This window comes from Saimiri boliviensis, chromosome 17, assembly GCF_048565385.1.
Source record: "Saimiri boliviensis isolate mSaiBol1 chromosome 17, mSaiBol1.pri, whole genome shotgun sequence".
Taxonomy (NCBI): domain Eukaryota; kingdom Metazoa; phylum Chordata; class Mammalia; order Primates; family Cebidae; genus Saimiri; species Saimiri boliviensis.
The window spans coordinates 8,663,780-8,731,752 of record NC_133465.1 but is presented as its reverse complement, the minus strand read 5'-3'; the positions used below and the strand labels follow the sequence as shown (position 1 = coordinate 8,731,752).

General features: G+C 50.0%; 4 protein-coding genes and 1 non-coding gene across 11 annotated transcripts; 1 reads left to right on the top strand and 4 right to left on the bottom strand.

The window, feature by feature from the left end:
• Window positions 1-5,115: 5,115 nt before the first annotated feature.
• Window positions 5,116-11,001, bottom strand: ODF4 (outer dense fiber of sperm tails 4). Of its 2 annotated transcripts, none has more exons than XM_003929223.4 (3): window positions 10,334-11,001; window positions 5,697-5,831; window positions 5,116-5,506 (listed from the first exon to the last, which is right to left on the bottom strand). In XM_003929223.4, exons 1-3 carry the CDS (start codon window positions 10,794-10,796, stop codon window positions 5,322-5,324), a joined length of 783 nt encoding a protein of 260 aa, XP_003929272.1. In that variant the 5' UTR covers window positions 10,797-11,001; the 3' UTR covers window positions 5,116-5,321. The 2 variants fall into 2 exon arrangements, with proteins under 2 accessions (XP_003929272.1, XP_039332540.1); XM_039476606.1 differs by having other exon boundaries at window positions 10,679-11,001.
• A 14,237-nt stretch (window positions 11,002-25,238) lies between these two features.
• On the bottom strand, window positions 25,239-39,893 carry ARHGEF15 (Rho guanine nucleotide exchange factor 15). 3 transcript variants are annotated; one of them, XM_003929222.4, is made up of 16 exons: window positions 39,279-39,890; window positions 36,981-37,630; window positions 36,363-36,695; window positions 35,858-35,912; window positions 34,293-34,351; window positions 33,980-34,191; window positions 33,722-33,882; window positions 33,389-33,541; window positions 33,148-33,277; window positions 30,068-30,142; window positions 29,867-29,959; window positions 29,622-29,782; window positions 29,373-29,525; window positions 29,137-29,219; window positions 28,921-29,025; window positions 25,239-26,910 (listed from the first exon to the last, which is right to left on the bottom strand). In XM_003929222.4, the coding sequence occupies exons 2-16, from the start codon at window positions 37,579-37,581 to the stop codon at window positions 26,759-26,761; spliced, it is 2,526 nt and encodes an 841-aa protein (XP_003929271.3). In that variant the 5' UTR covers window positions 37,582-37,630; window positions 39,279-39,890; the 3' UTR covers window positions 25,239-26,758. The 3 variants fall into 3 exon arrangements, 2 of the variants coding, with proteins under 2 accessions (XP_003929271.3, XP_010338137.3); XM_010339835.3 differs by lacking the exon at window positions 39,279-39,890 and adding an exon at window positions 38,754-39,262; XR_745041.3 differs by lacking the exon at window positions 25,239-26,910 and having other exon boundaries at window positions 28,936-29,025; window positions 29,373-29,476; window positions 39,279-39,893.
• On the bottom strand, window positions 36,070-36,209 carry LOC120366937 (U4 spliceosomal RNA). The gene has a single exon (XR_005581451.1). It is a non-coding gene; the product is annotated as a U4 spliceosomal RNA (small nuclear RNA).
• Window positions 39,894-53,071: 13,178 nt separating the features above from the next.
• Window positions 53,072-58,927, top strand: SLC25A35 (solute carrier family 25 member 35). 4 transcript variants are annotated; one of them, XM_010339841.3, is made up of 7 exons: window positions 53,072-53,311; window positions 53,744-53,834; window positions 54,867-55,263; window positions 56,421-56,486; window positions 57,514-57,666; window positions 58,105-58,163; window positions 58,328-58,493. In XM_010339841.3, exons 3-7 carry the CDS (start codon window positions 54,889-54,891, stop codon window positions 58,407-58,409), a joined length of 735 nt encoding a protein of 244 aa, XP_010338143.1. In that variant the 5' UTR covers window positions 53,072-53,311; window positions 53,744-53,834; window positions 54,867-54,888; the 3' UTR covers window positions 58,410-58,493. The 4 variants fall into 4 exon arrangements, with proteins under 4 accessions (XP_010338143.1, XP_010338140.1, XP_010338142.1 ...); XM_010339838.3 differs by having other exon boundaries at window positions 53,077-53,311; window positions 58,029-58,163; window positions 58,328-58,927; XM_010339839.3 differs by lacking the exons at window positions 53,072-53,311; window positions 53,744-53,834 and adding an exon at window positions 53,850-54,038 and having other exon boundaries at window positions 58,029-58,163; window positions 58,328-58,927.
• RANGRF (RAN guanine nucleotide release factor) lies at window positions 58,896-60,334 on the bottom strand. Its single transcript, XM_003929221.4, has 5 exons — window positions 60,109-60,334; window positions 59,902-60,018; window positions 59,574-59,730; window positions 59,399-59,484; window positions 58,896-59,175 (listed from the first exon to the last, which is right to left on the bottom strand). Exons 1-5 carry the CDS (start codon window positions 60,183-60,185, stop codon window positions 59,052-59,054), a joined length of 561 nt encoding a protein of 186 aa, XP_003929270.1. The 5' UTR covers window positions 60,186-60,334; the 3' UTR covers window positions 58,896-59,051.
• Window positions 60,335-67,973: the final 7,639 nt, after the last annotated feature.

Genomic DNA, 67,973 nt, shown 5'->3' with positions numbered 1-67,973 from the left:
AAAAAATTAGCTGGGAATGGTGATGGGTGCCTGTAATCCCAGCTATTCAGGAGGCTGAGGCAGGAGAATAGCTTGAACCTGGGAGGCAGAGGTTGCAGTGAGCTGAGATTGTGCCATTGCACTCAAGCCTGAGCAACAAGAGTGAAACACCATCTCCAAAAAGAAAACCAGGACATCATAATTATAAGACCACAGTACCATGGAGACCTGTTGAACTCAAAGGGCTTCTAAATGGATGGTAAGGTACCAGTTGGAATAATAGAGCATCCTGTTTTAACAACAGGCTGGTCTTGAACTCCTGGGCTCAAGCAATCCTCCTTCCTCCACCTCCCATAGTGTGGGAATTACAGGTATGAGTCACCATGCCCAGCCCCCCACATTCCTTCTGTAACCTCAAGATGACATATAAGTTCCCATACCTTGTTGGGGGGTTGGTCTTCATTCTGATGGCTTCCATGTATACATACTAACTAAATGCCTTTTCTCTTAATTTCGTGAGTTGATTTCTTTCAGCAAACTTCAGATACATGGTCTTTCCTCTGTATGCACACGTTCCTGATATCTCTTTGCACACCCTAATCTCCTCTTCTTATAAGGACACTAGTCAGATTGGATTGGATTAGGGCCACCCTAACAACCTCATTTTCACTTAATCACCTCTTTAAAGACCTTATTTTTGTCTGGGTTCAGTGGCTCACACCTGTAATCCCAGCACTTTGGGAGGCCGAGGTTGGCAGATCACTTGAACCCAGGAGTTTGAGATCAGCCTGGACAACATGGCAAAACCCTGTCTCTACAAAAAATACAGACTTAGCAGGGTGTGGTGGCACAGGCCTGTAGTCCCAGCTACTCAGGAGGCTGAGGTGGGAAGATCACTTGAGCCTAGAAGACAGAGTTTGCAGTGAGCTGAGATAGCACTACCACATGCCAGCCTGGCTGACAGAGACAGACCCTGTCCCAAAACCAACAACAACAAAACAAACAAACAAAAAAACCTATCTCCAAATACTGTCACTTTCTGCATGTAAATTTGGCATGAGGGACATATAACATATGTCAAGATTTGGAACTTTGAGCTGGTTGATACTGTAATAAGATGAGACTTCTTGGGGCCTTGGGAGGTGAATGTATACATATATATATGTATATTTATTTATTTATTTATTTTTGAGACGGAGTCTCGCTCTGTCACCAGGCTGGAGTGTAGTGGAGCAATCTTGGCTCACCGCAACCTCTGCCTCCCAGGTTCAGGCAATTCTCCTGCCTCAGCCTTCCAAGTAGCTGGGACTACAGGCGCATGCCACCACTCCCAGCTAATTTTTGTGTTTTTTTAGTAGAGACAGGTTTTCATCGTGTTGGCCAGAATGGTCTTGATCTCTTGACCTCGTGATCTGCCCACCTCGGCCTCCCAAAGTGGTGTGAGCCACCGCACCCAACTGGGAGGTGAGTATATTTCACATGTGGAAGGACTGTAAATAATTTGTCACCACAGGGCAAAGGGTGTTTTTTTGTTTTGTTTTGTTTTGTTTTGTTTTGTTTTGTTTTGCTTTGTTTTGTTTAGAGATGGGGTTTCTCCATGTTGGCCAGGCTGGTCTCAAACTCCTGACCTCAGGTGATCCACCCACCTCGGCCTCCCAAAGTGCTGGGATTACAGGTGTGAGCCACTGTACCCGGCCAGGTGGTTTTTAAATATATCCACAAATTCTTGATATTCCTCTCATCAAGAAATGTGTGCCAACATATATGAGTATATGCAATTTTTTTTTTTTTTTTTTGAGACGGAGTTTCGCTCTTGTTACCCAGGCTGGAGTGCAATGGCGCGATCTCGGCTCACTGCAACCTCCGCCTCCTGGGTTCAGGCAATTCTCCTACCTCAGCCTCCTGAGTAGCTGGGATTACAGGCACGCGCCACCATGCCCAGCTAATGTTTTGTATTTTTAGTAGAGACGGGGTTTCACCATGTTGACCAGGATGGTCTCGATCTCTTGACCTCGTGATCCACCCGCCTTGGCCTCCCAAAGTGCTGGGATTACAGGCTTGAGCCACCACGCCCGCCCAAGTATATGCAATTTTTTAAATGGAATTCTTTTTTTTCTTTTTTTTTTTTTTGAGACAGAATTTCGCTCTTGTCACCCAGGCTGGAGTGCAAAGGCACTATCTTGGCTCACCGCAACTTCCACCTCCCAGGTTCAAGCGATTCTCCTGCCTCAGTCTCCCGAGTAGCTGCGATTACAGGCACCTGCCACCATGCCCAACTAATTTTTGTAATGTTTTAGTAGAGATAGGGCTTCACCCTGTTGGCCAGGCTGGTCTCAAACTCCTGACATCAGGTGATCCACCCACCTCGGCCTCCCAAAGTGCTGGAATTATAGGCATGAGCCACTGCACCTGGCGAGAAATGAAACTTAATTCCCCTTCCCTATATGAGGAATGGACTTTATAATTTGCTTTCAACCAATAGAATATGGTGGAAGTGACAGTGCTTTCATGCATTTCTTCTTCAACTAGGACATGAAAGGCTTTGGACTTTCCCCTCATTGCTGTCTCTTAGCTCACTCTGGGAGAAGTTAGATCTAAACACTGCTTGAGTATTTAGATCTAACTTCTCCCAGAGTGACCTAAGAGACAGCTCATCAAGAGCCGCTGGCTCTCAGAATTACATGTGGCAAAGAACAGAGGCTTCCTGCCAACAGCCCTGAGGGAACCATCTTGGAAGTAGACCTTCCAGCTCCAGTCAAACATTCAGATGACTGCAGTCCCAGGTAACATCCTGACTGTAACCTCATGAGAGACTCTGAGCAAGAACCACTGAGATCCAGCAATCCCACTATGGGGTACACATCCAAAGGAAATAGAATCAGTATGCTCAAGAGATAACTGAACTCCCATGTTTATTGTAGCAGTATTCACAATAGCCAAGATGAGCCCAGGTGCTGTGGCTAACACCTGTAATTCCAGCACTTTGGGAGGTCAAGGCAGGCAGATCACCTGAGGTCAGGAATTCAAGACCAGCCTGACCAACATAGAGAAACCTTGTCTCTACTAAAAATAAAACTTAGCTGGTCATGGTGGTACATGCCTGTAATCCCAGTTAATTGGGAGGCTGAGGCAGGAGAATTTGCTTGAATGTGGGAGGCAGAGGTTTCGGTGAGTCTAGATCGCACCATTGCACTCCAGCCTGGGCAATAAGAGCGAAACTCTGTCTGAAAAAATAAATAAATAAGTAGAGGTCAGTCATATACATTAGGTTGAACCATATAAAATTACCAACATTTAACTGCTAACACAACATATATAGTTCAACCTAATACATAGATACATGTATTAGGTTATTATAACCTAATATTATATATATAATTATATTACATGTTATTTTATATATATATGTATTTTTTTCTTAAAGATGGGGTTTCTTTTTTTTTTAATTTTTTTTTTTTTTTTTAGAGACGGAGTTTCACCATGTTGGCCAGGCTGGTCTCAAACTTCTGACCTCAGATGATCCGCCCACCTTGGCCTCCCAAAGTGCTGGGATTACAGGCGTGAGCCACCATGCCCGGCCTAAAGATGGGGTTTCACCATGTTGGCCCAGCTGGTCTTGAACTCCTGACCTCAGGTGATCCACCCACCTCGGCCTCCCAAAGTGCTAGGATTACAGGCGTAATTACACCACGCCCGGCCAGTATATATATGTATTTTTGAGACAGAGTCTCACTCTGTCATCTAGACTGGAGTGCAGTGGCGTGATCATGGCTCACTGCAACCTCTGTCTTCCAGGTTCAAGTGATTCTCATGCCTCAGCCACCCAAGTAGCTGAGACTACAAGCATGTGCCACCACACCCAGCTAATTTTTGTATTTTTAGTAGAGACAGAGTTTCACCATGTTGGCCAGGCTGGTCTTGAACTCCTGACCTCATGATCCACCCACCTGGGCTTTCCAAAGTGCTGGGATTACAGGCATGAGCCACCTCATGCAGCCCAACCTAATCCATATGTTTTTAACATACCTGATCTACTCACAATTTGTCCACGCACTCCTGTAGCTGGCTGGTATCATGGTTTCATCTGGAGAGATGGACATGACCAAGTTCAGCTATGGATACTCTCCTGGGAGGCTGGCCTCTCTGGGCAACATGTCCAAGCCCTGATGGGCATTGCCAGCTTGCCCAAGTTGGCTTTAAAACGCAAATGTACAACTTATCTTTTGGTCTTAGGACCTAACTCTAATGCTTTCTTTTCTTGCCGTGTTTTTTTTGTTTGTTTGGTTTTTATGTGGTTGTTATTGTTTTGTGAGATAATGTCTCGCTTGTCGCCCAGGCTGGAGTGCTGTGGCACAATCTCAGCTCACTGCAACCTCCACCTCCCGGGTTCAAGCGATTCTCCTGCCTCAGCCTCTCGAGTAGCTGGGACTACAGGTGCATGCCACCACACCTGGCTAATTTTTGTATTTTTAGGAGAGATGGAGTTTCGCCATGTTGGCCAGGCTGATCTCAAACTCCTGGGCTCAAGTGGTTCTCCCGCCTCAGCCTCCCAAAGTTCTGGAATTACAGGCGTGAGCCACTGAGCCCGGCCTCTTGCCATGTCGCATTCCTGCTGTTACATGGTAGACGATGTGGGAGGCTTGGGTGGGAAGCTATAGCAGCCAGGGTGGGTGGTGGTAGTGGTGGTTTCCAGGGCGCAGGCTCTATGCGTTCTCAGTCATCGGAGCTGGACACAGAGGGTGGGACGGTGGCTCGGGACACACACCTGGGATGACCACAATCCTATTGTGTGCTCATTGTTTGACCTGCCTCTTAACTTTGAGCCATTTGGCTTTTGAATCCTTCACCATGCCGAAGCCAACACGGTGGTAAGTGATCTCTCTCTCCTAATCAACTGTACCTGCTCCACCCACTAGCTAGCAAATGGTGGGTGAGGGGTAACAGAAGTAAAAAGAGGCGTAGCTCTCTGGAGGTGTTTGCCCATGTATAAGTATGCTCAGGTCTAAGTAGAGGCTGGACAGGTTTAGGGGCCAACGGGTGCCAAAAAGCTCCTGGGCAGGAAGAACTGGAAGACAAACTTGTTCTTTCTCCCTTCCTCTCCTTCCTCCTCCAGCTTGCCTCAACAACAGCCCGATGTGAGAAAGAAGAGATGGACAATTTATTCCACATCACTCAAGCTCAATCAAGGCAGGGAGAAAGCAGAGGAGTGCAAAGCTGGCCCGACATCCTCCCTTTCTTGCCCCTTACAATGATGAGGACCAACCTATTCAAGGGCTGAGGGGAAGATGAGGAGGCTGGGTCAGATGAATGGACAGAACTTGGTGCCAGGAGTTCAGAAAGGGTCACAGGTGTGTATCCTTCTGCTCAGGATCCAGGACTCCCTCCTGGATGATGGGGGTGTCTGTGATCATCTGCACACTTGGAGATTCTTCTACTGAACCGAAACTGCTGCTGCAGGACACGGCGCCACTGGAGTGGCTCAGAATCAGACTCCAGAAAACTTTATGGTTCAAGTAGCAAAGGATCGCTGGGAAAGGACAGGGACAAGGGAGGGGAAAGTTGTGAGTGGGAGGTAAAGTGACAAGCAGGGTGAGGCCCAAGGGAAGATAAGACCCTAAGAATCTAGCCCTGGGGATCGCCACACTCTTCCCCCCACACTTTCCCTGCCCTCACCCACACATGTCCCTTCCTTCCCCCAGGGCCCTCTGGCCACTCACCACAGGTGACATGTAGGACAAACACAAGCCAACCAATGAAATAGCTCCAGCCAATGGGAATGGATACATTCCTCTCCACCTCGAAGATCCAGATGTTAATGGGGAACAGCATGAGGGTGGAGAAGATGAAGGTGACTAGGAGACAGGAAGCAGAGAGGTCTCATTGTCATGCAAGAGTCCCATGGTGGGGGGGGGGCGGTGAGGGAGGTTCTTCCTCATCTGCTATGCTATGGCCACAAACCACATCACCATGCACAGGGTGGCCAGCCCCTGAGGTTCCAGGAGTCAACCCCTCCACTTCTACCTCTCCTATGACCAGGAAATGATGTAACTCAATTCTCGGTTCTGTTCTCCCACCACCCACAAAACACCCACACCACCCCCAAAGAAAAGGGAGAGGGCTGTGCATGGTGGCTCACACCTGCAATCCCAGCACTTTGGGAGCCTAAGGCTGGCAAATCACAAGGTCAGGAGTTTGAGACCAGCCTGATCAACATCGTGAAACCTCGTCTCTACTAAAAATACAAAAAAAATTAGCTGGGTATGGTGGCATGTGCCTGTACTCCCAGCTACTCGGGAGGCTGAGGCAGGAGAATTGCTTGAACCCGGAAGGCGGAGGTTGCAGTGAGCTGAGATCGCACCACTGAACTCCAGCCTGGACAACAGAGCAAGACTCCGTCTCAAAAGAAAAAGAAAGAAGAGGGAGAAGAGCCTAGGAAGATGTGGGTTAGGAGAACAAAGGAACTTTTCCAGAGCTAGGAGGCACCTTCACAGAAGCTCAAGATGGTCCCGACCAAGCCGAAGGAGGGCAGTTTCTGAACAGCAGGCAGATAGGGCAGGTGCAACCAGATGGTGAGGATGAGGCCCAGCCCCAGAGTCAGTTTGAAGCTTAACTTGGCCAGCTTGAACATCGGCTGATTTGTCCACATCTTAAAACTGTCTGGAGAAAATGACAAACAAACAAGATCAACTAAAGATTTACAAGATAACCTGATGACTATGTGCCTAAGTGAAAAAAAGGTTTACAAAAGATGAAACATAATAACATGAGCAAATACGAGAAAACGTACAGGTCCATTAATAACCAGAGAAATGCACATTTGAAATAACAATGAAATGCTGCCTTCACTTCTTAAATAAGCCAAGATTCTTGATAATGGAGATTGTTTGATAAACTCAGCCACATGCAAATGAATCTCAACAGAAAAAATGGACAGAGGATTTCAAATGCAATTCTCCAGAGAAGGAGTACAAATGTCTGATAAACATATGAAGCTCGGCCGGGCACGGTGGCTCATGCCGGTAATCCCAGCACTCTGGGAGGCCGATGCAGGTAGATCACCTGAGGTCAAGAATTCGAGACCAGCCTGGACAACATGGGAAACCTGTCTCTACTAAAAATACAAAAATTAGCTGGGTGTGATGGCAGGCACCTGTAATCTCACCTACTTGGGAGGCTGAGGCAGTGGAATCACTTGAACCCAGGAGACAGAGGTTGCAGTGAGCTGAGATAGTGCCATTGCACTACAGCCTGGGTGACAGACCAAAACTCCATCTTGAAAAAAAAAAAGAAAAGATGCTTCTAGACCTATAACTAGACTAAAAGAAAATAAATAAATAAATAAATAAATAAAATATTCAAGTAAAAGATAAATCTATTAAGTTGAATATTATCTTATAATAAGGAAAGTTTATTACATATTATAAACATAAAAGTTTAAATAATATATATTAAATGATAAAAATATAGACATTGTGCCATGCAACTATATTTTGGCCAATGATGGACCACATATACAACAGTGATCCCATAAGATTAATGGAGCAAATATAGAAACCTGATATCTGGCACTTGATACTGGCATTGCAGATAAAGTAGGGGAAATGATTGATATTCAGTAACAGTGCTGAGACATATAGTTTTCCATATGAAATAATACATATAAATAAAAATATATGTACCATCTAGGTTTATGTAAGTATACTCTGTGATGTTCATGCAACAAAATCACCCAACAATACATTTCTCAGAATGTATCCCTAGCATTAGTCGAAACATGAACATAATTTAAATAATGTAAAATTGTTTTTGAAGAATGAGTACAACTATGTCAAAATCATTCGAAACTTGTTCAACTAAAAATAAAAAGTCCTGGCAAGGCGTGGTGGCTCACACCTGTAATCCCAGCACTTTGGGAGGCTGAGGCGGGCAGATCACAAGGTCAGGCATTTGAGACCAGCCTGGCCAACATGGCGAAACCTGTCTCTATTAAAAATACAAAAAATTAGCTGGGTGTGGTGGCAGGCACCTGTAATCCCAGCTACTTGGGAGGCTGAAGCAGGAGAATTGCTTGAACCTGGGAGGTGAAGTTTGCAATGAGTCAAGACTGCACCACTGCACTCCAGCCTGGGTGATAGAGCAAGACTCTGTCTCCGATAAATAAGTAAATAAATAAATAAAAATTAAAAACCTGGCTGTCTTTGAGTAGCTCCATAGAGCAAGGTGCCTACATGAGTTTTGGAGCCAGACACACCTGCTTTGCAATTCCAAGTCTGCCATATTAGATTGATCCATATGAAATTGCTCCTTTTGTAGGTGAAAAGCAGTCAAATATTAGTATGTCATTTGATTCAATCTAATAGCTTTATGACCCTGAGCAAGGTACTTAATCTCTCTGAGGCCCAATGTTCTCATCTGCAAAATAGGGACAATTATCCCTATCTCTTAGGGTGGACTGAGGACTGAATTGAACAAATGGAGTAAGTATACAATAAATGATAGCTTTTGTTTCCCCAAATTTATTATAAGGACACAATACTGGCCGGGCGCGGTAGCTCCAGCCTGTAATCCCAGCACTTTGGGAGGCCGAGGCGGGTGGATCACGAGGCGAAGAGATCGAGACCATCCTGGTCAACATGGTGAAACCCCGTCTCTACTAAAAATACAAAAAATGAGCTTGGCATGGTGGCGCGTGCCTGTAATCCCAGCTACTCGGGAGGCTGAGGCAGGAGAATTGCCTGAACCCAGGAGGCAGAGGTTGTGGTGAGCCGAGACTGCGCCATTGCATTCCAGCCTGGGTAACAAGAGTGAAACTCTGTCTCCAAAAAAAATAAATAAATAAAAATAAATAAATAAGGACATAATACTTTCATAATGGAAGTAAATAAGAGCTGTGTGATTTTTTTCATGCTAAAGAGAGTGAAAAATTGGAAATAAGGGTCGAAAGCTCTGGTTTTCCCCAGGAGCTGAGAAAGAACGCCCAATTCCTGAGGGGTAAGGGAACAGTATATCCAGAGACTAACAAGAATAAGAGACAGGCTGGGCGGTTGGCTCACGCCTATAATCCCAGCACTTTGGAAGGCTGAGGTGGGAGCATCACGAGGTCAGGAGTTCAAGATCAGCTTGGCCAACATGGTGACACTCCATCTCTACTAAAAATACAAAAATTAGCCAGGTGTGGTGGCACATGCCTGTAGTCCCAGCTACTCAGGAAGCTAAGAGCCAGGTGTGGTGGCTAGGGCCTGTAGTCTGAGCTTCTCGGGAATTTAAAGCAGGAGGATCCCTTGAGCCCAGAAGTTTGAGGTTGCAGTGAGCTCTGATTGCACCACTGGACTCCAGCCTGGGTGACAGAGTGAGACCCTGTTTCTAAAAACATCAACAAAACAAACAAATAAACAAGAATAAGGAATGAAGCAGCTGCAAGAATCCAGGGAGGGAAGGAGGACAAAAGCCAAACATGGCAAAAGGAAAATGATCCAGAAATGCAAGGCTGGAGGCAGAAGGAAAGGAGGGCCTGAGAGGGAACATTGCAAGAAGTCCTCTCAAAGCTCTGGGAAGGCAAGCCTAAGGAGACCCCCATAATGAGTGATTCCCTTGTGCTAAGAGTCCATGTGCCTCACAACTTTTTTTTTCTTTTCTTTTCAGACAGAGTTTCGCTTTTGCTGCCCAGGCTGGATGCAACGGCACGATCTCCACTCACCTCAACCTCTGCCTCCGGGGTTCAAGCGATTCTCCTGCCTCAGCCTCCTGAGTAGCTGGGATGACAGGCATGTGCTGCCACCACACCCAGATACTTTTTTGTATTTTTAGTAGAAGATGGATTTTCACGGTGCTAGCCAGGATGGTCTTGATCTTCCAACCTCAGGTGATCTGCCCCCCTCGGCCTCCCAGAGTGCTGGGATTACAGGCATGAGCCACCTCACCAGGCCCAATTTTTATTTTATTTTATTTTATTTTATTTGTTTATTTTTTTAAGAGACAGATGTCTCACTAAGTTGTGCAGGCTGCTGGACTCAAATTCCTGGGCCCAAGCAATGCTTTTGCCTCAGCCTCCTGGGTAGCTGAGACTACGGGTGTGCAGCACCATGCCCAGCTCTCTCACAGCATTCTCAGAAGCACAGATTTGGCTCTGGGTTTTATCAAAAGCAGTGACATTTTCCATTGCACCAACCAAATCTATTTAGCCAGGCCACGGGACGAGAAATGATCATTGGAGGTCTCAGTGTCAGTGGAACCATCCTGCAGGCCAAAAAGTAAAGATGACCAGAGAGAGGGAACAAGAACACATCCAGGGTGCAGATGTAGAGGCCAAGACAGGCTGGAGGCCTAGGCTGGGATGTGGGGTGAAGGGGCTCACCTTTCCCATTCTCTAAGTCGGAACAGCTCCTGGATTTGCAGGAGTACAGGAGTCCCAGGGACATGATGTGGGCTGATGTGTAGATTCTGTTGCTGACATCTTCAGGCCAGCGCTGGTAGAAGCAGCTCCTAGAGAGATACAGCCATTTCTTGGAGAAGGCCATGACCAACAGTAGGATAAAGGCAACCAGGCTGAGCTCAGAAGCCGACACCTGGGCCATCCAGTGGAAGCTGTGTGTGATTCTCCATTGAAAGGGCAGTGGAGAGTTCCGGCGCTGGTTTGAGGATCTGCTGCTTCTGGAGGAGACGGTGGAGGACGGCAGTCTCCCATCTCGTCCCAGGGCACCTCTGCCCCAGCCTACCTTCCTGCTCTTCCTTTCCTTTCCGGGTCTCTGATGTTGGTCGTTTCCTCCTTCTGACCTCGGGAACTCATTCCTAGGGTCCCCTGCATCCATCTTGAGCATCACTTCTCCCACTATCTCCCCCTTCCCTTCCAGGCTAAGTCATCTCTCATCTTTTAGCTACTTTCATCAGCTGCCACCATGGAGCTTGGGGTCTGAGAAAGAATGAGGGAGTCTAATAAGGGACCTTGATCTAATAAGAGACTCTTGATCCAAGAGAAGGCCCCAACCCATTCAGCGGTACAGGTCTCCTTCTCCTAACTGCCACGGAATTTTCCTGGGGCACAGTGAGATGGGGGAGGGGGACCAAAGTTTCAGCTTTTTTTTTTTTTTTTTTTTGAGACTGAGTCATGCTCTATTGCCAGGAGGGAGCACAATGGCTCGCTCAACCTCCACCTGTCTCCCAGATTCAAGCAATTCTAATGTCTCAGCCTCCCAAGTAGTTGGGATTACAGGCACCCACCATCATGCCAGGCTAATTTTTGTATTTTTAGTAGAGACAGGGTTTCATTATGTGGGCCAGGCTGCTCTCAAACTCCTGATCTCAGGTGATCCATCCACCTCGGCCTCCCAAAGTGCTGGGATTACAGGTGTGAGCCACCGTGCCTGGCTTTTTTGTTTTTTGTCTGTTTGTTTGTTTTTAAAGAGAGACAGGGTCTCGCTCTGTTGCCCAGGCTGGAGTTCAGCGGGACAAGCTTGGCTCACTACAACCTTGAACTCCTAGGTTCGAGTGATTCTCCCACCCCAGCCTCCTGAGTAGCTGGGGCTATGAGATTGTGCCACCATGCCTGGCTAATTTTTCAGTTGTTTGTAGAGATGGGGTCTTGATATTTTGCCCAGGCAGATCGCAAACTCCTGGCCTCATGAGATCCTCCCCACTTGGAGTCCCAAAGTATTGGGATTACAGGCGTGAGCCACCATGCCTGGCCCATGGCTTCAGCTCTAATTCCTTTTATTATTATTATTATTTTTGAGACAGAGTCTCGTTCTGTGGCCAGACTGGAGTGCAGTGGTGCAATCTTGGCTCACTGCAACCTCCACCTCCAAGGTTCAAGCAATTCTCCTGCCTCAGCCTCTCAAGTAGCTGGGACTTCAGGTGCCACCACCATGCCCAGCTAATTTCTGTATTTTTAGTAGAGACAGGGTTTCACCATGTTAGTCAGGATGATCTCAATCTCTTGACCTCGTGATCCTCCTGCCTCAGCCTCCCAAAGTGCTGGGATTACAGGGGTGAGCCACCGCACCCAATCAGCTCTAACTCTGGAAATCCTTCTCCTCAGGCCACAGCTCAGAACTGTGGATCTGATACCTCCCTCCAGCATCTGCCTCCCTTTACAAATGGTCTGTGAGAGGCCCTCCTGTAGGCTGAGATGGTTAATTTGTCCTCACCAAACCTCATGCTGACATTTGCTCCCCAGTGTGGTAGTGGTAGTGTTGAGAGGTGAGTGGCCTAGTGGGTGGTGTTTGGGTCATGGGGGCAGATGCCTGGTGAACAGATTAACGCCTTCCCTGAGATCTCACTCTATTAGTTCCCCACGATAGCTGGTTGTTTAAAAGAACCTGGCACTGTTACCAAGCCAGAGGGCTCACTGCCTGATGTGCATAGCAGCCAATACTCCAATACTAGGGCACTAGGTTTTAAGAAAAGAAAAGCTTTTTTGTGAGTTGACCCACAAGGATACAGGAATCCAGCTCAGCTCTGTCTCCCTTCACTGGCCTTCAGATGGTACTTTTATTAGAAAAGTTTCAGGGGGTGGATTCTGGGATTAGCAGGTGATTGGTAGAAAGAAAGGAGAAGTCTAGAAAGTCCTCAACCATTCACACCTATCTCTTCATGCTTCTTCATGGGTCGCATGGGCAACTTTGTGGCATTAGTATAAAACCTCAGGTGGAAATTCAGGCTGTGACATCAGCAAGCTGGTTCTGTGCAGATTGCAGTCAGCCATATTGGTTCCAACTGATCTCAGCCAGTTCTGTTATAAGCAAAGGGAGTTTCAGCATTTCAGCGAGCTGTTTCTCCGCTGCCATCCTGTAAACTCAAAAATGTCTGTTAATCGCTGCTTTATTTAACTCTTTGGGGCAGAGTTTCAGCAACTCCCTTACCTTGTGATCTCTGCACAAGCCAGCTCCCCTTCGCCCTCCATCCTAAGTGGAAGCAGCCTGACATTCTCACCAGATGCCCAATCTTGAACTTTCCAGCCATCAGAATTCTGAGCCAAATAATCCTTTTTTTCTTTATAAATTATTCAGCCTCAGGTATTCTGTTATAGCAACACAAAATGGACTAGGACAGGCTCCTCTTCCTATTTCCTCTGCCATAACCCCAACCCCAAATGCTCACTGATGGAGCAGGGGGAGTGTTAGCGACCTTCATGGTCGCTAGATGTTGGGGACCGTCCGGGATGGGTAGGCACATTTGCCGGGGGTCTCTCGACCTGCAAGAGGGTCCCAATACCTGGAAGAGAGCGTGCGCTTGAAGAGAACAGAAAGACAGAGAACGGGGATCTGGAGGGCTGATAGGCCGTGCCTAAACAGCAAATTTTATTTTTCAAAGGCCAGGATTAAATACACTTTCTTTGCTCTGGTTTATGTCATTGCAAGAGGAAATGCAAATCTATACCTTACATGGCCTATGCAATAGAGAAGTCAGATATGCAATCAGTGGTTGTAACAGAATTTCCTGTGATCACAAAGCTTGTTTGCCTCCAGACATTATTCCTTCTGGCTGCAGGTATTTCTGGTTTGATCTTGTTTTAGAACTAAGATGTGAAAAGGTTTTCTGGTTTTCCTCATCAGAATATCTTTTAACCGGATTCTCCTTTGTCTGCTCCTGACTCAACTTATCTCAACTCCCCCATTCAGGAGTCTCTGAGTCAGGGATCAAAGCCATCCCGTATGGTGGCATTTGCTTTGCAAATATCCCGACAGTTAAACCATTATCTAGGGTACAAGGCAGTCAGGCAAGTGAAGAAAAGTTTAAAGCTTACTCTTAAAGAAAGAGTCATAAAAAAGTTAAAAGCAGAAACTGGTTGCCGGCAGGGAATCACTTGGTCTAGCAGCACCGCATAGTTTTAGGCCCAAACGATATTGTGGTTGATATTAGAAACTGATCATCCATCTTTAAGTTCCTTTTCCCCGATAGCTCGACTGTCTCCAACAGGAAACTGCGTTTGAGATCAAACTCACCGTATAGTGAGACTCACGCCTTTTAAGGGTCTCACACGGGAATGTTCCCCACAGGGGAGGGAGCAGGAGCTTGTCCCCAGGAAAATATCTTCCCTCCGGTGTTCTTTGGAAACGTCTTGCAAAGATGTCATCAAGCCTCCCACTGCTTTCCCCAACCCCTTCACCTCCCTCCCATCTCTCTACTCACTGCTAATTAATCACCACCGTTCCTTCCCTCGTCTTTTGACTTTTCATTTTCCTTTCTTTTTTTCCCCTCAGAACCAGAAAGAGGAGGGTGTCGGATGAAAATGGGGCCTGGGGGTGTCATGCCATCTGAGAAGATAATAATGATGATGATTATTATTATTTTGAGATAGAGTCATGCTCCATCACCCAGGTCAGAGGGAGCCTCTGTCTCAGAAACAAACAAACAAACAAAACATAGGCTTTGGGGTCCAACAGACAAAGGTATGAAAAATGGGTCTTCCTCTTTTTTTTCTTTTTCTTTTTTTTTTGAGATGAGGTTTTGCTCTTGTTGCCCAGGCTGGAGTGCAATGGCATGATCTCAGTTGGCTCTTACAACCTCCGCCTCCGGGGTTCAAGCGATTCTCCCAAGTAGCTGGGATTACAGGCATGTTCCACCATGCCCAGCTAATTATTTGTATTTAGTACAGACGAGATTTCACCATGTCTCAAATGGATCTCAAACTCCTGTCCTCAAATGATCCATATGCCTCGGCCTCCCAAAGTGCTGGGATTACAGGTGTGTCCACCACGCACAGCCAGGTCTTCCTTTTTTTTTTTTTTTTTTTTTTTTTTTTTTTTTTTTTTTAGACAGAATTTTGCTCTCGTTACCCCAGGCTGGAGTGCAATGGCGCGATCCCGGCTCACCGCAACCTCCGCCTCCTGGGTTCAGGCAATTCTCCTGCCTCGGCCTCCCGAGTAGCTGGGATTACAGGCACGCGCCACCACGCCCAGCTAATTTTTTGTATTTTTAGTACAGATGGGGTTTCACCATGTTGACCAGGATGGTCTCGATCTCTCGACCTCGTGATCCACCCGCCTCGGCCTCCCAAAGTGCTGGGATTACAGGCTGAGCCACCGCACCCGGCCTCAGGTCTTCCTTTTAATAGCCCTGTGAACCTGGATGTCATATCCTTATGCCTCAGTTTACTCATCTGTAACACACGAACAATATTTTTCTCATGGACTTGGTGAGAGTGCTGAATGAGATGATGAACAAAAAGCACTCACTAGTTCATAGTAAATTCCCAGTTAACTGGTAACTACATTGTTAAATTATCATTGTAATTGTTTTTACAGTCTTACATTAGCTAACAGGGAAGGAGCAAAAATGCAGGCGATAATCCCTGACAGAATCCTTGCCAGCCAGTGGCATCTGCAAATCATGGAACAGAATCCAAATTAACTCTCCTTGTAAGCAAAAGGAGAGTTAACTATGAATCCTGATGTCACATGGGCGGTGGGACCTCAGGAACGGTTGGAAGTAGAAATTCAAACCCTGTAAGTGTGCTTCCTCTGGCTTTGGTCTCTGCTCCTCCCTGGACATCTTGCTCTGTCTCTGCAGACCAGCCTCTTCCTCTGCTCTGGTACGCATGGGGGGAAATGTGGCCTTCACACCCCAAGCTGTGCATCAGACACCTCCAGCTGCCAGAGGGGAGACCTATCCATCCTAAGTCCAAACATTCTCTGGCCCTACCAGGGATGAGTGTCATCCTTTTTTTTGAGACTGAGTTTCGCTCTTGTTGCCCAGGCTGGAGTGCAATGGTATAGTCTCTGCTCACCGCAACCTCTGCCTCCCTGGTTCAAGCGATTCTCCTGCCTCAGCCTCCCGAGTAGCTGGGATTACAGGCATGCACCATGACACCTGGCTAATTTTGTATTTTTAGTAGAGACAGGGTTTCTCCATGTTTGTCAGACTGGTCTTGAACTCCTGACCTCAGGTGATCTGCCCATCTCGGCCTCCCAAAGTGCTGGGATTACAGGCATGAGCCACCGTGCCCGGCCTGAGAGTCATCCTTAGAATAAGCAGCCACACTCGGGCACTGGGTCAGAAGACAGAATCTTGAAGACGGGAGAAAGAGTGGAAAGTGTGCTGGGAGAGGAGGTGGTGGGCCTGCTGGGAATGTCATTTACACAGAGCCAGCGTCATCAGGATTGGGCTTCCTCCCTCAAATCCTGAGTTTTTCAGTTTTTCCTGGAGTTTCTAAGGGTTTTTAATAATAAGCACTTCTCACAGCGACACGCAACATGGAAGAATCTCGGAAACAGAATGTTTCCTGAAAAATGTGACCCCTAGAAGACTACACTGTACATAAGATGCCATTTTTATAGAGCTCATAACCAAGCTCAACAAACAGAGCATTGTTTAAGCTTACGTAAGCTTATCATTGTATGGCAGTTTTTAAAAAGCAGAGGAACAATAAACACAAAATATTATATGATGGTTACTTCTCAGGAAGGCAGAGGAATGGGATGAGGAGTGTTACACAGGCACATACACATTATTATTATTTATTTATTTTTGAGAGGAGTCTCGTTCTGTCTGTCATCCAGGCTGGAGTGCAGTGGTGCAATCTGGGCTCACTGCAACCTCCGCCTCCCAGGTTCAAGCGATTCTCCTGCCTCAGCCCCCTGAGTATCTGGGATTACAGGCGCACGCCACCACGCCAGGCTAATTTTTGTATTTTTAGTGAAGATGGGATTTCAACATGTTGGTCAGGCTGGTCTTGAACTCCTGACTTTGTGATCTGCCTGCCTCGGCCTCTTAAAGTGCTGGAATTACAGGAATGAGCCACAGTGCCCGGCACACATTATTAGTAATAGTCTAGTTCCTGGGTTGGGTGATTGGTGCATGGATATTCTTTCTATTTATTTTTTTTTTACAAGCCAGCAGGATAGTCTTTTTTTTTTTTTTTTTTTTTTTTTTTTTTTGAGAGAGAGAGAGAGAGAGAGTCTCACTTTGTTGCCCATGCTGGAGTGCAGTGGTGAAGTCTTGGCTCACTGCAACCTCTGTCTCCTGAATTCAAGCGATTCTCCTGTGTCAGCCTCCTGAATAGCTGAGATTACAGGCATTTGCTACCACACTCAGCTATAATATTTTCTGTATTTTTAGTAGAGAAAGGGTTTCACCCTGTTGGCCAGGCTGGTCTGAAACTCCTGACCTCAGGGGATCCATCTGCCTCAGCCTCCCAAAGTGCTAGATAACAGGTGTGAACCACCTCGCCTGGCCCTTTTTTTTTTGGTGTCGGGGGGCAAATCTCACTCTGTTACCACCTAGGCTAGAGTGCAGTGACACCATCATAGCTGAACTCTTGGGCTCAAGCAATCCTCCCACTTCAGCCTCCAGAGTAGTTGAATTACAGGTGTGCTAATGCACCACCACATCAGGCTAATTTTTTTTTTTTTTTAATTTTAGTAGAGATGGGGTCTCACTATATTGCCCAGGCTGGTCTCAAACTCCTGGGCTCAAGCCATCTTCCCACCTTGGCCTCCCAAAGTACTGGGATTACAGGCACAAGTCACTGTGCCTGGCCAGGTATTCATTAAATTATGATATTTACAACTAACTTAGATTTCATATCATCTTGTGAATGTATCAAACATTGTTTTTCAGAAGGTAATTGCAAAGAATTCAAGAAAGGAAATGTAATCTTAGTGATTACTAACTCGGCAACAAAAGATATTTATATAGTTACAATGCATAAGGTAAACACTGTTAGCTGAGTTTCAACTCTTGGAATCAACAGATGAACAAAGCAAGGAAGACTTAATTATAGCCACAAAATAAACATACTGTCATCAGCCTTGATGTTGCCCAAGCAAAAGCCTAGAAGACGTAAACTGGAAGGTGGAAGGAGAAGACAGCTGAAGGGAAGGGTGGCAGCTGTCCACTAATAACGCAGGGAGAGTTGACAGAGAAATTCCCTAGATTCCTTGCTTCTAGGTTGGGATATCTCTGACACATGTCCTACATCAGGAGCTGACAAACTTTTTCTGTAAAAAATCCATATAGGCCAGGTGCGGTGGCTCACGCCTGTAATCCTAGCACTTTGGGAGGCCAAAGCAGGCAGATCACAAGGTCATGAGTTTGAGACCAGCCTGGCCAATATAGTGAAACCCTGTCTCTACTAAAAATACAAAATTTGACTGGGCCTGATGGCATGCGCCTGTAGTCCCAACTACTCTGGAGGCTGAGGCAGGAGCATCACTTGGACCCGGGAGGCAGAGGATATAGAGAGCGGAGGTCGTGCCACTGCACTCCAGGCTGAGCTACACAGCGAGACTCCATCTCAAAAAAAAAAAAAAAAATCCAGATAATAAGCCAGACACAGTGGCTCACGCCTGTAATCCCAGCACTTTGGGAGGCTGAGGCAGGCGGATCATGAGGTCAGGAGTTTGAAACCAGCCTAGCCAACATGGTGAAACACTGTCTCTACAAAACATACAAAAAAAAAATTAAAAAGCCAGGTGTGGTGGCTCACGCCTGTAATCCTAACTACTCAGGAGACTTGAGGCAGGAGAAACGCTTGAACCTGGGAAGTGGAGATTGCAGTGAGCCGAGATCATGCCACTGCACTCCAGCCTGGGCAACAGCGCAAGACTCTGTCTCAGAAAAAAAAAAAAAATCCAGATAATAAATATATGTTTTAGGAGCTGGGTGTGGTGACTCATTCCTGTAATTCCAGCACTTTGAGGGTCTAAGGTAGGACTATTGTTTGAGCCCAGGAGTTTAAGATCAGCCTGGGCATAGCAAGACCTCTATCTCTACAAAAAATTTAAAAATTAAAAAAAATTTTTTTTAAAAGCCAGGTGTGATGGTATGCACCTGTAGCTCCAGATACTCAGGAGGCTGAGATGGGAGGATCGCTTCAGCTCAGGAGGTACATTTTTTCCTCTTTAATGGTAATCATATAAGTTAGAATTTATCAGAATTCCTGTGTTTGTAGGGTACAAATCTGTAGCAGGACTACAACTGGTAAGCATGTCTTTGTGAAAGTTGAAAGTTTTGCCAGGCACGGTGGCTCAAGCTTGTAATCCCAGCACTTTGGGAGGCCAAGGCGGGTGGATCACGAGGTCGAGAGATCGAGACCATCCTGGTCAACATGGTGAAACCCCGTCTCTACTAAAAATACAAAAAATTAGCTGGGCATGGTGGCACGTGCCTGTAATCCCAGCTACTCAGGAGGTTGAGGCAGGAGAATTGCTTGAACCCAGGAGGCGGAGGTTCCGGTGAGCCGAGATGGCGCCATTGCACTCCAGCCTGGGTAACAAGAGCGAAACTCCGTCTCAAAAAAAAAAAAAAAAAAAAAAAAAAAAGAAAAGAAAGTTTTATAGATTCCTTTATTTATTTATTGTTTTCCTAGTGGCCCCAAAGTTGAAAGATTTATGAATCCTCAAATATAGGTGGCCTTTGGGCATTTCTGATATATACTGTCCTGATAAAATCATACAGTCCCAAAAGAAATGGACACATAATTACCCACAATAAATCAGCCCGAAATAAATATTTCAGTGACAAAAACTCTCATATATATTAACCAGTAAACAAATGTATGGAAGAATTTCAGACATCTATTATTTAAATTTTTTGATGATTTGGCACAAAACACATAATATGTTCTTAAAATGAGGACATCTATTTTTAAAAACTGGTTAATGAGTACCGTCAATTCAAAGAGGATTTAAGATTAGCAACTGCATTTGAAACTTGCAATGCCCTGGAATCGTTAAGATTGTATGTGAAACTGGATAGCTTTCCCAAATTTGACATTCCTAAAAAAGTACCTGCCGTGCCAGTCATAGTAGCTCACACCTATAATCTCAGCCCTTTGAGAGGCCAAGGTGGGGGAATCCCGAGGTCAAGAGATCGAGACTATCCTGGCCAACATGATGAAACCCTGTCTTTACTAAAATTACAAAAATTAGCTGACTGTGGTAGTGTGTGCCTGTAGCCCCAGCTACATGGGAGGCTGAAGCAGGAGAATCGCTTGAACCCGGGAGGTGAAGGTTGCAGTGAGCCAAGATCTGCCACTGCACTCCAGCCTGGTGATAGAGCAAGACTTCATCTCAAAAAAAAAAAAAAAGTACCTACCATGACTAGGCATGGTGGCTCACACCTGTAATCCCAGCACTTTGGGAGGCTGAGTCAGGCAGATCGCATAAGGTCAGGAGTTTGAGACCAGCCAGGCCAACGTGGTGAAACCCCATCTCTACTAAAAATACAAAATTAGTTGGGTGTGGTGGTAGGCACCTATAATCTCAGCTACTCTGCAAGCTGAAGGAGGAGAATCGCTTGAACCTGGGAGGCAGAGGTTTCAGTGAGCTGAGATCCTGTCATTGCACTCCAGCCTGGGCAAAAATTATGAAACTTTGTCTCAAAAAAAAGAGTACCGGCCGGGCGCGGTGGCTCAAGCCTGTAATCCCAGCACTTTGGGAGGCCGAGGCGGGTGGATCACGAGGTCAAGAGATCGAGACCATCCTGGTCAACATGGCGAAACCCCGTCTCTACTAAAAATACAAAAAATTAGCTGGGCATGGTGGCGCGTGCCTGTAATCCCAGCTACTCAGGAGGCTGAGGCAGGAGAATTGCCTGAACCCAGGAGGTGGAGGTTGCGGTGAGCCGAGATAGCGCCATTGCACTCCAGCCTGGGCAACAAGAGCGAAACTCTGTCTCACAAAAAATAAAAATAAATAAATAAAAATAAAAAATAAAAAATAAAAATAAAAATAAAAATAAAACACGCCATTGGGCGCGGAACTGACCCACTCGGGTCCGGAGTCTATCCTAGTCGGATCAAGCAGCTGAACGCGGGCCCCGGGAACTCGTGGCGGCCGCTGCGACCTCGAGTTCTGCGGGTGGGCTGAAAGGAGGAGTGGCGCGCTGAGGGGGCGTCGGGCAGTGGTCTGGACAGCGGGAGCCAGTGCCTCAACTTTCCCAGGATTTTCCATTGGGAACGCCCACCCACACACTGCGCCCAGCGTGGGAGGCGATCGCTGAGAACCAGGAGACACAGCTGGGCCGGGAGAGCACAGAGCCCAGCCAGAAGACGCGTTGAGACCCGCTGCAGGAACCCCTACCGCCGCGCTGCGCTCACGCGGTGAGTCCCGGTCCCTCGCAGGGTCTAGGGCAGCCCTGCGGGAGGGGCGGGGCCGGGGCGGGGCCAGAGCAGGGCCTGGCCGGGCCCCGGAGGGTGAGGGGCTCCCCACCAGGGTCAGGGGGACTTCCAGGAGCTCCAACGCCCTGCTCCCCTGGCGTCACCCGAGGCTGCTGGAGGGTGGTGAGACCGTGGCTTGGAGAGGACGTGCTGGGGACCAGGGTCGGGAACCGGCCAGGCTCGTGGTGAAGCTGTCGCGATAGAGGCACAGCTGCACCCGGACGGTGGGCTGGTGGGCTGGCCACCCTGGACAGCCTGAGCCTGCAGTTATCTCTGCAGCTGAAGGGGGAGACCTGCGAGTATGCAGGGAGAAAAGGGAAGCTTTCCGAGATGGCCAGAGAGCCAGCCAGGCTGAAGGGCTCCGGAAAGGATCACAGGAAATGGGCTGGAGGGTTCCTTGGGGGTGGAAGGAGGAGAGAACTAGTGAGCGGGCTTGGGGTCACCGGGGAGGGGGAAGAGGGCGAGGCTCCTCTCTTTCCTCTGTTGTTTGTGGGCATGATTACACCCCCCACCCCCCAACCCCGCTTATCTGGGATATGGGCCACCAAGCTGTTGACCTGGGGCCCACACAAGGCCAGTGCAAAGAGAGATCCGTGCCCTGTACTATCTGCCTTATCTTGTAGGAAAAGAAAAACTTTTTATCTGAGGAAGTCAAGCCTTTTAAAATTATCAGGCCCATTAAGAGGATCCCTTGAGCCAGGAGTTCCAGACTAGCCTGGGCAACAACGCGAAACGCCATCTCTACAAAAATACGGAAATGGGTCGGGTGCTGTGGCTCCTGCCTGTGGTCCCAGCTACTCAGGAGACTGAGGCAGGAGGACCGCTTGAGCCCAGGAGGTTAAGGCTGCAGTGAGACAAGATCGTGCCACTGCACTCCATCGTGGGTGACAGCCAGACCCTGTGACCAAAAAAAAAAAAAAAAAAAAAAAAAAAAATCAGGCCCAGAGAGGGAATTAAAAGGAGACAGCAGTGACATCCCATTACCGCCTTTGAGCTATGTATTCATCTCTTGAAATTGCTTGCATTGGCTTGCTATTGCCATAAGTAGCTATGAATTAACCTAGTAATGCCACACTGGACACTCTAACTCACTCCCTGTAGCCTGACAGTGTATAGCCAATCATTATTCAGTAAGAGTTCTGTAAACCAATGAAAATTCCTAACAACTTTGTCTTAGCCCACAGCCCACTTCCTGTTCCCATTTTTTGTCTTTGAAAACCTGCTTGTAACAAAGCCCTAAGGGAGCTCACATCCCAGGTTACTTGGGTCTGCGTCTTCCTGGCAGTGGTCCTCCCTTCGTTTTTGTTTGTTTGTTTTTTGAGACCATGTCTTGCTCTTGTCACCGAGGCTGGCATGCAATGGCACAATCTCAGCTCATTGCAACCCCACCTCTGGGTTGCAGCGATTCTCCTGCCTCAACCTCTCAAGTAGCTGGGATTACAGGCGGGTGCCACCCCACCTGGCTAATTTTTTGTATTTTTAGTGGAGACGGGGTTTCACCATGTTGGCCAGGCTGGTCTCAAAGTCATGACCTCAAGTGATCCACCTGCCTCAGCCTCCTAAAGTGCTGGGATTACACACGTGAGCCACCCACACCTGGCCCCCTTTGGCTCAAGTCAACTCTTTCAATAATGTTTTGTGTCTCAGCCTCTTCCTTTTGTGTTGACAGTTGACTCCCAGAATATGGAGGCTTCGGCTATAAGGAGCAGGGACACGGGTGAAGAGTGCCCACACTGACTCAGAGAGGTCCCCAACTGGGGTCCCACTTTCCCATCATGTCCCCTCAGGAATCTCCCTGCAGGATACCTGCAACTTTCCTGAGCCTGTAGAAATGTCCGTTTCCTCCACCTCCCAGCATGATAGACTGTGAGGGAATAAGGTGATGGTGGCTCTAGGACTGCCCAGCTGACTCAGTGAACCTCTCTGTACCACCCACACCAGCATGCCTGGAACGCAGACAGGGCACCCCTGAGAGACTTCTCCCATGGACCCTCCTACGCTGCCTATGAGGAATTTGCAGGAGGCAACCCAGAGGGGCAGGAAGAACACAAGAGGGAGGGGACGTTGGACACCCCCAGGATGCCATAGCAGAGATGCCTGAGAGAGAAGGAGGGAGACAATTCAGGATGAGCTGAGTTACCTACTGCTACCCAACCTGCAACACCCCGTCAGCCTCCCTCTTCGGTCCTCCCTACCCCATCCCTGTTCCCATCTTCTGTCTATCCACTCTCTCCTTGCTGTGGCCTCATTCCCCCACATCTGCCCCTTTTCCATATAGCTGTGCTTCATGCCCTTCAGCCCCCTTGGACAGGCCAGCAGAATGCAGACACCTCGAAGACAAACACACTCAGGTCACCCCAAAATGGAAAGCGGGCTCTGAGATAACAGAAACCAACCCCCAAAAGTCAGGAAACATGGCAGTCCCCTCCCTTCCTCTCTTCTCAGTCTCTTTTGGAATATATGGTTGTAGTTTATGCACCTTCATGTCTCCAAAGTAACCCTTACCTGGTCCACATCTCCCCGTTATCCCACCATCAGAACGTCTCAATTTGAGCATGGGGCTTCCTTAGTGGCTGGACTCTAGGGGGTGAGGAGCCAGGAGAGAAAGTATATGGAGCACATGTCTGCCCCCAGAGGTCTATCTGTCTGAATAGCCCAGTGCATCTCCATCTTATGCCAAAGAGGGAGGGAGACCTTGGTGGGGAGGGGCTCCCCACCACCAGGAAAATTGAAGGGGCATTTGTACCGATTCCCATCCCCACTACCACTACCTTCTGTTCCCGGACTATTATCCCCTGTTGTCTTCATTCGAATGCTTCTTTCCCCAGATCTTTCCACGGCTACTTCCTTCTAGAAGTCATCTGGGTCTCAGCTCAAATATCATCTCCTTCAGGATCTTCCCTAAAGCGACCACCCTCCCCCAACACACACACACACACACACACACACACACACACACACACACAAACACACAAACATTCTATGCCATGGCCTTTGCAGTATTTTCTGCTTACTGCTTACTGATTTTATCCTACTGCTATCTGTTTGTGTGTGTGTGTGGGGGGGGGGGGTTGTTTTGTTTTGTTTTTTTGAGACCGTCGTACAGGCTGGAGTGCAATGGCACAATCTCAGCTCACTGTAAACTCCTGCAACTTCCTCCTCCCAGGTTCAAGTGATTCTCATGCCTCAGCCTCCCAAGTAGCTGGGCCTTACAGGTGTGCACCACCACGCCCAGCTAATTTTTGTATTTTTAGTAGAAACAGGATTTCACCATGTTGGCCAGGTTGGTCTTGAACTCCCGCCCTCAAGAGATCTGCCTGCCTCAGCCTCCAAAAGTGCTGGGTTGACAGACATGAGCCACCTTGCCTTATTAATTTGTTGACTTGGTAATTGTCCCTGTCACCTCTCACCCCCAGTATGTAGGCTTTCCAGGGCAAGGACCTTGTCTTTTTCATATCTGTATCCCCAGATCCTAGAACAATACCTGGCACATAGAAGCCACTCAATAAATATGTATAACTGACTTAAACACAGAGATGCTTGGCTGGTCAGTAAATGGTCTTTATTGCTGCCCTTTTTTTTTTTTTTTTTGAGATAGAGTCTTGTTTTGTCACCCAGGCTGGAGTGCAGAGGTGCGAACATGGCTCATTGCAGCCCCGACTTTCTGGGTTTAAGCTATCCTCTCGCCTCAGCCTCCTAAGTAGCTGGGATTATAGGTGTGTGCCACTATGCCTGGGTAATTTTTGTATTTTTTGTAGACACAGAATTTTGTTATGCTGCCCAGGCTGGTCTCAAAATCCTGAGCTCAAGTGATCCGCCCGCCTCAGCCTCCCAAAGTGCTGGAATTACAGGCGTAAGCCTCCGTGCTGGCCCTGACTGCATCTTCATCCCCTACCAAAGCCCCAGGCATTGCCCAGCCTGCAGCTGCCCCCAACCACAGCTGCTGCAAACCCACCACCATTGCCATCACCAGCAGCAGCACCTGAGGTCCCTCAGGAAACGTGAGTGGGCTGACACACTCAGGTCTTGCACATGACCTTCAAGCCCCAGTTCCCAACAGAATTGACCCCTGCTCTGGACTCCTTTCCCACCAGCCCCATCCTCCTTGTGAAACCACACTTGGATTCCACTGCTCCTAGAAGCACACACTTCTCCGGAGAGCCTCAGTACAAATGCACCACGATTTATTGAGGGATTCCCACATGTCAGGCACCATGCTAGGGGAGTCGCCAACGTCACGGGTACGCTGAATGCCAGTGCTCTTCTCCCTCTGAGTCTCCCAGAGTCCCTGCGCCTCCCGCGGTCAATGTGACATTGTCTGTCCTGGGCAAGTTGCTGTGCCTGAGCTGAAGGGGAGGCCTTGTCCCGGGCCTGGGTCCCCCTGCCAGCCACTGTCTGCCTTGCTGTCTCTGTCCCTCACCTCCTCTGGAATCATGCAAGGCATTTGCTCATCCGGAAGCAGATTCTCTGGATGGGGTTGGAAAGCCACACTGCTCTCCCATCTCTCCCCACTGTTTGGCCCAGTGTTTCTGTGAGAGGATCAGGACAAAGGCAAGAAAGACCAGGGGGTTCACTGGCTGGCCTGTGATCCACAGCTCCCGTTTCTTCACCTAGATGCGGGATTTATTGTGGTTCTGAAGCTCAAGGCTGAGGCTGGCTGATGGATTATAGTTCAAGTTGGGGGATCTACAGGCAGGAATTACAGAGGCCAGTGTTTGGGGCAAGGAGAAGGGCCTGCAGACTTCAAGGTCCTCAGGCCCCAGCTACTAGCCATCTTCAGTTCCTTGGGCTCCTCTGCCAGGCTGTTGACTGCTCCATAAGATTACCCTGCAACTGCCACAGAACCCTGGTCTCCAAGAGACCCAAAGCTCACGGCTCTCCTTGCCTGGGTGCCAAGCCACACCCAGCACAGTCTCTTCTGAAGCTCAGAATTAGACTCTTTCTTGGAGCGAGGAAAAGGAAAAATGGGAGATAAAGAAAGAAACAGAGCTCTCAGTCATTTGCAGGAGGGAGAGGGGTACAATCACCACACACACACCATGTTCAGCAGAATGCCTTCCCTGTCGCATATGCACACATCTCTACACATGCACACACACGGATGTTCTGAGACACACACTCTGAATTCTTCTGGAAGAGAAGAACTGGCTTGAGAGGGCACAGGAAGCACCCAGGAATGGAAACTAGTATTTCCCAGACTCAAAAGACAGGACCAGTCATTGCTGCAGAACCAAGCAGGGTGACTACTGGTCTCTTGAGCCCAGATCACTATTTTCTTTGACTGGTTGGGTTCCTGCTCATTCCTGTTCTCAATTTTATCCTAGGGCTTTATCTCCAATGAGGCCCTTTTTTAACTGCCATGACCTAGATTTGCCTGCCTTGGTCCTGAGCATAGCAGGAATACTCACTGGCCGTAGGCTCAGCCAGCTCAGTACCCATTGGCTGCTCTGCACTAACCCTGTGTCTCCATTGGCCACACAATCAAGGCATCCTCATTCATCCTATTGCTGTGGACTCCGGCGGCCGTTGTCATTGGCTGCCCTGTCCTGAAGCTCGATCTCTATTGGTTGCCACAAGAGGTAGTATCTCCACTGACAGTGAATCCAATGGACGAACGGGCTTTGTCCTCTCCTTGCCACACTGGTAGGTGTCTCCTAACCTGTGCCCCCTCCTCAGCCGGCATTAGGGTGGGGGAGCACTGGGGGTGCCTGAAGAAGGCCCAACAGCCTCGAGAAGCCTCTGGTGCTGGCGCAGGTGCCTCCTCCTTTCGTGTTCTCCTGTGACTTCACACACCAGCTGGGCAGGGAAGGCCCCAGGAAGCCCCTTCAGCCAACCTGGGGGAAGAGAGACAGGGGCTCCAGTGAGGTGGAAGCAAGGAGCAGGTGAGGAGGGAAAGGGGGCCTCGTGGGGTCTCAGGCCTTCGGGGTCATTGTAGGTGTGAGAATTCATGGACAAGCCTGGAGCATCTGTAGAAACGGCATCGGAAGTGGAGGTGACAGCAGCTTGGGGAGGGTCTGGGCTGCTTCTCAGTAGTGGCTGCCTGTATCACTCGGAGTAAGAGGTGGAGTCCTTGCAGGAAACTGTCAGGTCTTGCATGATCCCATCCCTGCCACCTCTATGACCTCATTTCCTTCTCCCACTTTGTCTCTCCTCAGGCCACTCTGACCCCTTGACAGTTGCTCAACCACACATCAGCCTCAGGGCCTTTGCACTGGCTGTGCCTCCAGCTGGGTCACTCTTCCCCCAGACACTGTGGGTCTAAATTAGCTCCATCAAGCTCCATGTTGCCTTCTCAGTGAGGCCCATCTCGGCCTCCCCATGGAAAATTTCACTCGTAGGTTGGACGCGGTGGCTCACATGGAGACAGGGTTAGTAGAGACAGGGTTTCGCCATGATCCTGTCCCTGCCACCTCTGTGACCTCATTTGTAATCCCAACACTTTGGGAGACCGAGGCAGACGGATCATGAGGACAGAGATTGAGACCATGCTGGCTAACATGGTAAAACCCCATCTCTACTAAACTACAAGAAATAAGCTGGTCATAGTGGCAGCCGCCTGTAATCCCAGCTACTTGGGAAATTGAGGCAGGTGAATTGCTTGAACCCAAGAGGCGAGAGTTGCAGTGAGCCAAGATCGTACCATTGCATTCCAGCCTGGGCAACAGAGCAAGACTCCATTAAAAAAAAAAAAAAAGAAGAAGAAGAAGAAGAAAGAAAGAAGGAAGGAAGGGAGGGAGGGAGGGAAAAGAAAAGAAAAAAGAAAATTTCACTCTGCCCAACCCTGGAACTCCTGATCTTCTTTGCTCTGCTCGTTTTTTTTTTTTTATCCATAGCACTCATTACTTTATATGTAATGAGTACTTTATATGTACTTTATAATTTACTTATCTATTTGGCTCATTCTTTATCCTCTGCCTCCTCTGCTAGAACGTAGCTCCAGCAGGGAAGGAAGTGTGGTGTGTTTGATTCACAGTTCGTAGAAAGGCAAGTGGCACTCTGTAGGTGCTTAATAAATATTTATTGAATGAATAAATGAAACACAGTCAGGCACAGTGGCTCATGCCTGTAATCCCAGAACTTTGGGAGGCTGAAGCAAGAGGATCACTTGAGCCCAGGAGTTCAAGACCAGCCTGAGCAACATATTGAGACCCCCACCTCCATTAAAAAAAGAAAGAAAGAAAGAAAGAACATTTAAAAAAGAAAGAAAGAAGGCCAGGCGTGGGTGGCTCATGCCTGTAATCCCAGCACTTTGGGAGGCCAAGGCAAACAGATCATCTGAGGTCAGGAGTTCAAGACTAGCCTGAGCAACATAGTGAGAACCCCCCAACCACCTCTCTTAAAAAAAAAAAAATAGAGCTGGGCACGCTGGCTCACACTTATAATCCCAGCATTTTGGGAGGCTGAGGTGGGCGGATCACCTGAGGTCAGGAGTTCGAGACCAGCCTGGCCAACATGGAGAAACCCCATCTCTAAAAAAAGAAAAAGAAAAAGAAAAAGAAAAAAAGAAATTAAAAAAATAGAAATAAGGCCAGGTGCGGATGGCTGGCGCCTGTAATCCCAGCACTTTGGGAGGTGGACAGATCATCTGAGGTCAGGAGTTCAAGACCAGCCTGACCAACATGGTGAAACCCCATCTCTATGAAAAATACAAAAATTAGCCAGGTGTGGTGGTAGCCACCTGTAATCCCAACTACTTGGGAGGTTGAGGCAGAAGAATTGCTTGAACCCAGGAGGTGGAGGTTGCAGTGCGCTGAGATCACACCAATATACTCTAGCCTGGCCAACAGAATTAGACTCTGTCTCAAATAAATACATTTTTAAAAATAAATGAAAGACTCTCTCACCTTCAGGGGTCTTGTGCAGGTGCTTGGGGGCAGCCCTGGACTCCAGATTCTGTGCTTCAGTCTTGGCAGGTGCAGATGGCTCTGAACACAGTTCCTGGGAACAGTCTGGTTGAGGGTGGGTGACATTAAGGTGGGATACAGGTTCTGTTTAGCTTCTCCCCATGTTCCCCTAAGACTCACTTTTTCTTCCCTCCTCCCTTCTAGGGGGCTACTCACCACAGTCCTCATAGATGGTGTCTGGGGAGCAGGGAAGGGGGCCTGGGGTTGGGAAGGCTCCTAGCCAGCGCTGCATGTCTGATCTGGTGGGGATATTGGAAAATGTTGCAGTTGGCCCAGGAGATCCTCTGGGGTTGAGGCAGGAGCCACAAAACAGAGAGACTGGGGAAGTTGGGGGAGGTCTGAGAGGTCAGATAAGGGTTCCAAGGGTGTTTTCTGAAGGAAACACAACTCACAGGGAAGAAGCTTGGAGTAGCCGGTGGGTGGGGCGGCCCTGATGGTTGCTGAGAAGGGAGAGGCGGAAGGTAGGGGGTCCAGATGGATCCGGAACCTGCTGGGCCTGGACCAGGGAGCGATGGGCATAGTCCAGAACCTGTAGCCGCTGCCCACTGCCCAGGGATTATGTCGTTCAGAAGGACAGCAGGGGTCCCACTGGACCCTTCCTGCCCACTCCAGCCTGGGGTCCTTCCTACCCTAGGACTCACCTCTTAGGCTGAGTGATGAGCAGCAGGTCACTAAAGAGCAGCAGGCAAAGAGGGGTGAAGCGGGGGCGTGAGGCAAAGAGCACGCCCCCCCTCCGGCACCCTAACTCTGTCAGCTCTCCCTGGAACTCCAGGCGCCGTGACCAGGAGACCAGGGGCAGGGCCTGCAAGGAAGCAGAAGCAGAGCAGGTTCTAGCTTCGCAGCACTGTGGCACAGGACAAGACGGGGAGCCTGGGCATGGATGTACCTTGACTTTGTGGAAGCGCAGCCTTTGGGTGAGCCGGATCAGCTCTTCAGTCTGCTTCATGCGCCCCACCTCAGCGCTGCAACGCTCGATGATCTGGGTAAGGGGAGCCTCATCACCCATCCCAGCCATCAGCCCCCACTCCCTGCCATTTCTCTCTCCCACCTTGTCAACTCCCCCAGCTTCAGCTTCCCTCCTGCCCACCTTGCTGACAGCACCCAGGGCCTTCTGGGCATTCTCCTGGCGGCTGGACCCCTCTTCTGTCTGGCGCAGGATATTCTGGGGACAAAGAGGAGAGGTGACTGGGTCCCCTGATCTGTGGCCCTGGGATTCAGAGGGGCCACAGCTCAGAGGACCCTTCCTGCTTTGGCTAGCTTCAGCAAGGCTGACAGACCTCGTCACTCACCATCTGCAGAACCCTGAGCAAGTCCTGTTACCGCTCTGAGCCTCAGCTTCCTGATCTGTAAAATGGGGCTAATACCCACCTGCTAGGTATATATCAATAGCATTGTTTTGAGGATTCAGGAAGGTAATATATGTAAAGTGCTTAGCATAGTTCTTGGCACATACTAAATGTTGAAAAGAAGGTTGCTCTTATTTTATTTTTATTTATTTTTATTTATTTTTCTTTTTGAGATGGAGTTTCGCTCTTGTTACCCAGGCTGGAGTGCAATGGCGCAATCTCGGCTCACCGCAACCTCCACCTCCTGGGTTCAGGCAATTCTCCTGCCTCAGTCTCCTGAGTAGCTGGGATTACAGGCACGTGCCACCATGCCCAGCTAATTTTTTTGTATTTTTAGTAGAGACGGGGTTTCACCATGTTGACCAGGATGGTCTCGATCTCTTGACCTCGTGATCCACCTGGCTCGGCCTCCCAAAGTGCTGGGATTACAGGCTTGATCCACCGCGCCCAGCCTATTTAATTTTTTAAATTATTTTTTAAGAGACGGGGTCTCACTATGTTGCCCAGGCTGGAGTGTAGTGGCTATTCACAGGCACGATCCCACTACTGATTAGTAAGGCAGTTTTGACCTGTTCTGCTTATGGACTGGGCCACTTCTTTAGGCAACCTGGTGGTCCTTCACTCCCAGGAGGTCACCATATGGATGCCAAACTTAGTGAGGACACCCGACTGGCATAGCACACTACAGTCCAGAACTCCTGGGCTCAAGTGATCCTCCCACCTCAGCCTCCCAGGTAGCTGGGACTACAGGCATGCACCACAACGCCTAGCTAATTTTTGTATTTTTAGTAGGGACAGGGTTTCATTATGTTAGCCAGGATGGTCTCAATCTCCTGACCTCATGATCCGCCCGCCTTGGCCTCCCAAAGTGCTGGGATTACAGATGTGAGCCACTGAGCCCAGCTCCATCAATTAATTCCATATCACCTGTGGCAAGTTATGTAACCTGTGCCTTAGCTTTCTCATCTCTAAAGTAGGACAAATAATAGTTCCTACCCTCACACAGTTGTGGGTAAGTTTACACAGATGTATGGCACTTAAAACCATTCCTAGAAAGCTCAATAGCTGTTGAGCTATTATGATTAGTATCATTATTATTATTGTGTTGTCTACACTGGAAATAGATAAAGCTGAATAAGAGCATAAAGACACTGATAATCTGGTTGGGAATTTTTCACATAAAAATCCCCCCATACGCTGGGCTCAGTGGCTCATGCCTGTAATCCCAGAGCTTTCAGAATCTGAGATAGGAGAATCACTTGAGGCTGGAAGTTCAAGACGAGCCTGGCCAACAGAGTAAGACCCTGTCTCTATAAAAATAAAAATTAATAAATAGCTGGGCATGGTGGCATTGTAGTCCCAGCAACTTTTGAGGCTGAGGTATGAGGATCCCTTGAGCACGGGAATTTGAGGCTGCAGTGAGCCATGATTGTGCCACTGCTCTAAAGACCCCCATATTGGGTAACCTGGTTAGAAAGGAGTCTCTACTTTGCAATAGAAGAGAGTGTCTCAGGCTGAGCACAGTGGCTCACGCCTGTAATCCCAGCACTTTGGGAGGCGGAGGCAGATGGATCACCTGAGGTCAGGAGTTCAAGACCAGCCTGACCAACATGGTGAAACCTCATCTCTACTAAACATACAAAAATTAGCCGGGTGTGGTGGCCGAGATCTCGCCATTGCACTCCAGCAAAAAAAAAGAAAAAAGAAAAAAAGAAAAGAAAAGAAAAAGAAAGAAAGAAAAGAGTGTTGCTGGGCGTGGTGGCTCACGCCGGTAATCCCAGCACTTTAGGAGACTGAAGTGGGTGGATCACCTGAGGTCAGGAGTTCGAGACCAGCCTGCTCAATATGGTGAAACCCCATCTTTAAAAAAAAAAAGGAAGAAAAGAGTGTCTCAACCTTTTTTTCCCCCATTATCACCCCACTAAGGAGCCTTTTTAAGATAATTATCCCTAAATATCCCCTTTACCATGAACCATGAAAGTTTAATTCTACAGATCTACTGTAACTCTGTTTATGCACTAAAGCTTAAGGGAGTACCACTGCTGAAATAACATTATTTTCACATCCAAAGAACCAATTTTTGCCCCCTTGGGGGTGGTATCACCCCAGCTGGGAAGGCATGTGGGTAGAAAAATACAGCCAGAGATAACCTCAAAAACCACTCACACACTCCCTCTGAGACCCAGAGAGCAGAAGGAACTTGCCCAAGGTCACTCAGTGAATGGGTGGCAGAGCTAAGTGTGGAACTCATGTCTCCAGCCAGAGGCCCTTTCCCTGTATCTGGACCTGGAGGCAGTCCAGGTGGGGGGAAGAGCCCACACAGCCGCTAAGGTAGGATTTGGTGGGTCCTAGGCTGGGAGACCCAGATTCAGAGTTATGATCTGGGGAATTTTACGGTTTTTTTTTTTGTTTTGTTTTGTTTGTTTCTTTGTCTGAGACGGAGTCTCTCTCTGTCGCCAGGCTGGAGTGCAGTGGCACAATCTCGGCTCACTGCAACCTCCGCCTCCTGGGTTCAAACAACTCTCCTGCCTCAGCCTCCCAAGTAGCTGGGACTACAGGCGACCGCCACCAGGTCCAGCTAATTTTTGTATTTTGAGTAAAGACGGGGTTTTACCATGTTGGCCAGGATGGTCTTGATCTCCTGACCTCGTGATCCGCCCGCCTTGGCCTCCCAAAGTGCTGGGATTACAGGTGTGAGCCAACGCTCCCTGCCTTTATGCTTAAGGTGGAGTCGGGCCTGGTGATAGTTGGGCAAGAGGCCCTCGGGAGAGTTCTCCAGTGGGGTTGGTGGGGCAGGTACAGCCGCAGCCAGGACAGGTACCTGCAGCAGCATGCGGAGCCTGGTGATGCGCTGGAAGGGCAGCAGCAGAAAGGACGGCAGCGGGAGCCGCTCACACTTCGGGAGGCTCTGCAGCCGGCGCAGCTCCGCGGAGAAGCGCACGTTGGTGTCCCTGCAGAAGCAGGCGTGGCTAGCGGCTGCCTGGAGACCCTGGTGCCCCAGCCTGCTGTGGGCCTTTGCCCACCCCTCTCCCCAGCTTCCTCCCCATCCCCGGGACACTCACATGAGGCGGCTGTAGGTCTCCTCCTGATACTGCTGGTTCCGCACGTAATCCACATACACCGAGAAAGGCCCCACGGCGTGGTCATGCACCACATCACACAGGTCGCTGATGTGCGGGGAAGAGCGCACACGGGACAGTAACGTCGCTAGAAACCTGAAGGAATTGGGGAAGCGAGCAATGGGGCGGGGCAGAGAGCCGGGTCTCCTGCGTTCTTCAGAGAAGAGCTGGGAACTAACTGAACCCGCAGAAGTAAGGACCTGGGCCGGGGAGAGAGAAAAGGGCGTGCCCAGCAGCCTAAGGCCAGGTTCCCAGGAAGGATGGGAAGCCACTGACCGCTCGCTCACTCCCTGGACTCGCTGCACGTTGGAGAAGAGTGTGTGGTGATCACGCGGGGTGAGCGTGTCCCGGAGTGCCTGGCTTAGCACGAAAGTGTCGGTCAGCAGCCGCAGGGAGCGCAGGTAGGAAGCCTCCGATGTCACCACCTCGAAAAGACTCTAGAAAGAAGAGCGCGCGGTCGTGGCAGTCCCCTATGCCTGACTCATGCAGCCCAACCCCAGCACCCTCCTCCCAGCTCCCATGTCCAGCTCCTACCTCCTGCATGCGCCTCTCCTGGGGGCTGAGGGTATCCAGAAGGCCGCTGGCTTGCACAGCCGGAAGCTCCTGCCACAAGGTGTTACGAGGTCCAGGGGGTCGTGGGAAGGTGGGTGCATCTCCAGCATTTGCTGGAGAAGGACTCCCATCCTCACCGACGCCCCACAGCTCCTCTGACAGCACGGCTGCTCGGTAGGTCTGGTACAGAGGTTCTGGAGGGCAGACGTAGCACTTCAGGGAAGCCCAGTGCCCCCAAACCCTTCCCCACTGCGTCATGGTCACAGCAGGGACCCTCAGGTTCACAGGCCCTCACCATCCTGCAGGGGAAGCTCCCAATTCTGCTCCTTCAGCACCTCTAGCCCCTCCTCTTCCCTGTGAAGAAAGAAAGGGAAGGGAGTCCCCAGGGCCATCACTGCTGCCACCGCAAGGATGCCTGTTGTCCCCATGCTGAACAGGGCAGCCCACATGCAGGTTGGACGTAGGGACCCTGACGACTCCCCATATCAAACTTCAGGTTTTTTGGGGTTTTTCTTGGGGCGGGAAGACAAGGTCTCACTGTGTTGCCCAGGCTGGTCTTAAACTCCTGGCCTCAAGCAATCCTGCCACCCTGGCCTTCCAAAGTGTTGGGATTGCAGGCATGAGCTACTTTGCCCAGCCCAAACTCCAGACCTTTTTTTTTTTTTTTTTTTTTTTTTTTAATAAAGATGGGGTTTCACCATGTTGGGCAGGCTGAACTCCCGACCTCAGGTGATCCACCCACATTGGCCTCCAAAGTGCTTGGATTACAGGCATGAGCCACCGCGCCCGGCCTCCAGATCTTTTTATGTACCATTTAGAGAGACCCCCCCTGAGATAAGTGGGCCCTATTCTTATCTCAGCTACTGTGGACAAGAGACTTCTGAGTCTCCTCCTCAACCCTCACATCGCAACCATTATCTGGAATGTTCTATTTGTATGTCAAGGAAGCTCAACATGATGCACTACAAACTCTCACACCTCCCACCAGCACCTGCAGCCCCCATCTGCCCCACTTTGGTCCTTGGCATCACCACACCCTCATTTGCCCAAGCTAAAAACCACGCTAGCAAATGTTTGTTGAATAAATGAATGGACGCAGATAACTTCTGATAGCAATGGTGAATCTAAAATAATGAACAAGCCTGGATAGCTTAGAAGAGATGGTCATGATTGCCAAATAGATTTTCAGACAATAATTGCCATAGAAGCTCAAGGTGAGGGAAGGGAGTTAAGATGGTGCACTTACTCTGGGCCCGGCTCTTCACAATATCACACCCCCATGATTCTATGCAGTGGTTCCTATGCTTAGCCCCATTTCACAGATGAGAACACTGAGACCCAGGAAGGTTAAAGACTTTGTTTTTTTTTTTTTTTTTTTTTTTTGAGACAGAGTTTTGCTCTTGTTGCCCAGGCTGGAGTGCAATGGCACAATCTCAGCTCACTGCAACTTCCACCTCCTGGGTTCAGGCAATTCTCCTGCCTCAGCCTCCCAAGTAGCTGGGACTACAGGTATGCAACACCATGTCCAGCTCATTTTGTATTTTTAGTAGAGATGGGGTTTCACCATGTTGGCCAGGCTGGTCTCGAACTCCTGAGCTCAGGTGATCAGCCTGCCTCGGCCTCCCAAAGTGCTGGGATTATAAGCAGAAGCCACTGCACTGGCCTTCTATTAGGTCACAGAATCGATAAGGGCCAGAGCTGGGATTCAAAACAAAGGCTGCTTATCTCTAGAGCCCTGGCTCTTGTCCCCTCACCTTCGTGGAGGTGGGATTTAGCTGGAGCTGAAGGTTAGTCTGCCCTCAGGTAGAGGCATGGTAGGGAGAGGGGCAGGGAGTAGGTAGGGGTGGGGGTGTTTGGTACCTCCCCTCCACAGTTGCTGAAGGAGTGTTCCGAGGAGCTTCATCAGGACTGTCCCCTGGAGAGAGAAGCCACAGTGAAGAGAAAAAACCTCTAGGGTCCCCAGCCCAGGACTCCTGACTCCAGCCCCAGCAGGGACTGTTAGGATAAAACTGCAACTTTCTTTTTCTGTTTGTTTGTTTTTGTGTTTTGTTCACTTGTTTGTTTTATTCAGTTCCCATAGAGACTGCCAAAAGTTGCCAAAGCCAGCTATATTTCAAGTCATCATGGTGGGGTATTGGGAAAAGTTTTCAATTAGCAATAATCGCGCCTTGGGTAAACTTCATTGGCTACGATACCGCCACTGCGCAAAGCTGAAAACTGCAATTTCATCAGCACCAGAGCTGTAGCTCGTAGAGAAGCAAAGAGCCCAGGGCCTGTTGGGGGTTGTAGTTTGTTGGGCTTTAGTCCCCCCTGCCTCTCCCCTGTCCCCTCAACCCCCATAGGTCCACTCCCCTAGGCCCTGCACCTGTTTGGATTCCATCTTCAGAAGGCAGATCAAGATCTGGCTGTGGGGGGTCCCCAGAAATGGTGGCGTCCTGCCTGACATGAGTTGGCTTGGGAGGCTTGAGAGGTGGCAGGAGTTTGCGCTCGGCAGTGGAACGGTAGGATGTGAGGACCACAGCTGGGTGACCGACGCTTGGAGGGTTGGGGCGGGAGCGAGAGGTCCGTAGCGGGGAGGCCCGGCGGGGGGCCCTGGGAACCTCCTCATAGCCCCCCACAGGCACCCATCTGAGCTCCAGGCCAGGCCGGGTGGCATGACAGACACAGGGGCAGCCAGGAGGGCAGGCCAGGCCAGCATCTGCGGGAGACGGGTAGCCTAAGACGAAAGCCCTTGGGGCCCGGCCCCACCCCACCCAGGCTGCCTCTGTCTTTAACCTGCCCAGCAAGGGCAACATCAAGGTCCAGCCCCAGGCATCTGTTGATCTCTTCCACCCTGACTCTCTTCAAATCCCAACATACAGAAACCAGATATCCCAAACATTAAATCCATTTTTGAAAAGGTAGCCCCTGAAAGTTGTTAGCCTTAAAGCACCGAAAACCAAGAAGATGGGTGAACTGAGGTCACCCAACCCCACATACTCACCTGGAGCACTGTTCTCCTGGGACCCACTCCCGGTGAGGGGACCCTCTCTCTCCCCATTCACATCTGCTCCCGCTTGGAGACCCGGCTCCAGGGCATCTGCGGCCTGAGCCTTGCCTTCAGCACCTCCTTCAAACCTGCCAGCCAGCCTCCGCACAGTGCCAGGGGCTGAGGAGGAGCCATTCTGGGCCGGGATCCCTGCCATGGGGAGTAGGGGTATGCGGAGTGACCCAGAGGGCTTGGGTGGGGGGACTGGAGACCGGGGGGCAGGTTCAGGGGAGGCAGAGCGCCGGGACACTGGGCTGGGTGTGGGGGTGCTGGAAGGTGAGTCTGGGGAATTCTGGGAGTCAAGGCTGGCCCTAGAAGCTGAGGGAGGCAAAAGAACAGGGGGCTTGAGGGATGCGGCTGGGGGCTCCCAGAAAATGGGGGTGCACATTGGGGTTGATGCATCATTGGAGGTTTGGGGAAGTTCTTGTGGAGAGGAGCCATTGTGAGGAGGCCCTGGGGACTGGGCAGCCCTGGAACGAGAAGGAGGGCGGGGGCGTATGATCCGAGGGGGCTTCTGCGTAGGGGATGTCGCTGCAGGAAGGGACTGCGCTGACATCTTCCTCTGCGCTCTTCAAAGGAGTGGGGCGCTCTGCTGGAGTCATCCCCTGAGGAGGAGGGAGGGAAAGAGAAAGAGCCCTAGTGCCCTGCAGGGTGGGTAAACTGAGGCCACTGGAAGGCAGGATCTGGAAGTCAGGAGGGAAGGCTGGTGTAGGGGTACCAGAGAATCCATCAAATTCCATAAGGGGGGATTCCCTTGCTAGTACAGCCGCTCCACGTCTGCCTGCTGAACCATGTGTCTGTGGAGGGTGTTTCGAAGGTTTGTGTGTGGTTTGTGTGGGGGGTGGCACAGTATGTTGTGAGTGTGCCAGTTCTGTGCTTGCCAGGTGGGTGTGCAAGGGGACAGTGGAGTGTCCAGTGTGTGGCGTGTGGCCAGTTAGGAAGTGCTGGGTGTGAGTGTCCAAGATGGCAGTGCCAGGGTGGCTGTGCGCTGTGTGTTCTGTGCTGTCTGGGTCTGAGCGCCGCGCGCGCCTGTCCTGTCTGCTGGGCCTGGGCTGCAAGGGATGCATCACTGTTTTTCTGCTCCACCGGCCCTCCGCCCCCCATTTCCCAGTTCCTCTCTCTGGACTCTCCCTTTCCGGATTATTTTTAGTCTCCTTTTCCTGCCATCAAGATTCCTGGAGCCTCTGACCCCCAGAGATGAGAAGGCACAGTCTCTCCTGTCCTGTGTCCAATCGTCTCTGCCTGCCCTGGGGTCTGGTCACAGAGAGAGGTCCAGCACAGGCCAGGGTCCTGCAGGAGGCCTGGGGAGATGGCTGGGAAAGCAGGACCAGTCAGGCCAGAACGCTGGGACCTGGGTTTCTCCTCCTCCCTCGAGGAAGGAGGCTGTAATACCAAGAAGCCTGCAGGGTCAGGGCTGGGGAGCAGGGGAACCCCAAACTCCCATCAGGGGTCAGCAGGAGAGTCAGACCCCTCCAAGCCTCAGACTGGGTCTTGAGAACTGATGTGGGGGAGACATGGGGGTTGCAGATGATGAGTCTGGCAGCTCAGTGGCCTCTGTGTTCTGGCAGAAAGTCACTTAGCAAAATGATCCACACAGTGGTCTTGACCACTGGCCAGCTCCTCCCCAGCCCCTGGCCCTCAGGGACCCCACCCCCCTCAGGTACCTGCATTTACTTCCTTCCCTACCCCCCACTAAGGAACCCAGGTACTCAGGCCCCCAGCACTCACCCTCGAATCCCCTCCACTCTCAGTCACCTCCCAGGGCTGAGTGAGTAGGGGCAGGAAACAGGAATCGGATCTACCTCCCAACCGGACACCCGACACACACAAACCACACCACTCTCCACATGCGCACATCACCCAGGGCTCCGGTAGACGGAGGTATCCAGGGTCTCAGAGATTAACGGGGTCCGGGGAAAAGCTGAAATTCAGGCGTGGAAAGTGTGTGCGCAAGTTCTGCCTCCACAGCTGTGTGGATGGGGACTCACAGGGGTGAGGTGGATGCGGTGGGGGTGAAGACAGGGCGGCGATGGCACAGAGCTTGCCTGGGCAGCATGGGTGCCTGGATGCCACTTTCTCAGCTAAGAGATGTCTCAGCTAAGAGATCCCTCCACGGTGAGTCTCACCATCTCTCCCACAACTTGCACAACCACCTGTCTCTTCAGCTGGGTGTGAGCCAAGCCCTATTTCACATGGAAGGACCCTCCCGCAGGCTTCCCTCCCTAATTCTGCAGTAGGTCCCCACAAATTTACCTTTATTTTTTGGAATCAGTTGCTATTTTCAGCCTGTCCTGTCTGCCCCTTGGAACAAGGAATGCGGGGCTGAAGTCTCCAAGTGTCGTCTGTTCCTGTGTTTCTGGGGCGGGAACTCAGGGCCAGATTGAGATCTCTGCGGAGGAAGCCAGTTCCTCAGCCCCACCCAGCCATTGTGTTTTGTGTGTGTGTGTGCGTGTGTGTGTGTGTGTGTGTGTGTGTGTTATAGGAAGGAGAAAAGGGAAAAGAGGAGGGTCAGGAGGTAGGACTGAGGAGAGGAGAGGAGAGGGGAAGGGAAGGGAATGAGAAGAGAGGGGCGGACTTGGGGTCTGTCTCCTCCCAGTGGGTATACATTTGCAGGGGCCCAGGCGTGGTTGCTCACCCTTATAATCCCAGCACTTTGGGAGGGCAAGGTAGGAGGACCAGCCTAGGTAATGTAATGTGACCCTGTCTCTACAAAAGATTTAAAGTAGCCATGGGCGGCCGGGCGCAGTGGCTCACGCCTGTAATCCCAGCACTTTGGGAGGCCGAGGCGGGTGGATCACGAGGTCAAGAGATCGAGACCATCCTGGTCAACATGGTGAAACCCGGTCTCTACTAAAAATACAATAAATCAGCTGGGCATGGTGGCATGTTCCTGTAATGCCAGCTACTCAGGAGGCTGAGGCAGGATAATTGCCTGAACCCAGGAGGCAGAGATTGCAGTGAGCCAAGTTCGCACCATTGCACTCCAGCCTGGGTAACAAGAGCGAAACTCCATCTCAAAAAAAAAAAAAAAAAAAAAGTAGCCATGGACAGGCCAGGCGCGGTGGCTCACACCTGTAATCCTAGCACTTTGGGAGGCCGAGGCAGGTGGATCGCCTGAGGTCAGGAGTTCGAAACCAGCCTGGCTAAAATGGCGAAACCCTGTTTCTACTAAAAATACAAAAAATTAGCTGGGCATGGTAGGGTTTGCCTTTAGTCCCAGCTTCTTGGGAGACTGAGGCAGAAGAATGGCTTGAACATGGGAGGCAGAAATTGCAGTGAGCCAAGATCGTGCCATTGCATACTCCAGCTTGGGCAACAAGAGCAAAACTCCATCTCAAAAAAAACAAAACAAAAACAAAACAAACAAACAAGCAAACGCTCTGATCCCCAACTCTGGTCTCCCAGACAGCTGCCTCTGCACGAATTACTTTTTCTCTATTGCAATTCCCCTGCCTTGATAAACTGGCTCTGTCTAGGCAGCAAGCAAGGTTAACCTATTGTAGGTGGTTACAACTTCACCTCTAGATCCTTTTTTTTTTTTTTTTTTTTTTGAGATCGAGTCTCACTCTGTCGCTCAGGCTGGAGTGCAGTGGTGCGACCTCAGCTCACTGCAACCTCAGCCTCCCAGGTTCAAGCAATTCTCCTGCCTCATCCTCCCGAGGAGCTGGGATTACCATCACACCTGGCTAATTTTTGTATTTTTAGTAGAGATGGAGTTTCGCCATAATGGCCAGGCCTGTCTCGAACTCCTGGCCTAAGGTGATCCATCCACCTAGGCCTCCCAAAGTGCTGGGATTACAGGCATGAGAGACCACGCCCAGCTTCTAGATCCTTTTAGGCATCCAGGGAGAGCACTTCTTTCAAAGAATCTCCACACTCTATTAAGAAGGCTAGAGGCTGGGTGTAGTGGCTCCCGCTGAAGTGGAAGGATCCCTTGACCCCAGGAGTTTGAGACCTGCATGGGCAACATGGTGAAACCCGTCTCTACAAAAAACACAAAAATTAGGCACAGTGATGTCCACCTGTAGTCCCAGCTACTAGAGAAGCTGAGGTGGGAGAATTGATTAAGCCTGGGAGGTTGAGGCTTCAGTAAGCTGTGATCACACCACTACACTCCAGCCTGAGCAACAGAGCAAGGCCCTGTCTCAAGAAAGAAAGAAAGAAAGAAACCTAGATTTGTATGTGTAGCCTGTTGTATTTTCTTTTTACTGAAATGGGAGCATCTTTATTAGTTTTGCTACTTGCAAAAATAACCTTTAAAGAGATCATTAAAAAGTACTGCTACCGGCCTGACTGACGTGGAGAAACCCCACCTGTACTAAAAATCCAAAATTAGCCGGGCATGGTGGCGCATGCCGTGATCCCAGCTACTCGGGAGGCTGAGGCAGGAGAATTGCTGGAACCCAGGAGGCAGAGGTTGCTGTGAGCCAAGATCACAACATTGCACTCCAGCCTGGGCAAGAAGAGTGTATATAACACCATCTCAAAAAAAAAAAAAGAGTACTGCTTATTTGCTGCAAACATGAATGGCATTTGGCACTGCATTAACTGCTCCAGACCTGAAGTGGGGATGTGAGGTCTCAAGAGTGGGGAAGAGAAGAGGAATGAGATGGTTGGGCAAGCTCCTGGACCTTGCCCTTGTCCTCTCGATATGGTCTGCCTTTATCTCCTCTCCCCGCCACCTGGAGGTTTTCATCTGTCTATCTGTTCCGAAGAAATTTCCCCCACTACCAAAGACAGGAGAGCATGTTTTGGAGTAGCTGAAAGCTCCCTAGAGCCATACTGAGAATATTCTAACCTTCCTCACAAAGCAGCTACCTTGGGCCCACTGCCCAAAGCAAAGATGAAAACAATGACTTTTCGGATCTATAAAAATCACCATACAAGGCCGGGTGAGGTGGCTCATGCCTGTAATCCCAACACTTTGGGAGGCCCAGGCGGGCGCATCACTTGAGGTCAGAAGTTTGAGACCCATCTGGCCAATATGGTGAAACCCCGTCTCTACTAAAAAAGCAAAAAATTAGCCAGGTGTGGTGGCAGGTGCCCATAATCCCCCAGCTACTTGGGAGGCTGAGTCAGGAGAATCACTTGAACCTGGGGACAGAGGTTGCAGTGAGCCAAGATCATGACACTGTACCCAGCCTGGGCAACAAGAGCAAAACTCTGTCTCAAAAAAAAAGAAAGATGGCTACAACAATCCCTCCCTCCAAGCTACAATGAGCTGTGATCACACCATTGTACTCCAGCCTGGATGATGAGGGAGACTGTCTCAAAAAACAAAAAGGCTCCATGCGGTGACTCATACCTAATCCTAGCACTTTGGGAAGCTAAGATGGGAAAGTAGATTGAGCCCAGGAGTTTCAGACCAGGCTGGGGCAACCGAGTGAGATCCTTGTCTCTAAATCTTTTTTTTTTTTTTTTAATTAGCTGGGCATGATGGCCCACCCAGGAACTGACTCAGTAAAAGAGGAGAGTTTCAACTCCCCATGATTTCATCTCCCACCTGACCAATTAGTACTCCCCACTTTCTGACCCCCAACCCACCAAATTACTAAAAACCTCAATCTCTAAATTTTCTGGGAGATTGAGTAATAACTCATTCAATTTCACACGTGGCATGACAGACCTTATGTCAATTAAACTCTTTCTGTACTGCAATGCTGTGGTCTCTTTTCTTTTTTTTTTTGAGACGGAGTTTCACTGTTGTTGCTTAGGCTGGAGTGCAACGGCGTGATCTTGGCTCACTGTAACCTCCACCTCCTGGGTTCAAGCGATTCTCCTGCCTCAGCCTCCTGGGTAGCTGGGATTACAGGCATTCGCCACCACACCTGGCTAATTTTGTATTTTTAGTAGAGACGGGGTTTCTCCATGTTGGCCAGGCTGGTCTCAAACTCCCGACCTCAGGTGATCTACCTGCCTCAGCCTCCCAAAGTGCTGGGATTACAGGCGTGAGCCACCGCGCCTGACAATGCCGTGGTCTTTATTTGTACAGAGGACAGGAAGAGCCCACTGGGCAGTTATATTTCCACCGAGGATGCTAAGCTGGTGGAATATGGGCCTAGAGCTACTAGTGGCCATCGATGAGGTGGCCTGAGAGTAAAACTCAATATATGGCAGAGGTGGAGAGAGACAGATTTGAGTGCCTTATTCTGATGGCCTGAAGTCATATCTGTGTCTGGAGTTTTCAGTTGTATGAGTCAGTGAGTTCCCTTTTGGTAAGCTAGTGTGGGTTGGATTTCTGTCACTTACAACACCAAAACAATCCCTTTTATAAAGGGAGTTTTTTTTGTTTTTTTTGTTTTTTTTGTTTTGCGACAAAGTCTCACCCCATTGCCCAGTAGAGTGCAATGGTGCAATCTCAGCTCACTGCAACCTCCACCTCCCGGGTTCAAGCAATTCTCCTGCCTTAGCCATCCAAGTAGCTGGAATTGCAGGTGCCAACCACCACATCAGGCTAATTTTTAGTATCTTTAGTAGAGTTGGGGTTTCACCATGTTGGCCAGCCTGCTCTCGAACTCCTAACCTCATGATCCTCCCGATTTGGCCTCCCAAAGTGATGGGATTACAGATGTGAGCCACCACGCCCGGCCATAAAGGGAGCTTCAAATAAAAGAATTGTTGAGTTCAACTGCCTCCGGTAGGGCCAGGACTTGGAAGTCCAGTAGAATCTTCCATGGAGCACAGAACACCAGGGCCTCATTTCTGCCCAGAAAGCTGTTAATGTAGATAGTCTGCCTGTGATGGGGGATAAATCAGGAAGGGGCAGTAAGAAAAAGCTGGTCTGCTCTGGGAACTTTTTTTTTTTTTTTTTTTTGAGACGGGGTTTCGCTCTTGTTACCCAGGCTGGAGTGCAATGGCACGATCTCGGCTCACCGCAACCTCCGCCTCCTGGGTTCAAGCAATTCTCCTGCCTCAGCCTCCCTAGTAGCTGGGACTACAGGCGTGCACCACCATGCCCAGCTAATTTTTTTGTATTTTTAGTAGAGACGGGGTTTCACCATGTTGACCAGGATGGTCTCGATCTCTTGACCTCGTGATCCACCCGCCTCGGCCTCCCAAAGTGCTGGGATTACAGGCTTGAGCCACCGCGCCCGGCCTCTTTTTTTTTTTTTTTTTTTTTTTTTTGTAGTGGAGTTTCGCTCTTGTTGTCCAGGCTGGAGTGCAGTGACAGGATCTCTACTGACTGCAACCTCTGCCTTCCGGTTTCAAGCAATTCTTCTGCCTCAGCCTTCCAAAATGCTGGGATTACTGGCGTGAGCCACCATGCCCTGTGGCTCTGGGAATTTACACAGGTTTTGGTCCAGGTGAGGATACACACAGACAATTCTTCCACACCGCCACTAGGTGGAGGCTGAGCACTTTGGGTGCAGGGTCAGCAGCCAAAATGAACCCATCAGTGTCTAGGCCACCAAAGAGGAGTCAAGAAAGACATAGCCCGCCTGGCATGGTGGCGGGTGCCTGTAGTCCCAGCTACTCGGGAGGCTGGGGCTGGAGGATCGCTTGAGTCTAGGAGTTCTGGGCTGTAGTGCGCTATGCTGATCTGGTGTCCGCACTAAGTTCCGCATCAATATGGTGACCTCCCCGGAGAGGGGGACCACCAGGTTGCCTAAGGAGGGGTGAACTGGCCCAGGCCAGAAACGGAGCAGGTCAATACTCCCGTGCTGATCAGTAGTGGGATCACGCCTGTGAATAGCCACTGCACTCCAGCCTGGGCAACATAGCAAGACCCCGACTCAAAAAAAAAAAAAAAGACGCAGCCCCCTGCCCCCCAAGCCTGGGTGTCTTTCTCCCTCCCCTCTCTGTGGTACCACACCTGGGGACTTTTATGTTTTCCATACAACTCCTCTCAAATCTGACTTAGGACATTCACACCCAGAAAAAAATGATAACAGCCTACAATAAATCAAGACAGTATGATATTGGTCCAAGACTAGATGCAGATCAAGGGAACAGAAGAGCGGGCCCAGAAATTGAGCCACACAAATATAGAAAACTGATTTTTTTACAAAGGACCAAAGGCAGAGGAAGAAGAAGGAAGAGAAGGAGGAGGAGGAGGAGGGGGGCACGGTGGCACATACCTGTAATTCAACACTTTCAGAGGCTGAGGCAGGTGGATCACTTGAGGTCAGGATTTGGAAACCAGCCTGCCCAACATGGTGAAACCCTGTTTCTACTAAAAATACAAAAAAATTAGCCAGGCATGGTGGCACACACCTGTAACCCCAGCTACTCCAGAGGAGAATTGCTTGAATCCGGAGGCGGAGGTTGAAGTGAGCCAAGATTGTACTGCTGCGCTCCAGCCTGGACAACAGAGCTACACTCTGTCTCAAAAAAAAAAGAAGAAGAAGGAAGAAGAAGAAAAGGAAAAAAAAAACAAACCCAGACGTCACATAATTTACAAAAATTAACTCAAAATGGATTATAAACCTAAATGTAAAAAGTAAAACTATAAAACATCTAGAAGAAAACACAGGAGAAAATCTAGATGACCTTGGGCTTAATTATAAGGTTGATTTTTTGTTTGTTTGTTTTGAGACAGAGTCTCACTCTGCTGCCCAGGCCGGAGGGCAGTGGTACAATCTCAGCTCACTGCAACCTCCCTTCCCAAGTTCCAGCAATTCTCCTGCCTCAGCCTCCCTAGTAGGTGGGACCACCCGAGTAGCTGGAATTGCAGGTGCCCACCACCACGCCAGGCTAATTTTTATTATCTTTAGTAGAGATGGGTTTTCACTTCATCTTGACCTCAGGTGTATGCCATCATGCTCGACTAATTTTTCTTTTTTTTTTAAACATGCTTGTCTACATGCAGATTTCTTTTTTACTTTTAGTAAAGATGGGGTTTCACCATGTTGGCCAGGATGGTCTTAATCTCTTTTTTTTTTTTTTTTTGAGACAGAGTTTCGCTCTTGTTACCCAGGCTGGAGTGCAATGGCTCGATCTCGGCTCACCACAACCTCCGCCTCCTGGGTTCAAGCATTTCTCCTGCCTCAGCCTTCTGAGTAGCTGAGCTAATTTTTAGTATTATTTTTGGTAGAGACAGGGTTTCACCATGTTGACCAGGATGGTCTCGATCTCTTGACCTCGTGATCCACCCGCCTCGGCCTCCCAAAGTGCTGGGATTACAGCCTTGAGCCACCGCACCCGGCCTGGTCTTAATCTCTTGACCTTGTGATCTGTCTGCCTCAGCCTCCCAAAGTGCTAGGACTACAGGCATGAGCCACCACCGCACTCGGCCTGATTATCAGTTATTTATTCATTCATTCATTTTTTATTTATTTGTGTTTCTTTTTTTTTTTCTTTTCCGAAAGGAAACTTACTCTGTCACCCAGGCTGGAGTGCAGTCACCACATCTTGACTCACTGCAACCTCCACAGCCCGGGTTCAAACGATTCTCCTGCCTCAGCCTACTGAGTAGCTGGGATTACAGGTGCCCACCACTACACCCAGCTAATTTTTGTATTTTTAATAGAGATGGGTTTACACCATGTTGGCCAGGCTGGTCTGAAACTCACTACCTCAGGTGATCCGCCCCCCTCACCCTCCCAAAGTGCTGGGATTACTGGTATGAGCCACCTCGCCTAGCTATTTATTTTTATTTGTATTATTTTTTATTTTTTCAGATGGAGCCTCACTCTGTCATCCAGGTTGGAGTGCAGTGGCATGATCTCAGCTCACTGCAATCTCCACCTCCAGAGTTCAAGTGATTCTCCTGCCTCAGCCTCCCTAGTAGCTGGTACCACACATGCCAGCTTTTTTTTTTTTTTTAGTAGAGAAGGGGTTTCACCACGTTGGCCAGGATGGTCTTGAACTCTTGACCTCAGGTGATCCACCCGCCTTGGCCTCCCAAAGTGCTGGGATTACAGGTGTGAGTCACCACACCTGGCCTAATTTTTGCATTTTTTTTAGTAGAGATGGGGTGTTACCATGTTGGCCAGGATGGTCTCAATCTCTTTTTTTTTTTTTTTTTGAGACGGAGTTTCGCTCTTGTTACCCAGCCTGGAGTGCAATGGCGCGATCTCGGCTCACCGCAACCTCCGCCTCCTGGGCTCAGGCAATTCTCCTGCCTCAGCCTCCTGAGTAGCTGGGATTACAGGCATGCACCACCACGCCCAGCTAACTTTTTGTATTTTTAGTAGAGATGGGGTTTCACCATGTTGACCAGGATGGTCTCGATCTCTCGACCTTGTGATCCACCCACCTCGGCCTCCCAAAGTGCTGGGATTACAGGCTTGAGCCACCGCGCCCGGCTTGGTCTCAATCTCTTGACCTCATGATCCACTTGCCTCAGCCTCCCAAAGTGCATGAGCCACCACATCCGGCTATTTATTTAATTTTTTTTTTTTTTTTTGAGACGGAGTTTCGCTCTTGTTACCCAGGCTGGAGTGCAATGGCGTGATCTCAGCTCACCGCAACCTCCGCCTCCTGGGTTCAGGCAATTCTCCTGCCTCAGCTTCCTGAGTAGCTGGGATTACAGGCATGTGCCACCATGCCCAGCTCATTTTTTGGATTTTTAGTAGAAACGGGGTTTCACCATGTTGACCAGGATGGTCTCGATCTCTTGACCTCGTGATCCACCTGGCTCGGCCTCCCAAAGTGCTGGGATTACAGACTTGAGCCACCGCACCCGGCCTAATTTTTATTTTATTTGTTTATTTATTTATTTTTCCCAGAAGAGGCCTTCCTCTGTTGCCCAGACTGGACTGCAGTGGCAAGATCTTGGCTCACTCCACTCTCCCCTTCCTGAGTTCGAGCAATTCTCCCGCCTCAACCTCCTTAGTAGCTGGGATTACAGGTGCCTGCCACCACACCCAGCTAATTTTTATATTTTTAGTAGAGACAGGCTTTCACAATGTTGGCCAGGCTAGTCTCAAACTTCTGACCTCAGGTGATCTGCCCACCTCTGCCTCCCAAAGTTCTGGGATTACAGGTGTAAGCCACTGCACCTGGCCTCATTTTTGTATTTGGATTCAGAACTCATTTTGGTGCCAAGACAACTGGCTTTGGCATGATTTATGATTCACTGGATTATGCATATAAAAATTAACCCAAACGTTGACTTGCAAGACATGCCTGGATGAGAAGAAAATGACCTCAAGAGAACAAAGAAAGGAATACAAGACCAGAATGAAGAAACTCAGGGGGACTGCAAAGGCCAGTGTTAGTGCTGACAAAATGGTGCTACAATGACATTATCTATGGCCATTGTGGATTTTTCACAAGAAGATTAATAAACTAAAAACTTTCACTGGGGAGGCTGAGGTAGGAGAATCACTTGAACCCAGGAGTCTGAGACTGCGGCAAGCCGAAATTGCACCATTGCACTCCAGCCTGGGCAACAAGAGCGAAACTCCACATCTGTAAACAACAACAACCAAAGAAACTTCTGCGTGGGCCGGATGTGGTGGCTCACACCTGTAATCCCAGCAATTTGGGAGGCTGAGGTGGGTGGATCACCTGATGTCAGGAGTTCCAGACCAGCCTGGCCGATATGGTGAAACCCCGTCTCTACTAAAAATGCAAACTTAGCCGGGTGTAGTGGAACGTGCTTGTAATCCCAGCTACTCAAGAGCCTGAGGTAGGAGAATCGTTTGAACCCAGGGTTTCTATGAGCCGAGATTGCACCATTGCACTCCAGCCTGGGCAACTTGAGCAAAACTCTGTCTAAAAAAAAAAACCAAACAAAAACAAAAACAAAAAACAAAAAAACAAAAAAAAACTTGTGTGTGGAAAAAAAAAAATAATGACGGTATGTCAAAGAGACACAGGAGCCAACAGAAAGAGCTCTCGAAGGCCAAAGCTAGACCAAAATTAGCTAGAAAAGTATATTAGAAGTATATATGAAGCATATTGGATTTTAATCCAAAGTATAAATATCCATGAGTCCATACTGATTAAACAAATGGCTAAAAAACAATGGGGAAGTAGAGACAATATCCCATATAAAAGGACTCTAGGCCAGGCGAGGTGGCTCACGCTTGTAATCCCAGCAACTTGGGAGGCTGAGGCAGGCAGATTACCTGAGGTCAGGAGTTCCAGACCAGTCTGGTCCACATGGCAAAATTCTGTCTCTACTAAAAATACAAAAATTAGCCGGGCGCAGTAGTGTACGCCTGTAATCCCAGCTACTTAGGAGGCTAAGGCAGGAGAATCACTTGAACCCAGGAGTCAGAGGTTGCAGTGAGCCGAGATTGTGCCACTGCACTCCAGTCTGGGCAATATTATTAATATGCTATATTAATAATAGAAGAAAACTGGATGTGGAGGATATGGAATATGTGGGAACTCTCATAACATTTTTATAATTTCCTGCACAAGATATTCGTAAAAAATTGCCAGGTGCGGTGGCTCACACCTGTAATCCTAGCACTTTGGTAGGCCAAGTTTGCAGGATCATGAGGTCAGGAGATTGAGAACATCCTGGCCAACATGGTAAAACCTTGTCTCTACTAAAAATACAAAAATTAGTCGGGCATGGTGACATGGACCTGTAGTCCCAGCTACTCAGGAGGCTAAGGCAGGAGAATTGCTTGAGCCCAGAAGGCAGAGTTTGCAATAAACTGAGATTGTGCCACTGCACTCCAGCCTGAGCTGAGACTCCATCTCAAAAAAAAAAAAAAAAGATGTTCATAAAATTAAGGTGGTCAGAAAATGTTTGATTTGGTTTGGTTTAGTAGAGATAAGGTCTGTGTTGACCAGGCTAGTCTCAAACTCCTGGCCTCAAGCAATTCTCCAGCCCTAGCCTCCCAAAGAGCTGGGTCTACAGGCATGCACCATGAGTCTTGGTCTAGAAAACTATTCTAAAGGCCGGACGTAGTGGCTCACGCCTGTAACCCAAGTACTTTGGAGGCCAAGGCGGGTGGATCACCTGAGGTCAGGAGTTCAAGACCAGCCTGACCAACATGGTGAAACCCTGTCTTAAAAAAGAGAGAGAGAGAGAAAGAGAGAGAGAGAGAGAGAGAAAGAGAGAGAGAGAAAGAGAGAGAGAGAAAGAGAGAGAGAGAAAGAGAGAGAGAGAGAGAGAGAAGAAAACTGTTCTAAAATTTTAACTTCTTTTTGTTTATTTATTTATTTTGAAACAAGGTCTCACTCTGTGGTCCAGATTGGAGTGCAGTGATGTGACCATAACTCACAGCAGCCTCAACCTCCTGGGCTCAAGCCATCTTCCTGCCTCAGTCACCTAAATATGAATAGCTGGGATTATATGGCCGGGTGTGGTGGCTCATGCCTGTAAATCCCAGCATTTTGGGAGGCCAAGGCAGGCAGATCATCTGAGGTTGCGAGTTCAAGTCCAGCTTCACCAACATGGAGAAACCCTGTCTCTACTAAAAGTACAAAATTAGCCGGGCGTGGTGGTTCATGCCTGTAATCTCAGCTACACGGGAGGCTGAGGCAGGAGAATCCCTTGAACCTGGGATGCGGAGGTTGCAGTGAGCCAAGACTGCGTCATTGCACTCCAGCCTGGGTGAACAGAGTGAAACTCCATCACAAAAAAAAAAAAAAGTTGGGACTATAGGCACACACCACCACATCTGGGGGACCCTTGTATTTTTTGTAGAGATGGGGGTCTTGCCATGTTGCCCGGGCTGGTTTTGAACTCCTGGGCGCAAGAAATCCTCCTACCTCAGTCTCCCATAAAATGCTGGGATTATAGGTGTGAGCCACTGTGCCCAGCTAAAAATAAAAATGTTTTTTTTGCTTTTTTTTTTTAAGTTATTTTTTTAAATTAACACCTTCAAAGATGTGTATCTTAGGCCAGTCATGATCATGCCACTATACTCCAGCCTGAGCAACAGAGCAAAACCCTGGCTCAAACAAAACAAAACAAAACAAAAAATATGTCCATCTCCAGGGCATCTAGTGTTAAAGATTTTAAAAGGGCTTGGTGAAACAGAGTACCCATGCCCCATGTCCAGAATTTCTGGTTTCGGAAGTTTAGGGCTAGAGAATTTAGATTTCTTTTTCTTTCTTTCTTTTCTTTTTTTTCCAGAGTCTTGCACTCTGTTGCCCAGGCTAGAATGCAGTAGAACGGTTCTGGCTCACTGCAACCTCCACCTCCTGGGTTCAAGCGATTCTCCTGCCTCAGCCTCCTGAGTAGCTGGGATTACAGGCACCCGCCACCACACCCAGCTAAGTTTTGTATTTTTATTAGAGATGGGGTTTCACCATGTTGGCCAGGCTGGTTTCAAACTCCTGACCTCAGGTGATCTGCCTGCCTCAGCCTCCCAAAGTACTGGGATTACAGGTTCACACCACCGTGCCCCGTGTGAACTCAAGATTTAAAACACTGACAAAATCTCATCCCAGCTGGTAGCATTTGGGGAGTATCCCTTAGAAATGTTTGGGAGACCCTTTGAATACCTCCTAAGAAGGTAAGGAGCCCCATCATCTGCTCTATATTGCTCTCTATTCCCAGAGGATACTCATCTTGCCTCATCCTATGGCTCAAAGCCTTAGCAGCAAACTGGTGAGATAGCCCTAACTCAGAGCTGGCCCCCAGGGAAACTCAGTCTAATGAAGAAGTCAGAAAGTAAATAATTGCAAACAGGCTAGGCAACATAGCGAGACTCTGTATCTACAAACCAAACAAAAAAACAAAACAAAACAAAACAAAAAATTAGCTAAGCATGGTGGCATGTGCCTGTGGTATTGTCAGAGGCATTTGAACCAGAGCCATTTCAAATAGGGACTGGGTAAAATAAGGCTGAGATCTACTGGCTGCATTCCCAGAAAGTCTGGCATTCTATGTTACAAGATGAGATAGGAGGTCTGCACAAGATACAGGTCATAAAGACCTTGCTGATAAAACAGGTTGCAGTAAAGAAGCTGGCCAAAACCCACCAAAACCAAGGCCAGGGGAGAGACCTCTGGTCATCCTCACTGCTCATTATATGCTAATTATGTATTAGCATGCTAAAAGACACTCCCACTAGCGCCAGGACAATTTACAAATACCATGGCAATGTCAGGAAGTTACCCTATATGGTCTAAAAAGGGGAGGAACTCTCAGTTTCAGGAATTGCCCACCTCTTTCCCCAGAAAATTTATGCATAATCTACCCTTCGTTTAGCATATAATCAAGAAGTAACCATAAAAATGGGCAACCAGCAGCCCTTGGGGCTGCTCAGCCTATGGAGTAGCCATTCTTTTTTTTCTTTCTTTTTTGCTTTGTTTGTTTGTGACAGAGTTTCTCTCTTGTTGTCCAGGCTGGAGTGCAATGGCACGATGTCGATTCACCACAACCTTAGCCTCCCCGGTTCAAGCGATTCTCCTGCCTCAGCCTCTGAATAGCTAGGATTACAGGCATGCGCCACCACGCCCGGCTAATTTTCTATTTTTAGTAGAAACTGGGTTTCTCCATGTTGGTCAAGCTGGTCTGGAACTCCCGACCTCAGGTGATCCGACCACCTCGGTCTCCCAAAGAGCCGGATTACAGGCATGGGCCACCGTGCCCGGCCTCTTTTGAGATGGAGTCTTGCTCTGTTGCCCTGGCGCGATCTTGGATCAGTACAACCTCCGCCTCGCAGTTATCTGCCTCAGCCTCTCGAGTAGCTAGGATTACAGGCGCCATTCTCTCTTTCTTTTCTTTCTTTCTTTTTTCTTGAGACAGAGTCTCGCTTTGTGGCCAGGCTGGAGTGCAGTGGCTCGATCTCGGCTTACTGTAACCTTCGCCTCCCGGGTTCAAGCAATTCTCCTGCCTCAGCCTCCCGAGTAGCTGGAACTACAGGCGCACGCCACCACGCCCAGCTAATTTTTGTATTTTTAGTAGAGACGGCGTTTCACCATGTTGGCCAGGATGGTCTCGATCTCTTGACCTTGTGATCCACCCGCCTCGGCCTCCCAAAGTGCTGGGATTACAGGCGTGAGCCACCGTGCCCGGCCTATTTCTTTACTTTCTTAATAAACTTGCTTTCACTCTATGGATTCCCCTCGAATTCTTTCTTGCAGGAAATCCAAGAACCCTCTCTTGGGTGTAGACGGGGACCCCTTACTAGCTACTTCGGAGGCTGGGCGGGCGGATCCCTTGAGCCCATGAGGTCAAAGGCTGCAGTGAGCTGTGTTCATGCCACTGCATTCCAGCCTGGGTGACAGAGCGATACCTTGTTTCAAAAATGAGTAACAACAACAAAAATCGTTAACCAAATCAGAGTGACTGGAGAATTTGTAAAAAGCCTCATGACTTGGAGATCACCACAAGAAGGGCATTCCAGGCAGCCGGCGCAGAGGTCTGACAGCTCTTTTCAAGAAACCTGATTGTTGCCCACCGAGTACAAGACCAACACTTTCGGGTACGCGCAATACATATTGTAACTCTCATTTTGCAAGGGAGCTCTGAGATGCTAAGTAACTTCCCCGAGGCCATCCAGCTGGTAAGATCCACTGGAACTGAAAAGGGAATCAGTCTGGTGGCTGCCTCTCACACAAGTGCGCCCTCTGCCTTTTCCTCCCTCCCAGATGACATCCCGTGTCTCCCTGCCTCCTTTCCCTGAGCTGGCCCTTCCCAGCTAGCTTCCCCAATCCTCTTTCTCGGAAGTTCTTCTGTGATTAACCATTAGGAAACTCATGAGCAAAGACAGGAGTCTAGAATTTCAGGATCTCCCGCTACCTGCTGGCTCTCTGCAACCTAAGCCCCGCGGAGGCCTGCGCTGCCTTCTCCACCCGGCTGCTGTGAGGCGCAAAAGAGCCGAAGGATTTAACCAAGTTCCTTCCTCCATCTTCAGGCCTCCGTCCCTCGGCGCCCGCGGCCAGCCACGCCCCGGCGCAAGAACCTGCTGCACCACCCAGCCTCAGGGGACAGGTCCCGCCGCGCAGGTGTGTCCCTCTTCCCCCCGGGGGCCGGGCAGCGGCTTCCGGGCTCTCCTGGCGCCTGCACTGAACGGGGCGTCGCCCTGATGTTAGGCGACCTCACCAAGTCACGACCCGGGGTAGGAAGCTAAAGGAGCGAGCCGTCCGCCCACCCGAGGGGCGGTCCCAGCACCCCAGTGGGGGACTGCTGCCTCTGCGCTGGGCCTCTGTGTAAGCTCGGGAACCCAGGGTTCAACCTCTCTTCCCTGCCAATGACAAACCCCGCCCCCCGGGACCCCTTTCCGGAGCCGGAGTCGGCGGCCGGGTGCTGGTGGCGGGCCCGGGAGAGTTAATTCCAACTGCCTCCGGGCGCTTATGGGGACCCGAGCGCCGAGGGCTCCTCCCATTGGCCGCGGAGCCGGCTCCGCGCTGATTGGCTGAGGGTCTCGCCTGTGCCTCTCGGAGGCTCCCCATTGGCCCGCTCTCCAGTGGCTGGAGTGTGGCTGCCTGGCCTCGGCAGGTTACCCTAGGTTGAAGCTGCTGCGAGCTCCAGTGGCTGCCTGTGGACGCTCATGCCTGGCCAGAGTCCCGACTTCTTTCTCCGATCCAGATCTCGTTGCTGTCTCGAGGAAATCACTGGCTCTTCTCCTCGATCCTTTTCTTCTCTAACCTGCTGGCTTTCTTTCTCCTGCCTCCCTGGCTTCCATCTCCCAACTCCGCGGTTCCCTCCTCTTCTCCCCTGCCCGCGACGCCCACGATCCTGAGCCATTCCACCTGCAGCCTTCTGTCTTTTGCTCCTCCTTGATCTGAGATCCCTTGACAAGAAGGGCTCTGCTATAGCCTTCTCACCAGTCTCCCAGATTTTTCCCTCTCCCCTCCTTGCCAGCTCCTGACTCACAGATCCCAGCTGACATTTGACCACTTGACATTTGACCCTGAAACCCTTGACTGAAAACCTAAATTCTTACCTTCTGCAACCTGTACTGCTGAAACAGGTCTTCCCTTGTCTTCCAAACCCCCTTTCTGCCACCCATCTTGACTTTCTTATTCTTGGGCCAGTTCCTGCTACAGCTAACCCACCATGGACTTCTTGATGAGTGGCCTGGCAGCCTGCGGCGCCTGTGTATTCACCAATCCTCTTGAGGTGGTGAAGACCAGGATGCAGTTGCAGGGAGAACTGAAGGCCCCTGGCACATACCAGCGGCACTACCGAAATGTCTTCCATGCCTTCATCACCATCGGCAAGGTGGATGGCCTGGCTGCCCTGCAGAAAGGCCTGGCCCCTGCCCTCATATACCAGTTCCTGATGAATGGCATCCGACTGGGCACCTATGGGCTGGCTGATGCTGGGGGCTACCTGCACACAGCTGAAGGCACCTACAGTCCTGCCCGAAGTGCAGCAGCTGGGGCCATGGCTGGGGTCATGGGAGCCTACTTGGGGAGCCCCATCTACATGGTAAGAAGAGGGCTCTTGCCTAGGACCTTCAGGGCAGATCCTTTGGTATAGGATAGGAACCTGGTCTTTCCCAGGGTCATAGGTGGCAGGGTGCTGCTCCACTGCAATCAGGGAAAGGCATCAGGAAGGTGCTGGTAGGCTTTGGAGTCTTCTGATCTGCCCTATATACAGCCATCTGATGGACATAATTGAATGTGTTGATTAAGATTGTGGGCTTTGGAATCAGCCTTTCTGAAACTAAAATCCTGGCTTTGAAAATTACTGTTGGGCTTCAGTTGCCACATCTGTAAAATGGTGATCATTGTAGTGCCCTTTTTGTGTGATTATTGGGAGGACTGAGGGAGACAAATGAGGTATACATGAAAGCACTAGTGGGAATCCTGGCCATAGTAAGCATTTGGTAGCATTGCTTTTATTATTATGTCTTGATGTTGAGGTTGGATTTGTACGGGGGAGGATAAGGAATTTCAATAACATACATCAGAGAGTGCAGGGTTCGGGAAGATCATGGGCATCACAGAATTACAGTCTCACCGTCTGCCCCTTTGAGTTATCTGGTATAAGTGAAGGGTCAAGAGCCTGAGGCTGCTAAGACTAGGCCCTGATCAGTGCTCCTAAGAGCAAAAGAGCAGTAGTCTGTTGTGTAGCAGAAGCAGTCTGGTCTCATTCTCAGGGTGTGAGTTTCAGGGACTGTGGTCTCTCCAAAGTCAGCCAGATACCCCCTATGGGGATTGGGGGATAAAGTGCAAGTTTTGCCCAGAGTCTGATGGGTTGCCTGATAGAAGTGGTAGCTGGAGATCCAGCCTGGGAATGAGCTGGTATGAGAGGCTGGACACCCAGGTCTTGCCTAACAGGAACAGTCTTAGAGGAAATATTACCACTCTCCAACCACTCCACCCCCCATTGCTAGCCCCAAGGGAAGGAGGATATGGAGGGGGTTGGGTGTCTTGCAGTGCTGGGAGATCCATCCTCCCGGGGCTGGAGCCAAGAGACAGAGTCTCATGACCAATTTGTTAAGTGGGAACAACAATCATTATCAGATTAAAAGGATATTCATTGCTGAACACCCTAGAGGAAGTGTGAGGGAGTCAGATATTTGGGTCTGAGGTAGGAGGATGGCCACTGGGGTAAAGGCTGTGATACTCTCTTGTTCCCAGGTGAAGATACATCTGCAGGCACAGGCAGCCTCAGAAATTGCTGTAGGGCACCAGTATAAGCATCAGGTGAGGGTTCCCAAGTCCGCTGAAGTCCCTGAGCATCCTCTCTTTTCCCCCTCTAGCATTCTGCCTGCACCCATGCTCCAACCCCAGCCACTGCTCTGCCCAACCCATCAGTTCCATCCCATTTTGCCCCTGGAGCCTACCCAGACCCTCTTTCCTTTTTTTTAGACGGAGTCTCTCTGTTGTCCAGGGTGAAGTGCAGTGGCAAGATCTCAGCTCACTGAAACCTTCACCTCCTGGATTCAAGCGATTCTGCCTCAGCCTCCCAAGTAGCTGGGACTGTAGGTGTGTGCCACCATGCCCAGCTATTTCTTTTCTTTTCTTTTCTTTTTGGAGACAGAGTCTCTCTCTGTCACCCAAGCTGGAGTGTGGTGGTGCGACCATGGCTCACTGCAACCTCGGCCTACTGCAACCTCCACCTCCCGGGTTCAAGTGATTCTCCTGCCTCACCCTCCTGAGTAGCTGGGATTACAGGCGCACACCAGCACGCCTGGCTAATTTTTGTATTTTTAGTAGAGATGGGGTTTCACCATGTTTGTCAGGCTGGTCTCGAACTCCTGACCTCAGGCGATCTGCCAACCTCAGCCTCCCAAACTGCTGCGATTACAGGTGTGAGCCATCACTCCTGGCAATTTCTGTATTTTTAATAAAGACAGGGTTTCACAAGTTGGCCAGGCTGGTCTCAAACTCCTGACCTCAGGTGATCCACCTGCCTCGGCCTTTCAAAGTGCTGGGATTACAGGAGCGAGCCACCGCACCTGGTGCCTCTTTCCAATATGCACTCCAGTTCCTCTAATTTCCTGCCCGTTTCTCCTGCCCTGTGAATGTCCTCACTTCCATACATCCCGCCCCAGCTCTTGGGTGGCCAGGGAGGAACAATGGGGTGGCTAGAACACCAAGGGCCCACATTCTGGCTCTAAGCCCACATTGAACCGGTTCCTGTTAAGGACCCATCCTTGGCAGTGTTAGGGGGTGGCAGCCCCTGATACTGGGGTGACTGAACCCCACCCCCTGGTCTTCCCCACACTAGGGCATGTTTCAAGCGCTAACCGAGATTGGCCAGAAACATGGACTGGTGGGGTTGTGGCGTGGGGCTCTGGGCAGCCTGCCCCGAGTTATCATTGGTTCCTCCACCCAGCTGTGCACCTTCTCATCCACCAAGGACCTCCTGAGCCAGTGGGAGGTACTGCCTGGGAAATGGGTGGGTCTGTTTCGGGAAGGGGAGAATGGGAGGGCAAGCTGCACTGGGCCCTGGAGGGGATGGTGCCTAACATTCAAAGGTGAGGGAGTGGCAGGAGGGCTTGGAGGTCACGAACTCTAATTTAGACCCTTCCCGCAGTTCTCTTGTCACTTCCTCCCAAAAGGGGTACCTGAGCCTTCAGGGCACCCTGGCCTTCCTCCTTCTCAGTGTTTTTGCACTGTTATAAGTGGTGCAGTGGAAGCTCCCTGAGTTACCAGCATCTGTGTCCACAGGGCAGGGACTGTCCTTTCCATGGGGTGGAATGGTTGGCTGATTGACAATACTCTTCCTCTCCACCCCCTTAGATCTTTCCTCCCCAGAGTTGGAAATTGGCTCTGGTGGCTACCATGGTGAGTAGCATTGCAATGGTTTTGTCCATAGCACCCTTTGATGTGGCCTGCACAAGGCTCTACAACCAGCCCACAAATGCACAAGGCAAGGTAAGGAAGTGCTCTGGGAGGCAGGCAGGGAAGCAGGGGATGGGGGAGGCAGATTGAGGGTGCCGGTGGGATAGCCTAAAATGCAGCCTGCAGAGGCATGGCCTCTGATGGGCTCTGACAAACTCCTTCTCTGTGCTCTCCCTACCTCTCCGACGTGCTCTCAGGGCCTCATGTACCGGGGGATACTGGACGCTCTGCTGCAGACAGCTCGGACCGAGGGCATTTGTGGCATATACAAGGGTATAGGTGCCTCCTACTTCCGCCTTGGCCCCCACACCATCCTCTCCCTCTTCTTCTGGGACCAGCTGCGCTCCCTCTACTACACATACGCTAAATAACGTATGGGACCCTGCTTCCCCACTCCACCACATCAGCACTCCTTGGCCACTTGTGCCTCCACCACTATGTCCTGGTAACTACTGATTAGGTGACCTTTCATCCATCCATGGGGGACAGCCAACCCCACTCCCCATCTGTTCTCAGGGTTCAATCACAAGAGATGAGTTTCCCTCCTTTCCTTGGGTGTTGCTTTAAACCTTCCCTACCCATGCCCTGTACGCTTCACACCCCTCTCTCAGGACTGAGCCAGTCATTCCAAAGTGTATTTGCTCCCTCTCTCCACTGCCACCCTTGAGCCCCTCCTGCTCCCATGCACAGCTTTAAACTCCTCCCTCCAAAACCGAAGGGAATTGGGGGGACCCAGGCGTCCTGTTAGAGTCAAAGGCACAGAGATTATGTTGGTTATAAAGCAAGTTTATTCTGAAAAGGGATTGTCTTATGTTTACGCACAGGGAAGAAACAAGAGGAACCCAGATATTCAACCTCTTTCCCCCCTCACAGAACCACGTCCCCAAGTCCTCAGCAACATTGTGCAGTGCTTCAGCACCTTTACTGGGGACCAAAGATGTTGGGATCATGAAGGGTCAGACTGGTCACCAGCTGTTCAAATTCACCCAGGCTCCAGGGTGGAGGTGACAGATTTTCAGGGCCAAGAGATGACCTGTTGTCAGCGCTTGGGGTGGGGAAACAGATGGAGAGAGAACATCATCCAGTCCTGAGGTTTGGAAATTGCCAATTCGTGTTCCCTAGAGGACCTGAGTATCAGTGTCCCCAAACTTCTGGCCCATTCCTGCTTCCTTGGAGGACCCCACCAGTGAGTCTCCCTGTTCTGTCCCTCCCAGCCCGATTCTCCTGGGAACCCAGTCATGAACACCCGCCCATTCCTTCCTCCTTACGGGGGTTGATTGAAGGTGAGCAAGAGATCAGTCTGGTATTGGGGCAGCCGGAGCAAGGCCTGATGTAGTGTCACGTCCTTTGCTACCTAAGGGCATCAGAGTCAGGATGCTTACCTGGATATCTGGTGCCGCCTCCCTCGCCCTTCCAGGACATTGCACACTCCCGGGCCCTCACCTGCTGGTTTTCCTTAGCTATCTGCTGCTTGCCAGAGAGGACCCAGGCTTCTTGACAGCAGCCCCTCAGGGCCAGGGTCTCCAAACTGAGAGGCTGAACAGACTCCACGTGGACAGCCCTAGCCCCCTGCACACCACCAACATCCTCAAAGTGGTACCTGGAGTGGGGAAGCAGGGTCAGGAAGGAACATCTCTGGCCGCCTCGCCAGGAGCATCTTCGCTCCCTGCCCCTGCGTGGTCTCCCAGCCCAGATTAACCGTCGGCCCGCGGCCGCGCCCACTGCCCCGGCTCCGGCCCTGCCATTGGCCAGCCAGGGGCCCTTCCCTCACCGCGCAGCCGCTTCGCCCACCACGTGGGCCTGCAGCTCGAGAAGTTCCACAATCAGGCTCTGGTCCGTCACGGGATGGCAGAAAACTTCTTGATTGTCCGGGACCGGTCGGAGGTCACTGGAGTGAGGCGAGGCCGACCCTGGTTGACCCTGGTCTCTTGCCACAACCCACCCAGTCAGCCGCCCCTAGGCGCCACGGCCTTCTCACCTTACGTCAATGGCCCCGGTGGGGAGGATGGCGGAAAAGGCGCCGCCGAACAGCGGGAAGTCTCTCGTGGGCTCCATGGGCCTGAGGCTAGGTTATGGGCATTCGAAAGGTTTAAAAGAAGCCCACGTTATGTCACGTGGCATCGGCTCCCCGGGTTTCGCAGCGGCCCCCTCCACCCAGGTCTGGCTTAGCTCCCGGACCCTTTAAGGTTTGGCTCCGCCCCGCGCTCGCTCTGGCCAATCGGCGCCGGGGCCCTGGGGGCGGGGCTCCATGGCGTTGCTCCGGAAGCCGCGCTCTTTGGAGGGCGCCAGGCGGGACCGCCGGGTCTGGCTTGGGGTTCGGACTTCGGGTTGGTGGCCACTAGCATGCTCCCGCCAGCCTCCTCTTGGCTGATTGGTCGATTGACAGGGTCTCACTGTCGCCCAGGCTGGAACGCAGTGGCACGATCACGACTCACTGCAGTCTCCTCCAGGACTCAAGCGATACTCCTGCCTCAGCCTCCCGAGTAGCTCCTGCTCCCGGAGTAGCACCAGGCCCCGCTAAATTTTTAATTATTTGTAGAGACAGGGTGGGCGATGTCTCCCTGTCTTGCCCAGGCTGGTCTCAAACTCCTGGGCTCAAGCGATCCTTCCGCCTCGGCTTCCCTAAGTGCTGGAATTACAGGCAAGAGCCACAGTGCCTCACCTCGTTTTCAAGCGGTCACACCTTCCAAGAAGGTCGCCTGAGGCCCTCCTGAGGGGCAGATGCTTGTCAAAGGGTCCGACGTCGCCGGGCGCGGTGGCTCAAGTCTGTAATCCCAGCACTTTGGGAGGCCGAGGCGGGTGGATCACGAGGTCAAGAGATCGAGACCATCCCGGTCAACATGGTGAAACCCCGTCTCTACTAAAAATACAAAAAAATTAGCTGGGCATGGTGGCACGTGCCTGTAATCCCAGCTACTCAGGAGGCTGAGGCAGGAGAATTGCCTGAACCCAGGAGGCGGAGGTTGCGGTGAGCCGAGATCGCGCCATTGCACTCCAGCCTGGGTGACAAGAGCAAAACTCCATCTCAAAAAAAAAAAAAAGGGTCCGACGTCTAGGTAGGGTCTTTTGAGTCAGGAAAGAATAGTTTCACAGTGTTCTGGGCCTCTGAACGATGAATGGGCTGCCACCCAGACCGCTAATTCACAGATCCGATGCTGGGAATTAGGGGAACAATGGGTCCAGGTTAGGATTCTGGTCTCACACCTTCCTGAAAGTGAGACCCAACTTGGGTATTAGAAATCTAATCCCAGCCGGGCGCGGTGGCTCAAGCCTGTAATCCCAGCACTTTGGGAGGCCGAGGCGGGTGGATCACGAGGTCGAGAGATTGAGACCATCCTGGTCAACATGGTGAAACCCCATCTCTACTAAAAATACAAAAAAATTAGCTGGACATGGTGGCTCGTGCCTGTAATCCCAGCTACTCAGGAGGCTGAGGCAGGAGAATTGCCTGAACCCAGGAGGCGGAGGTTGCGGTGAGCCGAGATCACACCATTGCACTCCAGCCTGGGTAACAAGAGCGAAAACTCCGTCTAAAAAAAAAAAAAAAAGAAAAAAAAGAAATCTAATCCCCCTCAAATCTTTGCTTTGGAAATGCTCCCGGGCGGGTGCAACCCCACCCCCAGCTCCGCACACCTGTACAGAAGTACAGATTAAATGCTCTTTTGTTTTTCTTTTACAGATTTGTTGTGTTCTTAGCTTCACTATATCCTTCCAGTTAATTTCTCTATTCATCTTTGATCCCCAGCACCTGGCATAGTGTTTGGAGCGTAACAGACCTAATACATATTGTTGAGTGATTGAATAAAATTCAGTGCAGGTGTCTGGAACCCAGGCGATCTCTGATACCCTCATGGATTCTAGATGTCACCTATGTCCCAGCCAAGAACTGAGCAAGAGGATTCTGATCTTGAGCGTTCCAAGTGCTGACCATACCTCTGGACCCTAATGATTGAGTGAAATGAAGCCAAAGGGCACATATTTATTGGTCTCTTACCTTTCCAGGCCCTACATGAAGGGCTGGAGATACAAAGACATTTAGGACACAGCCCCTGATGCCTCAGTGAAGCTGTAAAAGGAACACTGGAGCACACTTTGAGTCCTTTTTTGTTTTTTTTAGAGGCGTTTTACTGTTGCCAGGGCTAGACTGCGGTGGTACAGTTGTAGCTCACTGCATCCCTAACCCTGTGGGCTCAAGCCATCCTCCTGCCTCAGCCTCCTGAGTAGCTGGGACTACAGGCACACACCACCATGCTCAGGTAATTTTTGTGTTTTTTTTTTTTAAGAGATGGAGTCTCACTGTGTTGCCCAGGCTGGTCTTGGACTGCTGGTCTCAAGAGATTCTCCTGCCTTGGTCTCCCAAAGTGCTGGGATTACAAGCATGAGCCACCATGCCTGGCCCACACTTTGAGTCTTAAAGTTTGACTCAGATAATTCAGTAGGACATCCTAGGGGTATTCTAGCCAGGGGAACATCAGGAGCAGAAACTTGGAGATGGGAGGACATGTTTTAAGGAAAGCAAGTGTATCAGTTTGGCAAGGGAGGGTAGGATGGGAATGGGCAGCATGGGGCTTCAAAATAGGGATGCAGGGTTTTTGTAGTGAACATGAAGGAGCTTGACTCCTCATTTCTTACTACAGCTATCAGACTTCTGAGTCTCATTTTCTCATCTCTAAAATACTGGTAGGGGGTCAGGCACCGTATATAAGGCATCTAATCCCAGCACTTTGGGAGGCCAAGGTGGGCGGATCATGTGAGGTCAGGAGTTTGAAACTAGCCTGGTCAACATGACGAAACCCCATCTCTACTAAAAATACAAAAATTAGCCATGTGTGGTGGCAGGCGCCTGTAATCCCAGCTACTAGGGAGGCTAAGGCAAGAAAATCACTTGAACCCAACAGGCGGAGGCTGCAATGAGCCGAGATTGGACCACTGCACTCCAGCTTGGGCAAAAGAGCAAGATTCCATCTCAAAAATGAAATAAAATAAAATGCTGTTAGGAAGAAATGAGATAATGTATGTAGTTGAGTCTGAACCTATTTCTGGATAACGAGAGTGGAATATGTTTGCTATGTGAGGAATTTGAAAGAGCAAGGGCATTACAGGCTCCAGAGGGAGAGAAGGAACCCAGCCATGGGAAATGAAAGGAGCCAGGTTAGAGGGGTCCACCTCCTGCTGCTTCTCTGGGATAATGAGTAACAGAGCTCTCTGTCCCTCCCTCCCCGTTCCTGCCAGCCTGCTCTCCACCCCCATTCCCCACCAGGGGCAATACCAGCTCTGGCTGCTTTGGGACCAGTCAAGCAGGTGGAGTCCTTGGAAAGGGACCTACAAGGACATAAATATTAACAGGGTGCCTGCACTGGCCATAAGGGGGTGGGGAGGCCTATTACATGGGTCCAGAGGAGGTCACACTAGGTCAGGGAGACTGAAAAAAAAAGCACCCCCAACTTACTCATTTTGGGTATCTGGCATGTCTCTGTTCTGCCATGAGCCCTGTGCAGCTAGGGACTCCTGGACCTCCACAATTCTGTGGGTTCTTGGGGGAAGAGTTAGACAGGCTCTTCCGGGTGGTAGGAAATAGAAGCGACAGAGTGCTCAGCCAGACCGCCTCTGGATGAATGGGGTGGAAGGCCACCCTCACTTGGCAAATTCCCACGCTTGGCTCCAGTACCCCTTCTCCCTTCACCTCTTTTTTATGTGCCCATCACTTCTGCTGGCCCTGCCCACTGTTGACTCCCTCAGGTGCTCAAATTCCAACTTCCCAAAGGACAGGATCTAATTGGGTCAATGAGTTGTCATTCAATCTGAAAGTACCTATTTGGCAGGCTCTCCTGCCTGGCCACTCCTCAGGCCACCACCCAGACACAAGGGAGATCTCTGGTCCAGCCGGCTGCAGCTAGGATGATGAGTATCAGGGCACAAATCTCAGTAGAGAGATGGCCAGCAGCCACTTTTCTCAGGAGAATGAGAGGGCATGACTGGCTGTCAGCACACTGGTTGCAAGTAGGCCTGCAACTGACTGATTCCATACACCTGGGACATTCCCTTATCCAGTGCCCTGCATGCAATTGATGCAGTTGTTTGCTTTGGAGACAAGAGTCCCAGAGACTCTCCCCTTTAGAGCACCAAGAGATGGACTCAGATCAGAGAGACGACACAACACCCAAAGTCAAGCATCCGTTTGAGGAGAGGTAGGGCAATGAATGTTTCTTTTAAGCAGGGGTTTGCATCCTTTTTTCTACCATGGACTGCTTTGGCAATTTTGTGAAGCCTGTGATCACCTATTCGGCATAATGTTATTGTTATTTTTATTCTCACTTTTTTTGAGACAGGCTCTCATTCTGTCACCCAGGCTGGAGTGCAGTGGCACAATAATGGCTTACTACAGCTTCAACCTCCTGGGCTCAAGCCGTTCTCCCCCCTCAGTGTCTCAAAGAGATTACAGGCATGGGCCAGGTGCTGTGGCTCACGCCTGTAATCCTAACACTTTGGGAGGCTGAGGTGGGCAGATTGCTTGAGCTCAAGAGTTCGAGACCAACCTAGACAACAAAGTGAGACCCTGTCTCTATTTAAAAAAAAAAAAAAATTAGCCGGGCATGGTGGCACATGCCTGTAGTGCCAGCTACTTGGGAGGCCAAGGCAGGAGGATGGCTTGAGCCTGGGAGGCAGAGGTTGTAGTGAGCCAAGATCACACCACTGCACTCCAGTCTGGTCGACAGAGCCAGACTCTTTCTCAAAAAAACAAAAAAGAAAATTGAGGGAGGAGGAGGTGAGGCAAAAAAATAAAGAAAGAAAGAAAATTAAGGCTGAGCATGGTGGCCCAGCCTATAATCCCAGCACTTTGGGAGGCTGAGGCAGGCAGATCACCTGAGGCCAGGAGTTTGAGACCAGCCTGACCAACATGGTGAAACCCCATCTCTACTAAAAATACAAAATTAGCCAGGCATGATGGTGCATGCCTATCATCCCAGCTACTGGGGAGGCTGAAGCAGAAGAATTGCTTGACCCTGGGAGGTGGAGGTTGTGGTGAGCCGAGATCGTGCCATTGCACTCCACCCTGGGTGACAAAAGCAAGACTCCATCTTTAAAAATAAATAAGTAAGCCGGGCGCGGTGGCTCAAGCCTGTAATCCCAGCACTTTGGGAGGCCGAGGCGGGTGGATCACGAGGTCAAGAGATCGAGACCGTCCTGGTCAATATGGTGAAACCCCGTCTCTACTAAAAATACAAAAAAAAGTAGCTGGGCATGGTGGCACATGCCTGTAATCCGAGCTACTTAGAAGGCTGAGGCAGGAGAATTGCCTGAACCCAGGAGGCGGAGGTTGCGGTGAGCCGAGATCGTGCCATTGCACTCCAGCCTGGGTAACAAGAGCGAAACTCCGTCTCAAAAAAAAAAAATAAGTAAATAAATATAGACCGGGCACGGTGGCTCAAGCCTGTAATTCCAGCACTTTGGGAGGCCGAGGCGGGTGGATCACGAGGTCAAGAGATCGAGACCATCCTGGTCAACATGGTGAAACCCCATCTCTACTAAAAATACAAAAAATTAGCTGGGCATGGTGGTGTGTGCCTGTAATCCCAGCTACTCAGGAGGCTGAGGCAGGAGAATTGCCTGAACCCAGGAGGCGGAGGTTGCGGTGAGCCGAGATCGTGCCATTGCACTCCAGCCTGGGTAACAAGAGCAAAACTCCGTCTCAAAAAAAAAATAATAAATAAATAAATATAAATTTAAAAAGAAAATTAAATCCAGGCTGGGCACAGTGGCTGACACCTATAATCCCAGCACTTTGGGAGGCTGAGGTGGGTGGATCACGAAGTCAGGAATTCAAGACCAGCCTGGGCGAGATGGTGAAAACCTGTCTCTATTAAAAATATTTTTAAAATAGCCAGGTGTGGTGGCAGGCACCTTTAATCCCAGTTACTCTGGAGGCTGAGGCAGAGAATTGCTTGAACCCAGGAGGCGGAGGTTGCAGTGAGCCAAGATTGCGCTACTGCACTGCAGCCTGGGTGGCCGAGTGCAACTCCATATCAAAAAAAAAAAAAAAAAAAGGGTCGGGCGCGGTGGCTCAAGCCTGTAATCCCAGCACTTTGGGAGGCCAAGGCGGGTGGATCATGAGGTCAAGAGATCGAGACCATCCTGGTCAACATGGTGAAACCCCGTCTCTACTAAAAATACAAAAAAATTAGCTGGGCATGGTGGCGCGTGCCTGTAATCCCAGCTGCTCGGGAGGCTGAAGCAGGAGAATTGCCTGAACCCAGGAGGCGGAGGTTGCGGTGAGCCGAGATGGCGCCATTGCACTCCAGCCTGGGTAACAAGAGCAAAACTCCGTCTCAAAAAAAAAAAAAAAAAAAATACAAAATTTAGCCAGGCACTGTGGTGGGTGCCTGTAATCCCAGCTACTAGGGAGGCTGATGCAGGAGAATCACTTGAACCTGGGAGGTGGAGGTTACAGTGAGCTGAACCTGAGCAACACAGAGTAAGACCTTGTCTCAAAAAAAAAAAAAAAAAAGGCTGGGCGTGGTGGCTCACACCTATAATCCCAGCACTTTGGGAGGTCAAGGCGGGTGGATCACCTGAGGTCAGGAGTTCAAGACCAGCCTGACCAATATGGTGAAACCCCATCTCCACTAAAAATACAAAAATTAGCTGAGTGTCGTGGTGTGTGCCTGTAGTCCCAGCTACTTGAGAGCCTGAGGCAGATGAATCCCCTGAACCTGGACCCAGGAGGCAAAGGTTGCAGTGAGCCGAGATCTTGCCACTGCACTCCAGCTTGGGCGACAGAGCATGACTCCATCTCAAAAAAAACAAACAAAAAAACCTAATTGGCCTTTCTACTTTTTTGGTAAAAAACTCTAAATCTGTGGAATTTTCCGTTGTTGGAGTTCTTTATTATTCCTGATAGGCCCTAATAGTTTCTACTAATGATGTGACTGGTGGTGGGCCCCTACAGAGTTTATGCTAAGTATATCAATCAGGATTGGGGAGGGCCATGCCAGAAAGATCAACCATGATTAGAGGATTGGAGCTTTGGCCCAGTTAGTATCAGCCCAATAAAACCCCAGTAGGAATTCTGGACTCTGAAGTTCAGTGGGGCTTGCTGGTTGGTGAACACACTGATGTGCCAGTAGGTGCTATGCCCTGACTCCCCAGGAATCCCCACGGAAGCTTAGATTCTGGGACCTGTTCCAATCTTGCCTATGCATATTCTTTTCTTTTTCTTTTTCTTTTTTCTTTTTTCCTTTTTTTTGATGTGGAGTCTTACTCTATTTGCTCAGGCTGGAGTGCAATGGTGCAATCTTAGTTCACTGCAGCCTCCACCTCCTGGGTGCCTGTGGTTCTCTTGCCTCAGCCTCCTGAGTAGCTGGGATTACAGGTATGCACCACGATGTCCGGCTAATTTTTGTATTTTTAGTAGAGACACAGTTTTGCTATGTTTGCCCAAGCTGGTCTCAAACTCCTGACCTCAAGTGATCTGCCTGCCTTGGCCTCCCAAAGTGCTGGGATAACAGGCATGGGCCACCATGCCCAGCCACCTATTCATATTCTTTATAATAAAACCACAATACCGGCTGGGCTCAGTAGCTCACACCTGTAATCCCAGCACTTTGGGAGGCCAAGGCAGGTGGATCATTTGAGATCAGGAGTAATCCCAATACTTTGGGAGGTTAAGGGAGGAGGTACTGAACTACCTTAGGAGGTAACTCATGAGGTCAGAAGTTCAAGACCAGCCTGGGCAACATGGTGAAACTCTGTCTCTACTAAAATACAAAAAATTAGCTGGGCATAGCGGCATGTGCCTGTAGTCCCAGCTACACAGGAGGCTGAGGCAGGAGAATCGCTTGAACC

What these genes read in the sequence shown, in the direction of transcription:
- ODF4 (XM_003929223.4), bottom strand. Translation starts at nt 10,796, where the DNA reads ATGCTCAAGATGGATGCAGGGGACCCTAGGAATGAGTTCCCGAGGTCA. An exon ending in CGACTTAGAGAATGGGAAAG is followed by an intron (nt 5,832 to 10,333) that starts GTGAGCCCCTTC and finishes CCTGTCTCCTAG; the next exon opens with TCACCTTCATCTTCTCCACC. An exon ending in TGTCCTACATGTCACCTGTG is followed by an intron (nt 5,507 to 5,696) that starts GTGAGTGGCCAG and finishes GTCCTTTCCCAG; the next exon opens with CGATCCTTTGCTACTTGAAC.
- SLC25A35 (XM_010339838.3), top strand. Translation starts at nt 54,889, where the DNA reads ATGGACTTCTTGATGAGTGGCCTGGCAGCCTGCGGCGCCTGTGTATTC. An exon ending in TGGGGAGCCCCATCTACATG is followed by an intron (nt 55,264 to 56,420) that starts GTAAGAAGAGGG and finishes TCTTGTTCCCAG; the next exon opens with GTGAAGATACATCTGCAGGC. An exon ending in ACCTCCTGAGCCAGTGGGAG is followed by an intron (nt 57,667 to 58,028) that starts GTACTGCCTGGG and finishes CCACCCCCTTAG; the next exon opens with ATCTTTCCTCCCCAGAGTTG.
- ARHGEF15 (XM_003929222.4), bottom strand. Translation starts at nt 37,581, where the DNA reads ATGTCAGCGCAGTCCCTTCCTGCAGCGACATCCCCTACGCAGAAGCCC. An exon ending in TCAGCAACTGTGGAGGGGAG is followed by an intron (nt 34,352 to 35,857) that starts GTACCAAACACC and finishes CTTTCTTCACAG; the next exon opens with GGAAGAGGAGGGGCTAGAGG. An exon ending in CTACTCCAAGCTTCTTCCCT is followed by an intron (nt 29,220 to 29,372) that starts GTGAGTTGTGTT and finishes TATCCCCACCAG; the next exon opens with ATCAGACATGCAGCGCTGGC.
- RANGRF (XM_003929221.4), bottom strand. Translation starts at nt 60,185, where the DNA reads ATGGAGCCCACGAGAGACTTCCCGCTGTTCGGCGGCGCCTTTTCCGCC. An exon ending in TAGCTAAGGAAAACCAGCAG is followed by an intron (nt 59,485 to 59,573) that starts GTGAGGGCCCGG and finishes TGATGCCCTTAG; the next exon opens with GTAGCAAAGGACGTGACACT. An exon ending in CTCACCTTCAATCAACCCCC is followed by an intron (nt 59,176 to 59,398) that starts GTAAGGAGGAAG and finishes CCCCACCCCAAG; the next exon opens with CGCTGACAACAGGTCATCTC.